The 72,089-nt window shown below is 36.5% G+C and overlaps 1 protein-coding gene across 1 annotated transcript; it reads left to right on the forward strand.

The window, feature by feature from the left end:
• Positions 1-19,250: 19,250 nt before the first annotated feature.
• Positions 19,251-35,271, forward strand: ANXA1 (annexin A1). The gene is made up of 13 exons (XM_030467122.1): positions 19,251-19,298; positions 22,768-22,844; positions 24,817-24,940; positions 25,595-25,689; positions 26,591-26,704; positions 27,286-27,376; positions 28,289-28,368; positions 29,313-29,369; positions 30,671-30,764; positions 31,376-31,471; positions 32,485-32,543; positions 33,458-33,580; positions 34,933-35,271. The coding sequence occupies exons 2-13, from the start codon at positions 22,779-22,781 to the stop codon at positions 34,990-34,992; spliced, it is 1,059 nt and encodes a 352-aa protein (XP_030322982.1). The 5' UTR covers positions 19,251-19,298; positions 22,768-22,778; the 3' UTR covers positions 34,993-35,271.
• The last annotated feature ends 36,818 nt before the right edge of the window (positions 35,272-72,089 follow it).

A 72,089-nucleotide genomic window follows, 5' to 3' on the forward strand; every position in this document is an offset into this window, starting at 1 on the left:
TCAGTGAAGGATGCATGTTAAATTATACCTAGAATAACTACTTAAAGGATTTTCTACTCTCACTATAAATCCTTCTGGTTTATATTAGTTTGATCTCCACCATCTTGCAGACTATATGAAGCCACAGGTATCCTTGGAAAAGTCCTCTACTTTATATAATACTAATTTTGGTAAAATTAGGCACTAGAGCAACAGTGCTTGCAGGCCAAAACTCTAGGGTCTAGGATTTCTATCTAGAATGAAGATTAGTCTTAAAACCTTAATGAAAAACAGACAAACAAAGACTGTTTCCTACTGAAAAAAAATGCATTACATCATCACCTCCTGAAATGACTACAGAGTTCCTCTTCAGTATATAGCCAAATTCATGAATGCTAAAAATCAGCCTACATGTTTTGGTTTTAGTTAAGCATCTCATAGAGAATGTGACAATATACCTTTTTACACCACTTTTGTGAGTTAACTCATACAGAACTCTGTGGTATGGCAGGGACCAGGTACCTCTAACAGTTTTTTCCCTTTCTGTTCTGTGCCATTGGTGAGCCTCATTATCAAAATCTGTTTAAACTAGGACAATACCTTGCACTTTAATCCCTTCAGAATGTACTTTTCCTTAAACCAGAGGTGAATCTCCTTTCTGATTTTATGATTAGAATCAAGCATATGGTACAGACTGGGCAACCACATTGCTGTCTCTGAATAACTGCAGCTGTGTTTTCTGGCAGTTTAGAGTCTCTTAGGATGCACATATGCTTTTAGAAGTAAAAGATGCAGAACACAATAAACTTCTGTGGCTTTGGCTTTAATGAACATAAAGCCAATAGGCATCACCTGTACAGGAGGAGCTTGAGAACAACTTCCATTGCCTATATGCTGAATTGTGACAAGAACTCTCCCACTTATTCCATGCTCATATTCATCAATACTTAAGCCATATCAGCACTGATGATGCAACATGGATTACAAAATTTACACAGTTCTTCTTCTGTGAGACAATAATGTGGTAATGAGGTACCAATCTGGCCTGTGGAAAACAATTAAATACAATAACATTCTGAACATCTGAGGCATGAAGCACTGCTTACCTTCCTCTGGTGTGTCATCAATTGTAACACTTTTAATCGCGCTTTCAGGATTTCCTTGTATCTCCTCTGAGTAATCATTAATACTGCCTGGTAGAGGAACTGGAGAGTGAATGTTGGTCAGTGGTTTAGTGTCAGGATCAATTCTTACTTTATCTTCTGGGACTTGAGAACCTGAAGGGATAACAGTTCGCACCCATGCTTCTGGAAAAACAAGTAACGTAATTTTTGTTAACAAAATACCAGGTATTACTCAATTGAGAGGATTGACAACAAGCCTCTCAAGACTTGAATCAAGACCAGATTTATAAATTAATTTAAGACAAAAACTGTCAGACATTTTAGAAGTAAACCTGGGTGAGTTTCTTAGAAACTGATCAGAGCAAACCCATAGTTTTGATCCTTTTCTTTCTGTCTCATTTAAAATCTAAAATGATTTGGTGATTAAACCATGGTTTGACTGTGAGAAGCTGAATTTCCAAACACACTAGATCTGTGAAACAAAGGTGATTTCACCATCTTCTACCCTGAACAAAAGCTGCCAAGTCATGTGCAGCTTCTATGTAAAAGCAAATCTCAAACATATTCCTCTATGCAAAATTCTTGGGCAGCTTTTGTCTCTGGATTTCTCTATGAAGCCTCCTATAATTTTTTATGATCATTTACCACTGCATCCTCTAATACTGTCTTTTTGCTGGAGTTAAAATAATCCAAAGAAAACCCTATTAGTGGAAAGTCTTTTCTTTTTTCCCATCTGGCCACTGAGAGAGATGCTGTTTCCCAGATGTTCGTGGTGTGTAGAACTGTTAGACATAAACTCTCATCTCTAGAAGAAAATAAATACTTTATTCTGAACCCAAAATGCAAAAGATGGGCTTTTCAGGAAGCAATCAGAGAACAGGCAAAGCTCAATACTCTGTTATTTTGTAATGCTGTCTTCAAAGTATTCCTGAGTTCCTCTCTCATAGAAATAAATTATAAAAAAATTAATTACTTTCTTGCCTGGGTGCTTTTCTTTTCAAAGTGGAATCTATTGCAGGTAACTACAGAACACTGAAATACAGAACACCAGAGCAGTAGTTAAAATTATCACTCACTACTCCATATTGCAAAGATTTTCTCAGATTGCCATTTTAACCTCATGCCTCAGTGTACCCTGAGATGATTGAAATTCTCCGTCTTATACAGAAGGTATAGCTCAAACTCAGATTCACCTGTAGTCTGCACAGCGGGCTCCAATTCCAATGTCTTTCCTGTAATATATGCTTTTTTTTTTTTTTTTTTTCATTATGCTTTAGTGGTAGAAATGAAGATCTTTTTGAGACATGAAAATAATTTATTACTGATAACCAAAATTTCTAGGGAGAAAGCTTTTGTCTCTTTGGACTTCATTACAAGATTATGTCACTTCCCCTGGGAAGTTTAGACTGAGTTCCATGGTGAATTTCTTACCCCTCTGTCATTTTCTCTTCTTTGCACATCTAAATAATCATACAGGATCATAATGAGAAAGAATTAGCCTTCTGCTGTAGTCTATTCGACATTAATCTTTATTATTATTATTATTATTACTATTATTATTATTATTAGTATTATTATTATTATTAAAAGCTCAAAGTAATTGTATAATGTTTCAGTTTAGTATCATTAATAACATAAACTACATTATAATGGAGATCAAAATGGTTTCACTAATCCCCTGCCACAATCACCACAGATGGGAATTTTTTGTTTCTTCTGTCTATTTGGTTAGTAGCACTAACCAAAGAAACATCAACAGCAATACATTCCTATAGAGATATCAGCTAGACATTATATAAAAAAAAGTTTCAGAGGATCTCAGAGAACAGGCAACTGCTCTGTCACTTGGGTTTTTTTTTAATTCTTGAAATATTTCTTGTGTTTTGCATCCTTAGTAGTAGCTTAGTTGAAATATATAAATGCTGCTATTGTAGTTCCAGGAACATACCACTAAAAGGAAAAGACAGTACAGTTTTGCTAGACAATTTTAATTTTACATTGACAAATAATCAGTTTTCGTTGGTTGGGTTTTTTGTGGTATTGTTTGTTTCTTTGTTGTTTGTTTGTTTTTGTTTGGGGTGCGTTGTTTGGTTTTGTTGTTGTTGTTTGTTTGTTTGTTTGTTTGTTTTTTGCCAAAAACATCCAGCCAGCAGAACTCATTTCTGGATTTAAACCTGAAAGAGGTATAAACCTGAAAACTTCGTATTCTGCCAGACTTTAAAGGTAACATTAGTCTACCTAAGTAAAATACAAAGATAAAATAAAAATTGCAGGCTTTTTCTTGTACTGTAAGTACAATCTGGAAAATGCATACATGCACATCAAACTTCTATATTTAAAATATTTTATTTTTAATTTTAAGATCAAAATCTTCAGCATAATACTGACTAATATATAGCATTGTATCTCTTCTTGAAACAACTTCCATTTGTGACAAAGATGGAGGAGAACAGGTGGAAAAAAGGTGAAAAGTGGAAACCTTTTTTGACTGTATTGGGAATGTCATTAATTCAGTCTCTGTCCTAAGGCATTGTAGCATAAATTTAGTTATTAGCTCTGACTTTATCTAATTGCTTGAAGCTATGATCTGAGGGAAAACAGAATGGGCTATGTGAAGGATATAACTTCTCCCCAGAAAAGACTGATATCTGCTGTTGAGATATAGTAGTCCTTTAGCTTAAATAAGCAAGTTTTAATTAGAATAAGTTGCTTAGCTTTTATAGTAAATATTCTTTCTGTTTGCCTAGCTTTACTTACTAAGCATTTGTACTTAGGTTTGCTGAAGTTTTAGGCCACAGTAGAGTTAATTTTCTTGGTAATATTCCTAGTAGCTGTTACGGTGCTGTGTTTTGTATTATTAAGACATCTAAAATTATAACACGTTGACTTTTATGGCTGTTGTTAAATGTTTTTCCAAACTCTGGGACTTCTCATTTCCCCATGTTCTGCTATAGAGCACATGTGCAAAAGAAGCTGAAACCAGAAGGTAAGGAGGCTACAATCATCATCAGGGACTGAAAGGTAGGAGCAGTCAACATACTGCCTTCCTGTGCATAGAAGAAGAATCCAATAAAGTGTCAGAAGAGCCCTGCCTAAATTCATCATTGGACTAGAAGAAACATGATCAGAGCATGAAGAGTGTGTGAGGGGCAGGTACGTATTTCATAAGTGTGTTTTTGCCCAGATGTTTCTTTATTTTGGTCCCCCTCTGCAGGCACCTGGCTATAATTGATCCAGTTGCTGTACCTCTCTATTAGAATATTTTTTTAATACAATCTGACTCCTGACACTCAGCTCCCCAAATCCTATCGTTGAGCCAAAGACAGATATATTTTATTAGAAGCTGTTATAATCTGGTCACAAATAAGTTGTTATAAATTGGTTGGAGCTAGTCAGTGTACAATAAGGCCTGCAATTTCCTTGAAGTAAGTGTAGCTGTAATTTGAGGCAACATGCATACATGTATTCCTCAGGTAGTTAAATTTGTTATATTTTTAATAATAACAAGCAGTATACAAAAAGCACTCGCAAGTCAAATGTCATGTGATGTGGTTGGCCCATAACACAAACATCTAAGCATCAGTCACGAGGACTTAACCCAGACCTGTGCATGTCTTGCATTATAGCAACTAGCTTCTGAAAATTTTATAGATGGACCTATGATGCATCATGGGAGGGAAATTGGCTCATGAGCAAGCAGGAAAGCATAGGAAGTTTTAGCATGAGAGGCAATGAAGAAAAGGATGCCAGGGGGCTGAGCTTTCCTATGTGTGTGCTAATCCACTGAAGCATAACCTGATATTCAAATTCCTTATCTCAAAAGGAACAAGGACTGTTCTTAACTTTTTAAATAATGCACATTTTGTAGTAAATATCTCTATGGTGCTGATAACAACTTTTGTTCTAGGACTGCTCTGAACTCTGTTATCTATTGAATGTTCCAGCATGCCCAAGTAAGATTGTGATTTTTTTTCTAGTGAAAGTGCTACAAGAGTCAATTCTAATATCTCTCTTTTTTTTTTTTTTTTTTTTTTTCTTTTTAATTTTTAATTTTTTTGTTGTTTATTTCATTCTGGATCAGATACCTGAAGAAATTAGAATAACCAGGATTAATTTTTCGTCAGTCTAATGTGGTTGTAGCTAAATGACAGGAAAAAGCCCCACAAGTAAAATAATAGCAAATTATGGTTTTTTTGGTTCCTGATTTTGGATCATTGGGAGGTTTTACTTACGTAAATTTGCTAACCACAAAGTCCAAAGAGTTTTTTTGATCACTTACTTCTATTGAATGCATTATCTGTTTGAGACAAAAAAAAAACCAAACAAAAACAAACAACCCAAACCAATAAAAAAAACCTAAACACAGTCTTGTGTCTCTATCTTCTCATATTTGGAAGAGAAAAAAAAAAAGAAGTGATGGAGGGATTGCTTTTTTACTACTATGTAACTAGGTATAATTTAATAAGTTACAAAATGAAGGAGCTCCATTAAAATTTCTCTGCTCCATTTTTTGAAACACTGGTAAGGATTGTCAATAAAACTGTGATATTTTCCTATTTAAAGTATTCTGAATCTTACAGCTCGGTTGCTTTTCTACAGCTGGAGTCATTAAATTGTTAGGTCTCAAACTAATCTTGATGGCAGGTGGAGCCTTGTGTTTAACAAGTATGTTATTTATGGTTTTAAGGTTACTGCAATTTTACTACTGATGTTCACATAGTTGGCAGGTATAGTCATGTTCTTTCCGAAAACAACCCAGGGACCCACCTAAGTTCACCAGTTACAGCAAGTCAAGCATTTAGTCAGTGGAGCAGATACTGTTCCATACACTGTCATAATTTTCCAATGAAGCAGCACAGTGACTGCTAGCACACAATTGTTTGGTCATAATACAAAGCTTTCACTGTCACATTAAAAAATTGGATGAGCAATTATCATATGACATCCTCAAGCCCTGGATGCAAAGACAAGTCACACCATTAGTCTTCCAGTCTCAAAGATGGTGTGGTCTATCACAGCACCCGTGTGCCAGTCAGTGTCATTCTAAGGTCATGTCAAAAACTAAATATGACACAGCTAGACATCTACTCTTCCAAATACTCTTTTTCTCTCTCACCAACATTTATTTCATAAGAAGAGAATTGTTGAGAATTTGCATGGACTCCTGGGTTTAAATTAGAACAGAATATACTTATAAACCTTGGGAAGTTTAAACTTTTAGGAAGTTTATATACAAAGACTATACTTTATACTTATAAAAAAGCTAGACTGGTGTCAGTAATCTTCCAAAAGTCAGATATGTGCTGTTGCTTCAATCATACTACCTCCAATCTTAGGGATAGGAGAACTGAAACCTGCAGTCCTGTTTTTGTGGCCTAAGAAAAGCTTCCAGTCTTCTAGAAGAAGGTTCTTCTGTCTTCATATCTGTTACACCTGCTATTAGAGCTACCAAGCACCAGAGCTGAGATGCTTAAAGTCATACTTCATACTATTAGCCAAGTCGGACATCCTGACATCTTTTACTCAGGCTGCACTTCAATGGGTTCAATCTTATTGCTCAAAAAGATCGGCTGGTAAAGGCTTACAGCTCCATTATAGTACTGTCACACACCTCTTCAAAGTTCTCAAGTATTTGGTCTGTGCAAATAAAATAGGCTAACATTATCTGTTTGGCTTTTAGCAGCACAAGAAATAGAGTACTTCTTCTTCCAGAACAAGGATCCTGATGGTAGAGTAATACTTTCTTCATGAAAGGATTCAGAATAGGAATATTGGTTTAAGTAAAAATGAAAACAAAATAAAACAAACAAAAAGGACAGACCAAACCCTCTACAATTAAAAAAAACTAAAAATAGAAAAAAACCCTAAAAAATTTATTCCAACAGTTAATGGAGCTTTTTGTTAAAAAAAAAAAAAACAACAACCAAAAAACCAAACTTATATTAATTTAATATGCATAGTACAAATAGAAATGAATGTAAGGTCTTAGAAAAGATCAACAGGATCTCCAATTTCTCACTTATTATAGTTAAAGGAGAAATTTATGCTACTTTTTAAAGCAGCATTTTAAAGCAGATTTTAAAGAAAATCTCCATAGAAATTAAATAAGATCAGTAATTTTGTTCTGATAGTGTGTTCATGAGCTGCATATGGTTAAGAAACAGGGCACAGATTTCACAGATGTCAACAGTGAAGGATGTTCTACATAGCATATTCCTATTTACAGCATTAATTCATATAATGCCTCTCAGATGAAAAACTTAATTATAGGAATTCTTAGGATATTAGGGATTAAGAATCATCTCACAGATGTATAGCTTTTCTCCTCTGGAGATTCCTTGCACAGATAATTTTAATGAATGTTAATACTTTAATGCTAACTACAAATGCTGCATAGCCGGTGTCATATAATCTACAGAGAAACAACTAATTTAGTCGTGTAGTCTGAAGTCCAGACCAAGCTTTTCTTGGGGTTTTTTGTGTTGTGACACCTCTAATTTTACTCATTAATTTTTAGGGAAGCAGAAGTATTTTACAATAGCGGAAGAATATACTTAAATATAAGAAAACAGATCATCTTTCAATGACTTTCTGTAGAGGGGCTGCTTAGAGAGAGTAAGCTTTCTTACTACTTCTTTTTACATGACCGTTTACTGATGTATGGTCCATATTGTGTCTCTGTTGTGTACAAAAAAGTGGAAACAGTTTTATTGCTTCTGCTAGTCATTCATACAAGCACTCAGGTAACAGAATATAGTTGCAATATTCAGAATAGTAGCTCTCCTATTTACTTTCAGGCAAGATGATTTTTATTAGTCTGGTCCTTCTTTCTCACTTTTCCATCACAGTGATATCAACTTGTTCTACAATATTCAAGCCTGTTGTTATAACAACAATTTGTGTTATGTGAATTCAGCTTATTATTCTTGATATACTTTTCAGAAGATGAATGTTTGTATCTTTTATCACTCCATTCCAACACCTGAAAAGAACTCAACAATTAAGCTGATGGTATTTTACAGGTAGAAGTTTGTTTACCTTGTCAGAAGCTACAACTCAAAATTTTTCCCTATCGAAATGTATTGTGCAAACTACTTCTTACTCATTCTGGTCAAACCACATTTTTTTAACTAACATTCTCAGGTTACACTGCCTTAAGCAACAGCCTTGCCCAATGGCATTGCCTAACAGAGCTGACAATCAACAGAGATATTTAGCTTGTTATTCTTCTGGTGCGAGAGGTTACACAGTTGACTTCTCCTTTTAATATTAAAAATCCTAAATTATTCTAATGTATTTCATAGGTATGAATCAGAGCATATACAGAAGATAAATAAAAAGTTGTTGATTTGGAATACAACTTTGATGGCAATAGTTACTATTACATCTTATCACAGTCAGAAATGCTTTTTCTTGCTGTATGTTGAGATTGATACTTGAAAAAGTAAAGGGATGTATGATGAGGCACAGAGATCCTGCAGGAAATATGAGAATCTGGATTTAACTTTCCTTAGAAAATTATTTGCTTTTCTATGTGTATTTATATACATAGCTATTCTATTCATATTGGTTAGACTTGATAATCCATGGTATTGCTGATTTTTGCTCATTCATTAGTCAGCTGCCTGGGAATGCAAATAGGTCCCAATGCCTCACTAAAGGGATGCTATTAATCTCTAGATCAGCCATGGCAATCTTACTTTAATTTTAAGTTTTAGTAATACAAACATATTTTAAGCATAATGCTGGAGCAGTATATTTGAAATCTGAGAAAATGATGTTTTCATTAATATGTTTAGGAAAGATTCAAATGTTCATCAATTTTAGGTAAAAGCAGACTGTTCTGTCATGGTTTGTGGACAGGATCTGCATATAGCTTAGAAAAAGCTGCAAATTTTCCTCGTCATTCCCTCGCTGCCTTTCAGCACACTGCTCCCTAAGGTAGATTTTATTTTAGTCTTTGAGTAACTGTTCATTTATTCTATATTCATCTTTGGAAAGCACTCACAGAATCTGTCTTTCTGCCTTCACTTGTCTAAACACCTAAATGCATATGCAATATAAGTCTCAAATTAAAATTACTCTAAATGCAGAATATTTAAATTTTTGAGGCCCAACCTTTTTACCTACTAGCATATAAATACAGATATATCAGGGTGTACATGAAAAAAAATAATGAAGTTTGAACACTGACAATAATATCCTGGAAGAGATATTCTATATACAATATTTATTTTAAGGTGAAGGCACAATTTAATCACATTTTTAAGGTGTCACAGTCAGGATACATATGTAACATATAGTAGGTAAACCACAAAATTTGACAATATCCTTTTTATCCTTTTGTTGTGTCATTACATTGTCTTTAAGACATAATATTCTGTCAAAATTATTTGCCTTACAAATTATTTTTTTTTCAGCAACTATGACTTAAGATTTCAGGGAAGCTATAAGTATCAGGGACAGGAGAATTTGAGAATAGGTCAGAGCTTTCAATATAATATTCCTAAGTAAAATAAACAGTCAAAAATAAGGTAGGAGTAACCACTTAACTAATTTTCTATCAGTTATCTGACATCTTCTTCAATGTCCTTTTAGTTAGCATTCTTTTTGCTTGAAGTTCAACTAATACTCCTTCCTATGAAATCTGAATTCAATGCTCCTTGACATACAACCAGCGAAGACTTTTAAAGATTTCTGAATTCATTCTTCTGACAAAGAATCTAGTGCCTGTCACATTATTAGACCACCAAGCCCACTTTTCAGTCTTTCACCAAGAAGTTTTTCACTTTCTTTAGCCTTCTGGTCATTCCATTGCATAGTCTTGTTAATTTTCTAACATTGTATTTCTTGAACTGACATGCCTAAAACGATGCAGTACATATACATGAGCACACATGGTCATTTCCAGAAATAATACTCAATGAATTGTTGGGATGTGGAAACTTAATCCTGTTTTCATACAAAGTCACAGAATGTTGGTAAATCCCAGGGCAACTTTGTTAAGACCTTCATTTATCACACTTTTCTCAATGTTCATGAAGAGATCATACTCAACTTTCCAGCTATTCATTGACATTTGAACATATGTAGCAAACTTTTGAGAAATAATGAGCGGTATTCAGACTGTCCCTACTCACATTTGGATCTTTTTGCCATGTAAATAACTTAGCTATTTTATATGTCTTTCATATCAGTGGATTAATTTTTTTGTTTGACAGCTGAGAAGTTTAAAAATATATGGTTATCCTCTTCACAATTTTCATTCAGCTTGTTCAGTATAACAGTGACCTGGCTACAGCCTTCCATTTTTGACAATGTATAACAAGATAACATATATGAAAAGTATTTTTTTTTACTAAATAAACACTATTTCCTAAAAAATTACCTTCATCCATTGTAATCGGTCTGTTTCACAGGGCCAGTGTTTCCACAGGGTTAACTTCTGTTATTTTCTGACAGCCTCCCACACTGTGCACATAAATATTTAATCTGTAAAAATGCACGATCTTCACAAGGCAACAAGACACCTGCAGAAGGTAAAATGGGAGGTGCAAATTAGGTTTCTCTTCACTGTTTCCTGTGGTTAACAATGTGTGTTTTGTCAAGAGATCAAAATTTACTAGGTGAAACACAAAACTGTAGGAGACTTAACTATAACTGAAAAAAATATAGATGGATATTTTTACAAATGTTCATACTTCTTTGTTTCAGCTGCAAGAATGGGAAATATGATACTCTTGCTACATTTCCACCTTGCTACATTTCTATTAGTGGTGAAACTGGTAAAGATATAAGGGATGTTTTATGCAATTTCTGCCCTAAGTTCTCACAAACAATGTTATTAAATGTTTCCAGATGAAACTGTTATTACATTAGAGCAAAGTTTGCCCTGGTTTGGAGGATTGCTTCATAGAAATGTATTGCCATCTGCCTTCTGTGCTAAGTAAAGGTAAAAACCCTCGATTTATCATTGCCAGTACCATTATGCTGAGCATGATCTTAGCTAAAGAGACAGGGAGGTTGTTTTGAACTTTAGGTCAAATGTGCTGTTCTCTTTTTATAAATCCAGGCACACAACTTGCAATATAATCCTGTGTTAATATGTTAATACAGCAGCTGGGACTGGGAGAAGCAAGTGCTACCCAGCAGTTGCAAAAGCAAACAGAGAACCAACTGTTTGTAGGCTGGTGTCATCCACCTTACGCAGGTGAGGCCAGTGGCCCAGGATTTCTACTTCACTGCTATTGTACTGCACCCCACCCCACCCTTATGTCAAAAAGGATTAAAAGCAGGATCTTGCCTTTAGATTGTAGTTCAAAAGCAAAATTTTGGTATTGCTAACTCAATAAAGCGCTTTCATTGTGGCTTTAGATGAGGTGGTGATATTCTTCCAAATAATCCACAACTAATTAATTTTTATGACTAGTTTCTCTTTAGTAATCTGTTATTACTGCAAATACAAACATGCTTTGAAATTTCTTCTCTTTGAAAAAGAAACAAACCCAAATACTATAAATTTTTTCATGAATAACTATGAATTGCACCATGCCATCAGTTTTGACCTATGTTGTTCTTCCTAAGCAGCAGCAATCTTGAAGCAACTCAGTCTAGAGTATAACTGAGACAGAAAAGCAGAAACTCTGGGGTTTTAGCCAGGAACACAGGTAATTGCTGCTCAACACCTGAATATAGAAGTCTGTAACAGTACTACTGGATGTAAATTTCTTTGCTGGAAGTGAACATCAAGCTTATATTTATTTTGAGAAGAAAACACATAAAATGGAAGATGCCAGAAACCTTTCATCTTCAAATGGAATACTGCAATTGAGACTGTCCTCTATCTGTATTCTGGTTTTGTGTGCGTTTGAGGGAAAATCACATAAAGAGTTTCATTTTGTCTTAGGTGAAACTATTGTAATATTCCATGAAATCAAGTCAGTTTTGCAGTCACTGACTAATTGTAAATTAGTTCCATCTGTTCTGCACAGGAATATCTGTCCTAATTTTGACAAGGAAGCTTCTCAGCGAAGTAGTAATACCCATGCTGTCTTGGTAAGCTTCCTAACCACAGCAATCCTCTAGTAACAATGGCAACAGTTAAGGTCAGGTATTAAAAGAGAAAAAGAAATGTCTAGTTTCCTCAGTTCTTTCTGACTGTTCTTAGCACACCCTGAATGCAGACAATGAGTAGACCGTAATTATTATTAATTTACTATGCCACTCCTGTTTCTGTGTGGTTGTGGGAGTCAAAGCAGGGCTATGCTGCTCAAAACAGGTCTCAGCTTGACTGAAGTAATTCTAAACCTTCAGAACATAATACTTCCTCCTCTTTGTATACAGGGGGTAAGATATGCCTTATTGTTCTAACTTGGATGTTTAATCTCAATAGAGCCACCCACTGGTATTCCTTTCAAAATACGGAAAAAACCAAGGCAGCAGAGTTTTCTAAGGAGATATTTGCAAATAATTAATAAATTAATTTTCTTTAAAGGAAAAAGGTACCCCAAAATGGCAGTAGATGTAAAGTTTCTTTGGAGAAGTAAATAAATAAATCTCAGAACACCAAATAAGCTTTCAAGATTCAGATAGTTAAATTTAACCTACATATTGCAATGCCACAGGTGATTCATCTGCTCATTAACTTTTTATTAATTAATGTAATCTCCTATATCTTTGAAGTTATAAACATGTAAATTTGCAGCAGGTTTCAGTTTCTTTTTGAAGCTCATCCTGCTTCTTGGTCCCACTGGAAGATGCTGCCAGTTCCACTCCTCCTAGGATCAGCTGTGAAACATTACCAACTCTTCTGGTTTTTATGCTACTAATTTATTTATTTATTTTCCATTTACATAGGATCACAGAGTCTAATTTGGGTTGAAAGGAACCTTAGAGATCATCTAGTTCCTACACCCTTGAATGATTAGGGACATCTCCCAATACACCAGGTTGCTCAAGGGCCCATCCAACCTGGCCTTCAATACTTCCAGGGAGGGGGCATTCACAGCTTCGATGGCAACCTCTTCCAGTGTCTCACCCACCCTCACATTAAAGGATTTCTTCCTAATGTCTAGCTTAAATATACCTCTACCAGTTTGAAGCCATTACCTCTTCTATTGTTACATGGCCCCGTAAAAATTCCTACTACATCTTTCCTCTAGGCCCCGTTCAGGTACTGGAAGACTACTATAAGGTCTTCTCAGAGCCTTCTCTTCTATTATCTTCGTGGCCCACCTCTGAACTCTATCCAATAGCTCTATGTCCTTCTTGTGGTGGTGGTCCCAGAAATGGAGACAGTATGCCAGGTGGGATGTCATGGGCACAGAGTAGAGGAGGAAAATCATCTCCTGGCCACACTTCTTTTTATGGCAATCAGGATATGATTGGCTTTCTGGGCTGCAAGAATGTCACATTGGACAGTGTTGAACGCTTCTTACAGATCCAAGAAGATGATAACAGTCACTCTTCACTTGTCCACCAATGATTTCATCACATCATAAAAGGCCACAAATCTTTTCAGTCATAATATGGATTTTTGCTTTGGTGAATACATTTTGATTGCCACCAACCACATCCCCATTTTCCATCTTAGCAGAACTTTCAGAAAGATCTGCTCCATGGTCTTGCCAGGCAGAGAAGTCAGACTGAGTGGCCTGTAGTTCCTCAGGTCCTTCTTTTCACTATTTTTACCAATGGAGGTTATGTTTCCCTTTTCCAGTCAGCTCTTTACCAGACTGCCATGACTTTTAAAAATATGATAGTAAAGTGGACTTGCCAATTCATCTTCTAGTTCCCTCAGGATCCACAGATGTATCTCTCCATGTCCTATGGAACTGTTTACCTTCAAGAAAAGAAAGCTACGTATTCTTGCTTCCACCCTCTGTAGACTTCCTTTTTACATGTGTATTTATTGGAGCTCCTTGTTCTTCCATGCAAGCCCCATGGCATCCTTGTCTGCCTTTGTCTTTGTTGGGAGGCAAAGCTTAGAGGAGGTGATCCTTGAATATTGACCCATGCGTCCCTCTTCCCTCCAGGGATTTATACCATGGTGCCCTACCTATTGGATCTTTGAAGAGGCCAAATTCTGCTCTCTTGAAATCCAGGGACATGAGCTTTCAGCACACTCTTCTTGTTTCCCTAAGGGTCTGCAATTTGATTGTTTTGTGGTCACTGCAGCCAAGACTTTTCCCCTTTCTTTTCACAGGGCTTTTCTCTGTTACGGACATTTAGCTTTTCACAGCAGCAATATATTGTTCAATTATTTAAAGTAAAGCTCTGTTGTTTCTCTTTTCTTGAATGCCACTTCTGTTATTACATATAGTCTCTGATTAGCTTTATATACTATGTAGGACAGTTAAAAGCTTAAATATTCCTCTTCTTTGTCTTGTTCCCTTAGTACTTCCCACTGCATGTGCATCGAGCTATAACTTCCCCAGTAAATTACTATTTTTGTCACAGCTTCATCCTTGTACTGGTCTGTTTTGCTCTACTGTAATTTAGGGGAGGATTTGTGTAACCTGGGTTTCCAAAGTTTTTTTCCTAGAGGCTTCCTAGAAGTTTTCCTCATATAAATTACTTTGGCACACAACCATAGCAGAGTCAGGGCTTATGCCTGGAAGGCAATCTGACAGGTTGAAAAAGCTTCTGGAAGCATTTCTCAACCTTCATCCCAAAGACAAATTCCTGGTTCCCTTAAAATGCATGAAAAAGCTTGAGATCATTTAAGATGAATGGGATTTTTAATTCTTAAAATGATAGCATCTTTACATAACTTCACACATTGCTATTCTAGCCTGTCGCTAACATACCATGGGATATTTTTATTTCTTTATGTTGCCTAATAATTTCTGAAATATTTCTTCTGAATAGCCAAGTTTTGTTTTTACTCAGAAAATCCCTTTATATTTCTAGAAATATTTTGAACTACAGAAAGTTATTTACTGCAATTAAGTGAATATTAATTATTATAACTATAGAAGCATGTGTATGTGCCTATTGCCAGAAGACTGATGCTAATTCAGTATTTCATGAGGTAGATGAAGTAACAAAATATTGACTAATTTCTGATGAGAGAGGTGAATGATAAATATTTTGTGTGGCACAAACCCAAGTACAATTAACCCCACTTAGAAAATTCCTCCAAAATATTTATGAACTACTTTGAGACTCTGTATCAAGGCACAAATGCACATTGTCAAATCTTTTATCTGTTTGCCAGCTTATAAATAGTTCTGCAGCTGAAACATGGCCAGGTGAGGAAACAACATATTAATGAAAACTAAACCTTTAACAGAGAAGCCATAAGAGATAGCACACAGTTTTGATCATATATCTTATGAATATATTGTCTTTTTTTTTCTCTTTAAGCATGAACATTAAAAAGCAGCTTTATGTCCAGATTTGAACTTCTGTGCCACTGAGTCTGATGCCATATGATTGCAGCCTGACTTTAGATGGACCTATCTAGAATCGTTCAGATTAAGTGTAAATAAATAGGTAGTCTATCTGTTTTCACAGAAATTTCACTGAAATGTTCACTAATATCTAATATCTAATTTCAAAGGAAGGGATGAAGTTCTGAGGGAGAATTACACTTCAGTATTAAGAAAATACACTTTTATGAAAACTACTTACTGAAAAGGAATATGTGCAACAATCGGTAAATATGTGCTAGTGAAAGAAGTACTGGGTTTGCTCAGGAGTGTCTTGTTGGAAGTATTACTGCCCTCAGTTGTATTGCTGTGACTAATTCAGTGGGTAACATTACATGACTCTTAGATCTGTATCATCTATATCACTGTCTCTATTGAAATCTGAGAGCATCTGATTACCTGGAAGGCCCTGGCTGTCTAAGGAAATGGAGTAATGTGTTTCTCCTCAGTTTGGTAGGATGTAGATAAAAGGAATTGAAGATTAATGAAGTCACAAGGTGTAAAAGATGAGGAAAGCAGATTCCAGGTGGCTCTGTCTTTCTACCAGATTTCTAAAAATGGATGTCTGTCCTGGTGGAAAACAGGCACAGCTATGTTTTATGAATTAGTGTCTCACTTAAGAGCTCTTGTGGGATAATGCAATATCATAGGTAAAAGCTGAGTGTCGGCAGAAGAGTCCTCTTCCAAACACCCCAAAACTTGTCATCCTTAAGGTATCCAAGTAAACAAACACAAAATTACTGCACAGGAAGCATCAGCCCTTTCAAGCACTAAGGGTGGCTGACCTTTCTTCCAACCTCCAACAAAGTTGCTCGCTCTTTTGCTATCATTTTATGTAGGATGAATCAGTCGGGGAAATTCCGTCTGCTCACTTGGGCTGTTAGCACCACTGTCAAGAGTTCACCAAAAGTGACTATTTTTCTTTTCTATTTTTACTGAATATTTCTGTTTCTCTCACAGCAACTGTATTCCATTCTATATTGACCATTGCACCCTAATAGTGATACTAGCAATATTTGAGAAATGTAACACTAAATATGAAAATTAAGAAAAATTTTCTTTTTGCTTGATTTGTACTATTACAGTAGTTGAATGCTTTGATACTTATGAATAAACAATACACAAACTGTTACAACTTGGTGAAAAAAATTATAGAATTATGGCTAAAAAATTAACAATAAGCACTATAGCTCTCTCCAACTAAATTCAATTTTTAAAGTGTAAGCTTTTTTACAGTAAAGCTGTCTAGCTCAGATGGTGACTCACTCCAGCTTCAGAGAGGAGATGAGTCAGTCTCCCCACCCTTTAAGAAGGAGGAAAAGAAAATGCAAACAGTTCCTGCAATGAAACAGCACAATGCCTTCGTGCCAGTTGACTCTGACAGTAGAAACATAGGCCTGTAAGACAATACAGCTAAAAAAAAAAAAAAAAAAAAAAAAAAGAAAAATTAATATGATGAAAAATAGTACAATTATTGAGAAATCATTTTAGAAAAAAGAGTCAAGGTGGAAAAGTGTCTTACTAAACACTTGTGAGACACTGATTCATACCCTTACAGGCCTGCATTAAATGCAGCTGTGCTAGTTTTTTCACTGAGAAAATGCAAAAAAATTTGTAAAGAACCCATGTAACCCAACTTTCTAAGTTATTTCAGTACTTCAAAAGATTTAGCTATATGCACTGGGGGTATGCAGGGAGTTCCAGCTTTTCAGCATAAATGGATTATAATTAGCCATGCTCACAAATGTACAAGGGAAACAGTTTTGGCCAGCATCTGACACCAGTAAACTGAGAATGGTAGTGCTGTACTGACATGAAGGGGGTCAGGAAGGCAGGAGTAATCTGAACATCACATATCATAACTAAATAAACAAAACTAAAATCAAATACAGCCTGACAGTTTGCTCACAATATTGCTGTCAGCAGGTAGACTCCTTCCATTATTAAGCTTACTGATAATATCTGAAATACCTTTGTCAAAAATAACACATGAAATGTGCAGGAAAAAAGGGACAGAAAAATGAGTGGGTTAAACTGCTGTCAGAGCGTCAGGGTAGCTGGGGGCTCCCTGGGGTCCAGGACTTGGTAATGGAGCTGTCCTCACGAGGGCATGGGGGCTGGCAGTGCAGGGAATGGCAGTCCCTTCTGTCCCACCATCCCAGACAGGAGGATAGCTGGGGTGCACTGAGTTAACACCAGCTCCAAGCATCAGACACTTCTCTTGGTATGGAGATGGGGATGGGATGGGAGTGCTCACCAATCCACACATTGTGCCTAGCCCAGGTACCATAGCCAGTCTAAGTCTAGATGCACGGTGATGGACTGGTGGCTCTGGCTAGGACCAAGCTCTGGGGCAGCACTTGAAGGCGGGTCCAAGGGCTGGGGTGACCTGGCCACTACCTCCCACAGAACTTCTTTGTCCTGGTGGGATGGGGACCTCCTTGGTTGTGCTGATCCTGAGCTGGTGCCCCAGCACTTGCAACCAAACCCTGTTGGGAGGAAAGCTTTAGAGCACCAAGAGATGCTACAGAGCAATTTTAAACAGGAAAGCATAAGCAATGCTGTATTGTGTATGCAATGATGTGCTACGTGTGCTCATTCAGGAGTGTATCCTCTTATGCTACCCAGTAATCTGCTCCCATAGCTCCTAATTTCATTCATTGCAACAGTTGCCACCCAGCGTTTCACTATGTTCATGTGGGACAGATAAGCGATGCCTCCTCATTCAGGAGGGACCAGCATGTTGCTGCAGGACCAGGTCCGAAAAGGCAGGGTGCCAGCCAACTGAGAGCACAGTCTGCTGGTTGCAAATACTTCTCATTCAGGAAGTGGTATTTCTTCACTATACACTATGTTTCAGGCCAGACTGAGATGTTAGTGATATACAGAGTGGTGCCGTGCTGTATGTGCTCTGGAAACTGCCTTGGTGAGGAAGTACTTGCAGAAAACCTCTTCTAGCAAGCTGTCGAAATCCCACATATTGTGCAAACCACTCTCACTTTGAACTTCAGAGTTTAATCTGAATCTCTTTCTAATTATGTAGGTGCCAGCTCCCGCCTTTTATAAAGCCTGCCACTTTCCAGGTGTTTAGAAAAAAACAAACCAAACAAACAAAAAACCCAAACCCAAACAATTTTTTTTATATATATATATACATATATATATATATGTACATAAACACACATAGGGTATCAGTACTGAGTTTCAGGCATGTGCCATTTATGCCACTTGCCCATGCACAAACAAAGCAAAGCCAACAGCCACCAGAGCTCAGTGAAGCATGGAAGATGCGTTGACTCTTTATTCTTTCAAAGTTTCACTAAGCAAAGACATATTTTAATATATCTACTTTGAAGTAGTATCAGACATGTCAAAATCTGAAGGGAGTAACTATGTTTTTTTAAACCTCTTAATCTTACACTGCCAAAAGATTTACTATAGCAATTTAGGACAGCAGGGGATGTGGTCATGGCAGGGTAGGAGAGCTACCAAGGCATGCTCACTTGTTGTCTTTTCCCTTGTGAAATCTGCTCCTGCTTTCTCCAGCACATAGTTTTGCAATGATGTGTTTTTTTCGTGTGGTTTTGTGTTTTGGAGACTACCCAGACATAGTTGCTGCAAAGAGCAGCTGGTTGCTGGGGCTGTGCAAACACGATAGTTGCTAGGTGGGGTCTCCAGGGCAGAAGTATAAGAGTACTGCAAGCACTCTGTGCCCTGACTCCTGACAGGGCCATCCTGAAAAGTCGTATTTGTGAGGAAGAAGGTAGGTTTCTCTAAATCTTTCCTGCTGTCAGTAGATTTAGTAATTTTAAGAGTTGTACACTAAAGTTGTCAAGTGACCTGTTGCAGTTTTCTGTGTTGGATTTGCTGGCATGGGAAAAAGGGGGTGTGGATGAGAGAATTTATTTCAGATTTTAAATATTTCATGTACAACAGAAGGGTTTGGAAAAATACTGCTTTATTTAACACATGTGAAGAACTGGAAAAACATAAAATATTGAAAGCAAACTTATTTGGAGTTGACGTATATGCTCTCTATTTGCCTTTGTAGTAGGCTGCTGCAGAAATCTGCACTGGAGTTTCTGGAAACTAATGTACTTAGTGTGGAAACTTAAAAAAAGAAACAGCTGTTGTTAGTTCAACAACAGTTTGCTACTTTGACACTATAGAAGTTGTTGCTTATGAAAGTGATAAAAATGAGGTAAAATAATCTTTTTCACAGACTGGAGGAAAACTTAGTCACCAGTTTTGTGACTAAGACCTTAGGCAAACATCATAAGTAAAGGCTGTATCATCTGGGGTTTTTTTCTGAAAAATCTTTCCACTGAATTTTCCAAGGAAGAGATTGTTTTCCTCTCCAGGGTTTTCAGTCATATCCAGTAGACTTTCAAAAAATAAATTACTGTCTTGGATCTGCTGCCTATTTTTCTAATGGGTTTAAATTATATTGATTTATATCAAGATCCTGGTAACTATCATTGGACAGTAGTCATCTCATACAGTTCGTGATATGGTTAAATAAACATGGAGAAATGTTGTCATTTGCAACAGACTGTAGTGTAAAAGTGCAAACAGGCACTTGATATGGAATAGCCAGAAAAAGTATCACACTTTTCTGTAGTGCCTTCTGTATTCACCGTTCTATAGGTAATTTTTCTTTTCCTGCTCATAGACTTTATTGAGAGTTTCAAAATAAAGAAAAATATATGTCAAAAAGCCATCAGTTCTTCCAGTCCTTTTCAGACTAAATTAGAATAATATTTTGACTTAGTTTATCCCTTCTTGACGTTGGTATTATTTACATGAGCTGTTTCCACTTGAGAGAGGTGTGAGTCAAGCTGGTAAAGGCCTCTATCAAGGAACTGTCTGCCTACTGAGATTTCAGTTTTCTTTTTCTGTTGGTAGCCATAGTCTCTGAAAACCACATAAATAATTTTATATGGATGGTGTTTTCTTAACTTTACAAGACAATTTAGGCAGAGTAGGGTCCCAGCTCTCATGGAGAACCATTGCCTACTTTGACTTGAATTAAAATTACATTAGTTTTTTGCTAGACTGAAATGGATCTGCATGCCAGTGTCCTTATTTTAAAAGGACGAAAAAGTCTTTGTTTTTAAGGTGCAGAATTCTTTTACTGTATCTTTAATTTAAATTAGAATAGACAAAAAAGTTTAGAAGCTTAATAAAACAAATTAAGTGCAGGCTTGCAGCCTTCTGTTCTGGTCTGGGTGTGACGGGTGGGAGTGGAAACAGGCAGAAGAAATGGAGATGTTAGCAGTTCACTCTGGAGCCAGTTTTACCAGCTTCATTCCTGATAAATGTTACTCTATCAACAGCATGGCTGTTTTGGTCCCACCTCTTCTCAGATCTGATGGTGTGAGGCTGAATCTTGTTTCTTAAACAATTATACATTCTATGAAGCTATCAGTCAACAAACATATCTGTACATGTCAGTACTGGTGACTCAGTGCACCTAGTACAGAGACTGTAAAGTGTTTTCATCCTATTGAATATGGCCTTGATGTGTGCTTTTATAAAATGGAGCAGAACTTCTATAGCACTTCATCTGGCCTCATACACCTTTTCTTTCAAGATGAGGTAGGCACAGGAGTCACTGTAACAGCTTGGTAATATACTGGTTTTAATAGTAAGGTCAGTATATTTTTCTGATCCTCAATAAATGTCAGGTGCACCAAAGCAGATCCTTACAACTTCAACAATATGCTGACTATTATTTACCCAGATAAGACCTACTTTCACATATAAATAAGTCATCTTCAGTTTTCTAGCAGTGCAGAAAGAGCTGAATTTTGTACCCTTGGGAATGAGAGAAGTGCACAAAAAGCAAGAGTTTTCTCAGAAAGAGGGAGTGTAGGTGGCACTTGCTTTGGAGAGTTGGGGGAAGGGTGGATCTGGACTGGATAGCTGGAGGAGGTCTGTGGGAGGTAGCAGCCGCTTTGTTGGCAGATGATTGTGGAACTTTGTAGTTCTGCTGTGAGGGAAAGGAAAGAAGCTGGGCTTTAGCTACACTGCTTGGTCTTCTTAGGTGTGTGCTACTAAAATGTCTGCTCTTTGGCCTTCCTTGGGACACAGGGCATTTGTAAGGCAAGAGTGTTTGCAACATAAGCAGCATCATTTTTTATACTTGGATGTAAGAACTACATTATATGATCTGTTCCCTAACACTGTGAACCACATTTTGTATGTTCATGCTAGACTTTTCACAGACACAGATTGTCAAGAAACATTATTTTATTTGTGCTTTAAAGACAAAACTTCCCTAGAGTTTGCTATGGAAGTGTGTTTTGGGAAGAAAAAACCCAAATCTATTTTGAACAGACCAAAAGTATTTTATTTGATTAATTAATACTGTTTGTTGCCTCATTGTTTCTATGAGCAAACAGAATATTCCTCACAGCACAATAGTTATAAAGCAACCTATTCATTATTTTTGGGTGTTGAATAATAAATTACATCACCTTAGCACTTCTTTACCTTTCTGCATGGTATCTGGACTGATTTTCATGCTGGACTTATTTTCTTTTTGAGTTCCAAAAACCAGAAATAACTATTTTCCCCCCTGTTCTTTGAGTAATGCTCTATTCTTCAGCAGAAATTTTAGGAAATACATAACAAAAAAGGAACAGTGCAGGTTAAACTGTCTGATTTTACTCGTCTTCCTTAACAAGGGGCTAGTAAAAAAAATTACATGAGAATATATTTAAAAAGGGAATATCTTTTTTCTTAGCATAGCACACAAGAGCTCTAACCTAAGTAGATGATTAGACAAGAATATTTGTTTACCATAGAATCAAGTATTTTGTAAGCTGAATGGACATATCTGACATGTTAAATAATGGGGAAATATAGACTTCAATTTGGTTTTGGTGACTGCCCTTATGAGTCATTGCTAATGTTTACGTACTGCCATAGTATGCAAGAAAATACTTTAGCTTGGTTAATGTTCTATTTCTAACACAAAACTTCTGCAAGTAGCTGACGTTGTAAGGGTGAGCAAGCAACTGTGGAGCATTGCATTACTTTGGCAAACATGAACAAAAGTTACCTTGCTTCAAATAGCACAAATAGAACAATAGGTCAGTAACTGCTTGTGAAACTAGTCTCTGTGAATAACAGTTCAAAACAAAAGGTTTTGAGAGAGGGAAGCCTTGAGTTTCACTAGTGCTGAAAGTGGTGAAAAATGTTTTGTAACTTGATGCATCTCTTCCCAGAAACTCTCAACATGGCTATGGTATCAGAATTTCTGAAACAGGCATGGTTCATGGAAAATCAGGAGCAAGAATGTATTGTAAGTATTATCACCTTTTGAGAATATCATCTTTACTTTTAAAAGTGATTTAAAGGCATAAACCACCATGTCTTTCATATACTAAGCAGGGGAAAACGTATGGTAAAACTCAAGCAGAACAGAACTGTTGCTCAATTTTATTGTAGCATATAATTCACTCAAAGTTGTCCTCTCTAAAGAACTAATCTGATGCACAAATATGTGAATGTTTAAGAAATGTTCAGATGAGGTATATGGGAAAAACAGAGACTCTTAGCCTCAGGTACAGGAAGTCATGAGTTGGAGTCTATGAATGTAAAGAAGGAACAAAAGTCATATGTCCTAGGTTTCATATCAAAGAGTCACAGTATGTAGTAAAACATTTCAGATAATTATTAACACTTCACTAATTAGTAGGGAAGCTTATTGTGGTGAGAAGTCAAGAGTTATTGCATTGGTGACATGGAGAATTTGTGAATAGTGAAGTTAGTTCAGACACTGCAGTGCCTGTCAACGAAGGTAGAAAGACACATTGAAGTCACATATGATTCTAAAGAGCTTTCATAATGAAAAAAATTTGAATATATGGGGTAATCTTTAGTAAATAAGGTTTTCTTAGATTTTTGTGGATTTTGTAATTTTGACTGTGCAACATTTTGTACATAAGCCTTTTGCTCCACAGTCTCATCCCCCTTGCACTCCCAAGGTCATAGGTCACTCTTATATTCCTGGTTATAGATGGTTTCCTACTGCTAGTAGATAATTTTATTACAGAAACCAATATACAAAGACTAACTTGATGTGCCTGTGAAACAGGCAGCACACCAATCTATGGGCTTATCACACAAGTCACAAGTGATTTTTTTTAGATCATGCTTTAAGTATGCAGTCCCTTTACTCTCATTCAACTTCTAGTAATATAATTGTGTAGAGAGTTGAACATTTAATTATCAGGCATTAGGAACATTCAAAATTCAATACACAATGCTGTATGTAAAACAAGTATTCAGAAGACCTTGACATTTGTTTGGTGTTATTTAACTTCAATGGCAAGGGGCTTAAAGAAAATGAAATAATGAGTTGTTGAAAAAAAGGACAGTGCATTGGTGATTCTGGAAAAGTTTATCTAAACTACTGTTTTGGGTTTTTTTAATTAAAAACTCACCATATGTCATACCAAGGGGAATTTTATATGATTATTTATTCTAGGAATTTTGAGACATTTTAAAACTTCTGTAGAATATGGTAATGAATGTGGCGGTGGTCAGGTAGTTCTGCTAGGTTATAGACCCTACCAGTAACTTGATTTTTCATTCTGCTTACTTAAGCCACGTAATCTGTCAGATAGTGGAATTCATAATCCCTAGTTACTCCCAGAGCATTTTACACATTTAGGGAGTGTCCATCTATGTATGAATTTACCAAAGGCATCCAGTGGATAATGCCAAGTGTGGCTTAATGTCTTGAGCTTCAAAAAACCTGGGTAGCAGTTCTCCACTTCCTTCTAGTATTCAGCTTCTCCAAGATCTTGCATGCAATAAGTGCTTGTGTCCTTAGACATGAGTCAGCTGGGAAGTCACTTTATTGTGAAGCACGGAGCACAGTCAGTTTGCGTAAGATGAGTAAGGAAGTTAATAGTGTTTTGCTCACAGAGCCTGTAGGCTTTAACTGTGGTTTCAGAGCCTTTAAAATTTGGTTACAACTGCCTAGCATGACGGTTTAGAAGTATTCTCCTGTGGAACCCAACTTTGAGAAATAGGTCTTCAGATGCCTAAAATAATTAATGAAGTATTCTCTTTTTAGTATAAAAAATGTGAAAGGACTAGATGCACCAATGCATTCCAATTATGAGCCTGCTTAGTTCTTTGGAGTTAGAAAACTGTGTGTTCCTTGATAGTCCTATAATAGGCAGTCCAAAATGTGTGGTTTATTTAACCATCTAATGCATCTTTGTAAAAATTGCCTTTTTTTTTTTTTTTTTCCTCTTCTGCAGAAAAGTTCCAAAGGTGGCTCTGGAGTACATTCTTCAAAAGGTGGCTCTGGAGTACATTCACAACACCAACAGTTTGATCCATCAGCTGATGTTATTGCTCTGGACAGAGCTATTACTGTAAAGGGTAAAAGGAGTAAACATTTAAGCAACTACATTATGACTCTTCCTTAGGAAATTTTGAGAATAACAAGCAAGAGAGGTGCCTCTGTTTTTAAAAGCTTGGCAGTTTCAGACCTTAATAATACATTACAGTTCACTAATATATTGAACGAAGTGTTGTAAAAATTTAATTTCTAGAGATTAGAATCTCTAGAATTTTAATATTGCAACAAAAATATTGCAACACACCATACTAATATCTTCTTACTTCACTTCCATACAGTTCCTACAAGAGAGTGAATATGCTGATAATGTAGTATATACTTCTATTGCTCTTCTTTCTTTTAATGCAGTTCACATTTGAAATCTTTTTCAGTTTACCTTACTGAGATTAAATGAGTATGCCATCTAATTTTTTTTTAGTTATTTTGTAGAATAAATTCAGCACTCTGAACATTTTAAGACTTTCAGTATGAAATTTTAGAACCAACTTTCTCTGTACTATGGGGGTCTGCTTATTAGTATCGTTCACTTCACCGTGCATTGTAAATCAGTAGATGATTAAATTTTTTTCATTGTTTACTCTTTGGTGTGCCAAGAAATCAAAATAAGACATAAAGAGCAAGATCACTACAATATTTCCAATATATTTGACATGTTGTTTTTTGGTGACTCATAGGTGTGGATGAAGCTACTATCATTGACATCTTGACTAAAAGAACAAATTCTCAGCGCCAGCAGATCAAAGCTGCCTATCAGGAGGCTAAAGGAAAGGTAAAATATATTCAAGGCAAACTTAAATTTACACCAGGAGTATCAGTGTTGCTCGTGGATCAGATGTTACATACCACTTTAACTTCCTATAACAAAAAGCTGCTGTCTTCTGTCTTCCGTAGTTTGTGAAAATCATGACAGAATGCTAATAAACTGCATTCCCAATGCTGAGACTTTGAATATGGAGGCTACTCTTTTTAATTAAAAACAAACAAAAAAATGGAGTTCTGAGTTTCTGTCCTTTTGAGTACCCTAGATCCTTTAAGTCCCCAAAATCCCAAAAATTCTGTAAATGCAGAAATTTCACTGCCACCTGTGAGACAGTCTGCTGAGAGAAAGTGAGAGGTTGATAACTTGGACATGGAGATATCTCTGAATATTTAAGTCCAGATAGAGTACTATGTAATATAAGAAAGTTGTAGGACTGCTAGTCTGTTCCACAAATATACCAATAGTGGCATAGGGATGGGTGTATAGGCAAGTGTTCTACCTCTGCATGATAAAACTTCTGGTCTGAGAAGCTTGGAAATTGCTGAATATTTCTGGAAAATATTTTAATTGCTTTTTCTCTCTATGAGAGTTGTTATCCTGTTGAACCTATAACTCTAAACTGAGATTACAATTAGACAGTTAGCTTACAAGTTACTGTTTCCTCCTTGAAGAGAGATTTCCTGAATATGATGTGAAAGCACTCCTGAATAATTACTGTAAAATATACTTACTGTAAAACCCTGACATTTTGATTAACATAAAAGAGACAAATATTTCTAATGGGCCTTCATAATTCTATCTGGTAGTTAAAGGAATGATGAGTAAGATTTATCAGAGATCAGACTTTGGCCTCTAGCTGAGAAGAATCTTACTACCATTTATTAATTTAGACTGTTTCTTTCTGTCACAGACTCTGGAGGAATCCTTGAAAAAAGTTCTGAAAAGCCACCTGGAAGATGTTGCTGTGGCTCTGCTCAAAACTCCAGCTCAGTTTGATGCTGAAGAATTAAGAGCTGCTATGAAGGTAAAGCAACAGCTTCTGAGAAAAACTGGCCTATAGATCACAGTTATCAGGGCCTGTAAATGATGCTGGACTTGATTTCAGACCTTGTGTGTTGTCCTAATTTTAATCCCACTTTGTACAATAATTCTGTACTGGTAATCCAGATTCTGAGAACAATACCCAACAGTCTCTACTGAGTTTCAGGACTGGTTAAAAACAGTATTCTTTTGTGAGAATGAATATCTGCCTTCTGAAAACTGGTTGCTATTGTAGTGATAGGAAGCCTTAGAGTTTGCATACACATATATGTAAGAGAAAGCAAAGGGGAAGGGCATATTTTTCTACATAAATTTTACTTTCATGTCTTTTATTTGCACTGCTCTTTCCTTTTAGTGCTTCTTTTGGGTACTGGTGATATCAGATGTGAAAAAAAATTCTAAAAGAGCTGAAATAATACTATTGTATGGGAGCACAATGTTCCTCATTTATCTTCCTTCTTCCACATGGAAGACAAGTCCATGATTTTCATTTTATTGCTGGTCCTTTAAATTTTAGGTTTGTTGTATAAAATAACATTTCTAAAAATTCAACTATGTTTTTAGGGGCTTGGGACTGATGAGGATACCTTAATCGAGATTCTGGCCTCAAGAAACAACAGAGAGATCCAAGAAGCCAGCAGATACTACAAGGAAGGTAATTTAGAGAAAGAAAGAACTATTAATGAGATGGCTCTGTAGCAGATACATTGCAGTCAAAGCCCCGCTTCTCAATTCGAGAAGCGGAGATGAAGCTGTAGAAGGCAAATTAAGCTTCTCGTAAGATTGAAACAGAGGTCATACTGACTTTTGACCTACCTACATCCCAATGCAGAGGGAAAAGACACATCGTTACCATGAGAACTGCAGATGTCAAAACCTAGTCGCTTCTCTTGTTCCTAAACTTTGTCTTATCACCTAAAATCTTATTAGGTTTAAAAAGAAGCTTATTGAGAGAGTAACACAGATAAGATTAGCAGTGGAGCAACAAGTGAACTAAAAGCAGTCTTTAAAGAGGTAACCGAAATGTAAAGTGGTCTTGCTCATATATGTAGTTTACTGTAGTCAATCAATGTTGCCTGATTAAATAATATTTTATGAGATTATGGGCTATCTTTTTCAACAGACTTCCATTCGTATGGTTAGTTAGAAGGCAAAATGTTTTGTGATTGAGTTTAGTTCTGAGTAAGAATAGCTAGACATAAGAATGAAAGACAAATGGCTCAGAAAAAGTGTAAGGTTTTCCTTTTACACAGGCAGGAGCCCAAGACAATGCCACCCACAAAGCCACAGAAAAGGACTTTTGCAGATTTTGGCTTTGGCCTGCAATTTCACAGAACATCTCAGGGATTAGAGGGCATGATACAAATATATTCACTCTCTTTGAGCTAAATGAGAGAAAAAAAGAAAATTGCATTTCTAGTGGACACTTTTAAGTTCAAAATGGAGAAAAAACTGAAAAAAACATGCACTCATAGAAAAGCTTGGGTTAGGAGGGACCTTTAGAGAGCATCCAGTCAATCTATTTGATAACTGAAACAAAAAATTAATCTTTTTCTGTTGATTTCAGTGCTGAAGAGAGATTTGATACAAGACATTATCTCTGACACATCTGGGGATTTTCAGAAGGCTTTGGTTGCTCTAGCCAAGGTACGTGCTTAAGCATTTTGAATGACACTACCCATAATAAAAAAATTTGTGTTGTCAAGACAGTTCCAGAGAAAACCATGCAATAATTAAGATTTTAGCTACCAGTTCTTTCCTTGCTTTTTTTTTTTTTGATTTACATATCTTCCACAGTATGAAATAGTTCTTAACAAGCTATGTGAGATTTTATCTCTAAATTTTAAAACCCAGTGATGTTTACTACTTATCAGTTTTACTTTTAAGTCTTGTGTTCTGTAGTAACTCTCTGTAAACACTTGAAAAAACAACAGGATATTGTCATGTCAATTGACTAGAAATAGGAAAAAAGGAAATCTGTACAATTAATGAAGCAAAACTTCTGCATCACTTTTAAAGTATGTTTCTAGCATTTAGGTAAAGGGACGAGGACAGAGAGCTAACAAATAGACCAAATGATTTGTGAATTTATGTTTAAAAGCAAGTGAGTTTAAACACTGGAGATGCCCTTACAAGCCTTTACAAGACCCTTACAAAAATGTATAAGTATATGATTCCATGATTATTGAGTATGTGTATCTGAAGCTTGTACATTCTTGATGGATTATTTTTTAATAACATCCACATAGGTCAATTTGATTTTCACTTTTTTGGTTCAAACCAACTTGCAAAGTCTACTGAATGGCCATCAGGGAAAAAGTCACATCTTCCAAGCCTTCCAAGCCTTCACATCTTCCACATTACAAAACAATCCTTAGAGGGTTTTAATATAAGGCTTCAGAAAGAAGTTGTTGGTGGTCTTAGAATACAACAGCTGTATTCACAGAATGATTGAAATTACTGTATCTACCTGCAAATATGTATTATGTTATGTATGAGAATGGCAGGTGAGAACTCTAAAATGCTGACTTTTGGTGAACTGATTGCTTGTGAGTACCAGTGAAATGTTATTTATTTATTTATTTATTTAGGGTGACCGATGTGAAGATGTTCATGTGAATGATGAGCTTGCTGACAATGATGCCAGGGTAAGATCATACTTGACTCTCAGCAGAGCTTCCTCATCTGGCTTACTTGAGGTTGCAAACTCTGGCTGCAAATATTCTACTTGAATCTTCTACATTGCAGACTTATTAGAGATTTGTATTATGCAGAGATCTTTTCTGAGGGGATAATATTTTACAGAGTTCATGTAAGCTTTGTTATCTGAAGGAAATTAAATCTTCACCTTATGTCTACAGATTTGATACAATCTTCCTTCAATTTATAACACAGTTCTTGAGCTCAGAGACAAGAATACCTATGTATACAGAGAAACAGATGCCATAGCTTGATGAGGGTGAAGACTGCATTTTGTTAGCTATAACAATAGCTTCAGAGTAGAGAGCTGCTCAAGATTATTGGCTAAACCTAACAGTAATTTTCTGACTAATTCTAAAATAAACAACAGATTTTATTCTTCCTTATTTCTTCCACCATTAATGTGACTATTTTTATTAAAATGTTGATAAACCTTAACAGTCTTTTTTTGAGTTTTCACCTATAAAATCTTAGATTACTGTTACAGTTTAAATGCAGATTGACTTTAAATTGATTTTTTTAAAGTCCTGCTATGGAAAGGCCAGCGAGCAATCCTGCTTTTACTCCTGCTACATAAGAAGTTTAGTTTTGTAATCAGCCCTAGATATGAAAGGACAGTGAATTAATAGCCTGACTAAGCTCAAAAGTTCCATACTGATTCTCCGGGTGCAGAGTCAGGTTTTTTTAAATCTTGCATCTCTGTGAAGATCTATATTACTTCTAGAGAGGTTGGAGGAGGTGAGGGAAATGGTGGAGACTCATTCACTTCTTTTCATTAGAGTCACTCCTGGAAAGAAAAGAAGTTCTTGATGCCTAGACTCCTCCTTCACATTTGTCCAGTTAATATCAGTGAAAATTTTGTTTATCTGAAGAAAGGTTGCTGGTCCTAAGTTCCCGTGTGTCTTCTAAGCATATCATGGCATATGACAGATATCTCCTTTCAAGAGTGTAATACAACCAGTATAGCTCAATGGTTTTCATACAATGTCTGAAAATATGTTTTGTAGCTGCATAGTGTTCTCTAGCTACTATTATAACATCAGTGAAGTAGGAAGTATTACTTGATAAACCTAAAGTTTTTTTACAGGTTGTGTAAAGGGGTTTTGTTCATTATTGGAAAGCAATGGCCTGCCTTCATCTGGTAGCCTCAGAAGTACAGTAATTCTGTGTGTATTTACTATGCTGATGTTAATTTTACTACTTTATTTTCCTGACAGAAAGAAAATTATTTCTTTATTTTCTATGACAGGCTTTGTATGAAGCAGGAGAGAAAAAGAAAGGAACAGATATTAATGTGTTTGTTACTATTCTTACTGCAAGAAGCTACCCACATCTCCGAAGGGGTAGGTTGGATTAACTTTCTGCTTCATGGGAATTGTATGTTGAGCATGGCCAGCTGCTGGAGTCAGGGAGATAAAGATTATCAAGGCATGACTCTGACTGCTACAAAGGTCTTTGTTAATTGGATTTATGCTTAGTGACCAAGAAAGCAGGTGGCAGCATGGATGTTCCACACTAGTAATGAGCAATATTGCTTGGGTTGTTAACATGACTATTACTCCAAAGTCTCACCTGGCTAGTGATCACAATGCTGAGGGATCAGTGTGGCAGGGGTTCTGAATGCTTCCAACATGACCTTGCTCCTCAGCCAGTTTTCCCTGGGTGAAGAGTCATCACCTAATGTTGCAGGCCCAAGTGGAGTCATTGGACTATCCCTGTACCTAGCAGTGGAAACACAAATCTTACCATCCTAACAAAGTCCTATTCCTTATGCTGATTCCATCAGTCTATGCACTTACACTGCTCTTTAGACTGTGCTTGCTGAAGAAAAGGGGAAGGATGGCCTACAATCTGTGTACATTGCTGCAGCATTGTGGGCAGAATAAGGCACAGTCTTTGAAGGGAGAGCACTATATTTTCATCACTGTTCACTGAGTTTTATTCCCTGGCTTAGTCTTCCAGAAGTACACCAAATACAGCAAGCACGACATGAACAAGGTACTGGATTTGGAGCTGAAAGGGGATATTGAGAACTGCCTGACTGCCCTTGGTAAGTGGTCCTACAGATTGTAATGTAGAGTGTTTTCTGAGTATTTGAAAGCCTACATTTAATTTCTCTCATACCTGCTCTGATAGGAAACCATTTTGGGCTTCACTGAGAAACCTGCTAAATAATACTTTGGAAAATGTAGTCTGAACATAAATGTTTAGTTGAGTTACTTGAAGTCAGTTAAAGTTAATGAATGAGTAGAGATATCTCTCCTGATAAGTAAAAAGTCTTTAAAGGAGAACAGATGTGTCATCAACACAATATCTTCATGGAAAGTCAGTATGACAAAGCAAGCTGTCAGAACAGGCATAATACATATCAAAAAACTAATACTTTGAACTTGTCTTCAAGAAACAAAAAACAAACCCAATCTTATCTAAATTTTGGGTTTCAAAGACAACTACAATAAATTAGTATTAAAAATACAAAAACTTTCTTTTTGCAGTTTTGATCAAGAAAGTGATTCTTACAAGGTTTACTATACAAACGTATATTAAAGACCTTTATGAATAATAAGGTGAGGCAATGACTCACTAAATCACTCCTATAAGTGGACCAAGGATGAAAAAAAAAGTCAGACAACCATCTTGTTCTCAGCTTTTGTATCACAGTCAAGTGTACCTAATATAAGGGGACGAGTCCCATCAGATCTCTCTTAAGAATCACTCGATTTAAAAAACATCAGATCATAACCTTCCACTCTGCTGTGGAAGACACAAAGGCTTTCACATTTTTCTTCTTGGAAACTGCACCTTTCTTAATTTTGTGGTAGTAAACGAGGGAGCCCAGTCTTGTAACTTCTTCCCTGACTGAATTGTTTTTTGAATAGACAGAGGAAAGGAACTGTTATATACTTTGATGACAAGTAACAAAGAAGTACATAAATAAGATATGCTGTTAAAACCGCTAAAACACTAAAACTTTTTTTGAGGAGTTTTTTGGGGGTTTTTTGTGTTTTTTGTTACTTGTGACTTGTAGAACACATATGACCTTATTTTACTGTTTCATTGCAGTGAAGTGTGCCACAAGCAAGCCAGCTTACTTTGCTGAAAAACTGCACTTGGCGATGAAGGTAACCTGAAGAAAGAACTTCTCTTTATAAGCATGAAGAGCTTTGTAGGAAGAAAAATAACAAGCTAGCTAGAACTCTCTAAGTTCTTTGTGTGATAGAAAAAGGACGGTGGAAAAACGTTCAATGTATATCTTTCTCACCCTCTTCTCTTTCCTTTGCAACCACTGAGTTTCTTTCCATAGAAGGAGCTGTCTGTTTGCTACTGAGTGTTCAAAAAACCATCTGTTCACCTTCACATATATTTTTTTACTCTAGACAGAGACAGAAATCTTACTGGAACTTCTCATTTTTTTAATGAAATCCCCAAACTATTAGTGAAAAGTAAATAGGAAAGCAATTACAGTCTGGACAAGAACTTTGTAGAGCCTAATTTTTGACAAGTAAACCATGGTTCTTCTGGAGAATTTGGAGCCTTAGTTGAGTGTGGCAGATAGAGATCCCGAAATACGCTAGTATGCAGATATTTTCATAACACCTGTGACTTGATTAGGACTAGTATGTGAAAAATTGAGTGACTCCCCATGAAAAATCAGTTCATTGTACTCCTAAAATAAATTAAATAGATAAATAAATAAATAAAAAATGAAGTTTAGGTTGTCTCTGGTGCATAGCAAGCACAATGAATGACATGTTTCCTTTCAGAAAACAGCTAAAAGAAATGTGTGTAAAAGAAATTCAGGGGTGGAGGTAGTCTGTCAGACGTGAATTGTGTTTATAGGGAAGAGAAGGGTAATATAAAAGAATACCTTCATGAGAACTGTTAAACGAATAGGATGTGACCTCTGCAAACCCACTAAGAAATCTGATGAATCAGCACACAGAACCTTGATTTAAGATGTTTCAGGTTTTGTTGTTGTTTTGTTGTTTGTTTTTGTTTTTTAATTTCTTATATTTCTTCTTTCTCTTATTGAAAGGGCTTTGGGACACGGCACAAAGAGCTGATCAGAATCATGGTTTCACGCCATGAAGTGGATATGAATGAGATTAAAGGTTACTACAAGAGGCTATATGGCATCTCTCTCCGCCAAGCCATTATGGTAAGCTTTCCCTCAGATGGTGTATGAAATGTAAAACAACCAAATGACTTTGGAAGATCAGCACAGGTTTGTTAACCATTTCTCAGTCACCAGTCTGCCCTGAGTAACTCTCTCTAGCTGAGTAACTCAGGTTCCCAACAACCCCCATGGTGGTAGAAATAATTAATTTCCTGGGGTAATGTTTCTGTCAGTAGTGGTAAGGTCACAGGATATCATCTTAATGTAGAACCCAAGAGCTGAATGGAGACTAAAGTGTCTCACGGGTTCCTGTGCTTGAGAAGACATAAGGTACATTGGCAGGAGAATAGAGATTTTTGCACTGACAGCTCTATGGGAGATATTTCATTCAACCTGTCTATTGGCTTTTAACACTGCAGGCACTTCTGTACATGTCATGTTAATTTGAAATTTATTTGGCCTGCTTTCCAGGAGACTTAAATAAAAATATCCTCTTAAAGATGACAGACTACCCAATGTATTCTCCAGAAAATTTAAACAAAGAAAATTGGGAAAGCAGCTTTATTCAGGCTAGGAGGCAATGCTAAAAAAATAAATAAATAAAACCAAAACAAACCAAGCAAACAAACAAAAAAACCCCCACCAAAAACAAAAAGCAAAACCAAAAAGCCCAGCTTGCTTTGAGTAGAAATGTAGTCTCTGCATGCATCAAATGCCTTTTTGATTTTTATTAGTGTCTCCTACCTTTTCAGCTAGGTGCCAAAGGTCACTTTTATTCTTCTACAGGAGTGTGATCTGTAGTTTAGTATGTAATTACATCACCTCATTGTGTTCCAAACTGATGATTGCATCTAAATGGCTTGAGGTACAGCTTGGTTACAGTAAATGATTCATATGTGTCTAGAAAGTACATTCAATTCGAGAAAAAATAGCATCAAATAATTACAATGCATATTTAATCCATATTATACACTTTTTCTCAGTTAAATACATATAGTCTTCTGGTGAACTGAATATCACTGTATTATTAACCTGTGTTTGAGATAATCCTATGTACAATGTGCATAGTGTAATGTTGGATATCATTGGTGAAGGCAGAAGTTATCACTTTATCTGGAGAACAAAAGCTAAAGCTCCTGGGTGGATAGAAATCTTCTGCTGTTCTTTATTTCTGGAATGAGACTGTCCAGAATTTTAATTATCCACATCTACCACTGATTCACTTCAGTGATGGTATTCAGTTAAAGCTCAGTCTGAGGTTAACACATATGTATTATCAAGTGATTAAGTTACTTATTTGCAGGTTTGATGTTTGGAACATGTATATTGAATACTTACTGAAATTTATTTCACCTTAGACTAACAATTGTCATTTTTTTTACTTAAATTGACAGGATGAACTCAAAGGGGATTATGAAACCATCCTGGTGGCTTTATGTGGAAGTGATAACTAAGTTTCATATTCCTGAAATGTACTCAAGCCTTCTTTCTGGAAATCTTTATATTTGCCTCAGCTGTCTATATAAAATACAGGCTTACACAGTGAGATTTTTGCAATTGTATGTGTTATGTCAAAAATGTCTAACCTGGAATGTATTTTTTTTCAGTGTCTTTATTCTGAATGGCATAAATATCTCTCTGGGCCATTATTTATCCAAAGTTAGAGAAGGCCCCCAGTTTTCTATTTGCTTGATTAATTTTGAAAAAGCCAAAGTTTTAATCTAAGCAAAGTAAATAAATTTTTAAAAATAAAAAATGAATCTGTGTAGAACCTTGTATGCTCCTTGTTGCTTTTCTGCATTTAATTTCAAGCTTTCTGCATACAGTGTATGAGAGAAAAATCAGTAAATGACTGAAGTAATCATAAAGCAATAGAACAGCATCACACACTATAGGTTAACCTGTACCTTTCCATTTCCATTCAGCTAGAGTTAATGTCAGCCAGATGTAAGAAAAGTAACTAATGATAACTTCTTTAAAAATGAACACTAGAAAAAAGCTAGCAACATCTCTGCGTTCTTTTTCTGCTAAATTCCAGAGGAAAAAAATATAAAAGAGAAAAGAGAGAAGAAATGAAAAAATTATTCATAGCCCATAATGGACTTTCATTTTTTTCCTGATGAGTAGTATAAATTTTTTATATTGCTAAAGTCAGAAAACTACTGCCAATACCTCTAATTTGGACAGAGTTCATGCTTGGCATTACTGTCCCAATTGTGCCACATGCTGTACAAATGAGGTAATGCAGTGCTCAAATGCAACGGTAGAAAGAAACATTACCTGGCTCTTCTTCACATGCGGACACTGCTCGTCTTAGTTACGGCAGCCTCCGATGACTCATTTAAAAAAGAGCATGCTAAAGTATAGGGAAATAAAAGGTCATCTTAGCTAATTCATGTTAGAAATTGCAGGTCTTTTTCTCTTCATGTCAGAATGATCTAGAATAAGAGACCTAGGTGTTGGGAGCACAAGAAGTCTAATTCTAGAAGAAAAACTGACATTGCTAGAGCTGTGTGCCTTCAATGGGGCTGAGTTCTGATCTGTACCAATTGTTTTCCAATGTCTCATTTTCCATAGTTTACTTTGTTTTTAGTAATTACTGTCCCTATAGGGTAATTGGAAGAGAGAGATTCTGTCCAAAAAATTATGGGATATCATATATATGATAGTAGTCTATTAGAACAGAAGAAGCAAACTGGCATGAGCACATACATCAGGTGCTGAGGGTTCTGTTTGATCAAAAGGCAAACGTCAGAGGAGAGAAAACCAAACCATCTCAAATGTTTTGAGTTTGTCAGTAGCAGATGTATTCTTTTAAGAAGCAGGTATCAGGAGAATCCAACTCTGCAGTTCTTTAGTCTGCGTAATGATGAGTTGGATAGGTCAATTGTCACAGTCAAAGTTGATTGGAAGGAAAGTTTAACTTTGCTGAATATGAAATAAAGATAGTATCTTGATTTTTTACTAGGCCCCACCCACTTACTTCCTTTCTCACTAAAGAATATAGGTAGAAGAAAACAATTAATTTCCTTCTGAAATTTAGTTCTAATCATATACATTTTGATAATATGCATATAAATATACATATTCACTCATATTTCTACATACAAAGCACATATGATTTACTAACCTTTTTGGCATGGTTACCAACCTCTTTAAAGTGAAAAAAGCATCAATGTATTTTAAGATACTACCTATGTTGTTGGCTAGATCCTTAAAGAAACAAACAAAAAAACCCAGAACATACCTACACTCAGTGGATAGTTCATAACTAATAAACTTGTAGTCAGTAGATTATTAGGCCCAATCATGAAACTATTATTTCAACATTTCAGCCGTTATGAAATCAAGAGCAGCTGTAGCTATGAAAAGGGAAAGAATCTGATTTCATCAGCAGAGGAGTTGTTTTTCAAGAGTTATGCTCATCATAAAAGACAAAGATGCAAAAAAACATCAAAAAGCTATAACAGGAATTTAAAAATTACTTCCAATTACAGCTGAAGGAATGATTGAAAAACTAAATTTCTTTGAAGAGATCTTTCTTTTTGATTGAGTTAGAGAGGGTCTCATCATCAGCATGTTCTTTGTAAAAGCCCAGTCTAACCCACTTCATAATGTGAACAAGTAAGCACCTAGAATTTTCATTTAAGACTAAATGAGATGACATGAAGTTAAACATATTAGTAGAAAATCAGTGGTTATTTGATTATGAGTTTTACAGGACTGTGCAACAGAATGAAATTATTAGTGAACACTGAGGCATTCGAGACAGCTATCCTGATTTTAAGATAATTCAGTATGGCTTTATGTGCATTCTTGCTAGAGGCAAAGAGTACCTGCATTTTTATAGTATTCTGTTTGTGTCTATTTCTACAAATGCAAATGCTTCTGCTTTAGAATGGGAAGATTTGGGGGAGATCTGTATGGTGGTGTGTTAATGAGGAGTCACAGGTTTACTACTACTGCAAGCCAGCAAAATCTCTCTTTAATTTTTTTGGTTTCTAAATCTGCTCATATGGATGTTTCACAGCTGTCTTCAATATTGTGATATATTTATATGATCCCCTATTTCCATGGGAAATTTGCAGCCAGCTATTATAGTCCAGAAACATTTTCTGTAAGAACTGCAGAAATAGGGCTTAGGTTGATACTTGTGAAACAGAGTGGTTGCACCATCTATTTCACTGCCAGAAGACTCCCGAATGCTCTGAGAGGAAGGGGAGGATATTTTTACACTTAGAAATCTCAGGGCTTTTAGTTACAGCAATATTTAATGGTAAGGTGGTTTCCTAGCATAAAGAAAGAGCAACTTGAGTTCTAAAGAGCTATGCTCCAATATCAAGAAGCGAGAGACAACTAAGTGAACCTGCACAAATAATGCCATGTATTTAATGCAAATTAATGAAAATATCAACAGAGCAATCTAACTGAAACTCTAAGTCACTCTACTCAGAATATTAAAAGAAGCTGAGTTACCATGGAAGACAAGTAAACAAAGGTCATTTGGATCTTGTTTGCTCTTATCTTTTTGCCAGTGAAAGGACAAAGTGTCACATAAAATCAATGAAAATAAATCTGAAATTTAAGTCCCTTAAGGACCCCACTGACTAGCATGCTGTGTCTCTCTGTGCTGAGCTTAAAGCATGTAGTAAATCCACAGATTTCTACCAAAGAGGAATGTTTGCTTGTATTCACAAATTTTTAATATTTTTATTTTATTCAATGTTAAAAAATAATTACCACTAAAAGAAGAAATAAGGTTGGAGAACCACAAAATTATTTTCAACCCTTTTTAATTTATCTCAAAACCAAACAAAAAGTCCAGCACACCAGAGATAAAAACTGCTCAGTACTCATTCAGGCTGTTTGGCTGAAGGTTTGCTCTGACACAGTGAGATAGAATTTTCACTGCTGCGCCACTGAAAAACAATGTATGAATTTTATAATACCTTTTTTAAAGTGGCAAAAGTAATTTATAATAGCCTGCAAAATAAAGAAGCCTGTAGTCAAATGTGAGCAGGGGATGGAAGAAAAGTAATCTGTCATGTTTTGAAGACAGGAAGATGTACTTTTTTTGAAAGACATATATTAGGACTGCAGGAGAATGGGACTTTTTACATGAAGTTAAGACTTCTGAGAAATAGTAACCCACCCACTTTATGGGGAATAGACATCCAGCCATTTAAAGCTTATGAAGAGCAGGAGAGGGATGTTAATAAATATGTTACAGAAAAAAGGTTGTAGAGAAATTAATTAGAAGACTTCCTTGTCTGGATGTAAGTTAATGGGATAGGACCAAGGGGTCACAAAAAGAGAACAAGATTGAAATCTGAGTTTTTTACATCATTGTATGCTTGTAGCCTATAAGCCAGAAAGTATAATAAACACAGACCTTCAAAGCAGCGCTGTGAATGAAACACCTTTTTTTGGTGATGCATGACAGGCATAGCTTTCTTAGTGGGTGGTGATTTTTTTAATCAGTTAGAATGTATAGGAGAATCATTCTTACAGGTAACAATCAATTTTTCACTTCTGTTTTATAATTCACTACTTTTTGATAAAATGCTCTCAAAATGCTAAATTTGTCCCACTTAGCTTATTATTTTCTGATCAGCCATCTCCTGCACCAGTCGGATACCTCGTCCCTTTCTATTTCACTATGAATACTCTTCTAGTCCTTTTTGCTTTGCCCTGTGAAAACAAATGATAAATTTTCAGGAGCTGGGAAAAGGAATCTGAAGTTTCTGAATGATTTTTTCAAAAATTTGGTCTGTGATGCCACCTTGTGAGTAAATTGAGAACAAGGACAAGTAACTGTACTACAGCAGAAATGTGGTTGCAAACAAGGGAAGATCTTATCTGGACACTGTTTTCTAGGCTGCCATAGTAATAAGAGCTAAACTAGTTCTATTTATTATGTATTGTGTGTCTCTTTCTTTTCTCCAGTGCCTTTTCTTTTGAGGTCTGTTCTTAAAAGGAAAGAGCACCAGAAAAGTGAACTAGTGGTAGATGATGGATTGTGAAAGAGAGATGTGAGAGTACTGTGACAGACAATTCATAAATGTTAAAAATCCCCACAAGACAAACACCCCTCTGCAGACCTCTCCAAACATTATCAAACCTGTATGGGTGCTTACACAAAACCCTGAACTTGAAGGAAAGACTCAGTCTTTCTGCAGCCTCTTTCTGTCTCCTGTATGATAAACAGGAGACTCTGAGAAGAAGAGATTTTGAGATTATTTTTCTGCAACTTTGCTCAAATAAGGATGAACTTCTGATAGCATAACAGAAAGTGCTGTGTCAAGGTGATACAGCTAAGCAGAACAAAGATAAAATGACATCAGTATTGTTTTGGAAATGAAGCTGTTTTTCTATCGTCATTCTGGAGATGACTTGTGCAGAATACTTTCAGTGGAAATTTGCTTTTGTAATGTTCTTATTTTTCTTAAAAGCACTGAAATAAGACACATCAAAATGTCTTTGAAAATCTAGCCTTTAATTTGTCAATGTCCTGTATTTCCTTCATTCAGCTGGACCAAGTATAAAAAAGCTAAACAAACTATTTTTAAGGAATTCAACTATTACAAAAATTGAGACAATATATTATAGCAATTGAAGCTCACCATCATCATATCTAGCTAGTTTTCTATGTAATTTTTCACACATCAATGGATCTCAATGTTTCTGGAATTGTCTGACTAAAGAATGGTAGAAATCAGATCTTGTATGTTCTTTTACTGTACCCTGCAGAGGCTTTCATGAAGTTGTCCACCATGTTACTTTACTAGATTTCCTGAACATTTGCTGTTAATTAGTACTATTTAATATGCATTTTTATGACTGGCATAAGTAATCTGGGTTTGCAATTAAATTCATTATGCATCTTTCAAATTCCACTTACACCTCCCTTCCCATACATATTAAATTGATTGTGTGTCATTATCAAAAACTGCTATTTGAGTTTTCCAAATAGCTGATGAATGTAAATTTTGACTAAACAGAAAATTTGGACTTCTTACTTCTCAGTTTTATCTAAGTGAAAATTCAACACTTTATTTTTCTTCCACAGCCTATTACCATATTAAAATATATATTAGCTACTGGCTGGTAATTTACTGACAAATGTTTTTTAAAATTTATTGACAAAGAAATCTTTTTCCAGATAATAAGGAGATATTAATAAATAACATATATTGTTTATCATTTCTGAAAAAATACTATTTTGTTCTTCTGAAAAGACCAGGGGGAGTTTTATATAGAATATTTGTTACATTATCTGAACTAACAAGTATGTGGCATTGCTGAAAATGTATTGAGTTTGCCTCTGTTTAATGGAGTGGAATGCTTCTGGGATGTACAAAACCATGATTCGTGGTCTTATGGAAAAAAAAAAAAAAGTCTGAAACCATGGAAAGAATACTATAGTTAGATGTTTTTCTTCTTAGAAATGCAGGTATGAAAATGTAGAAAATTATTTGAATTTATTTAACTAATCACACTCCAAAAAATGTAGATCTTGGTATCTGGCATTTATAACTCTAAGTTCATTTCATCTATATATGTAGTTAGATGATTTATAAGGAAAATATGTAAATGTAGTATATGAAAAATACAAACACACAAGTCAAACCTTAAAATGACAAAGAAACCCCAATATCCATAATTTGCACAAGATAAATGGAAAAAATGAAGTTGCTTCAGTGACACATTAGTGCTGTTAATTACATAGCTTTAAACTGGATAATTTTTTTCCTCTCCATTAAATACAGAATCCAAAATATTTCCTTAAAATACGTCTCAGGTGCAGGAGAATTTGTCTGTACTGCCTACAAACACTAGATGTAGCTGTTTACACTTGCAGGAGAAAGACTTTTTTTTTTTTTTTCTCCCCCTCCAGAAAGTAGTTTTTTGTTGAGGTTTGTGGGTGGTGTTTTTGATTTTTCTTTTTCTTTTTTTTAAAAAGAATTTTCATGTTGTAGTTTTTGTTAAAATATTAATGACACTCTTTCAGAGTCCCTGAGTTTGCCAGTCCTTATTATGTTATATATGATACAAATAGCCGAAGTACAAAAATTAAACGTTGCATGAGTTTCCGTGAATTAATTATAAAGTAATGATGTCTGAAAATAAAATGGGATATGAGCTTCCAGCAATCGGCCTGACATTGCAACTAGAGTGGTGTAGTGCATGTTTCTCTTGCAGCTTCAATAGCTGGGATATAGAACTAATCCCATCAGCTGCAGTTTCCACAATACCAGACGGATCCCTAAAAATAGAAGTGCTCTAGTAATCTGTCTAGATTATTGAATTCAGTGACCACTTGGCCCTATATCAGGGAATGCCTGCAGAACTGAATTAAAATATATCATGAAGTTTTAGCTTTGGTGACATCTAGAAATGTTCCACATTCTGTTCTACTGTTTTCATGGGAAAAGCATTTATAAAGATACCAGATCCCAGCTTCAAGGACTGTTGTAATATTCAAAATATTCAAAATTACTGATATGTCACAACTGTAGTAATATTAAAAATATTTAAAAATATTTGCAGTTGAAATAGTTTAATTAAAATATACTGCAGAAACATTAATGTCTTTACCAACAAAAATACTGTGTAAATGTAAGTGTATACAAAAATTTTTTCTCTGTTTTTCCTCTGTTTTTTGGTTGAGAGGTATGTTTGCTGGCATATATATTTGTACTTGGTGCTTTTCTAATGCATAGTTGTAAAATTTGCATTTAGGGAAAGAGATATAGAAAGGATTAATATGGTGATGGCATCATTATGTATTTTATTGTATCTCATATTTCTTTCTTGCAAATGAAAAAACAAAACCAAAAAACCTGGAGCTAGGGTTCTTTTTTTTTTTCCTAGCTGAAAACTGCCAACAAATTCTTGAAATAACAAAGTGGTACATATAATACAATGTTAAAGACTGACTGTTGACAAGCACATGTACCTCTCTGAAAGTTATATTACTGAGAGAAATGAACCAGGATTTGGGATTAAGTTTAGTGTTAGTAAAAATGCTTATTTGTTGTTAACATGAATTGTGTTATACAAACACACTACTGGTAGAAGAATAGCATCTACACTGCTCTGTGAATGAAAATAACTACCCTGCAGATACCAATAATGTGTCACTTAACAGTGTCATTGCTCCCTTGTGCACTTTTCCTTTGGACCCATCTCCTCTTCTCAGCCGTTACTGTAGGATGGAATTCTATCTTTATCAGCATCTGTAATGTTGCACATGATGCTCTGCCTACATGGAGCCCAGATGATTTGCACAGAGAAACACTGATAGCTTGTTCAGACATCTTGCTCTCAAAGCAAGGCAAATGCCTGGTTCAGGAAGCAGTGCAGTAGACTGTCTGTCAGTATAAGAAGTACTCTAATGGTTAGAGCGATAGGGGTGTAGGTATTTAAACTAAACTAACTTGGCTTCAAGAGCTTTGCCCTAGGGAACTCCAGAATTCAATATAAACTTCATTCCTGAAGCATTCAGTCAATGGTGAACTACAGTGGCTCCTTCAGCATCTTTCCCTGCTCAGCCAGGGTAAATTCACTGCAGTCACCAAGTCAGGAGAAAACCAGAAGTTTTCTGAAGCTTTGCTGTTTTATTTTATCTTCTCCACAAGTGGGATCATCTTGTCTCTTTTTCTACCTCCTGTTTTCACTCCTTGATGCCTGTTTCCATAGACATAGTCAAGGCACTTTTACTCTCACTGTGCCAGCCTAAGTTGTTTATTCCCTTCTTTCCTCTTCCCTCCCCTCCTGCTCCCTTCCTTCTTCTCTGTTTTCCTTTCTTTGCTGTCTTCTTACTCTTCAGTGCTCCTTACTGGCTTTTCTTTTCCACTGTTGTGTCCTGGGGATACTGGAGAAGTCACAGCCTGAACATGTTGCAGAGATCTAATAAAGACAGATCTCATATGAAGTCTCTTCTTGTCTTTCATATGTTCACCATAAAGCCTGTCCCCTTTCTCCATTTCTTCCATCTACTGGTCTCTCTCAAAAAAACATTTCTCTTCTCGAAATAATTTGACTGCATGTGCTCAGTTTCTCAGCCTCTGTCTGTAGTAGAGATGCATATTCCTTCCCGCAGCACTGTGTCTGGAGCCACTTGCAAGGAGAGAATCTCTACCTCTACCACTCCTAGTCTGCATAGAAAAACAAGGGTTGTTGCCTTAGTCTCCTTTCACCTGTCACATGTATTCCTTCTTCCCTTTTTCAAACTTTTTTTGTCTTGTGGAAGACATTTTTGCATTTGGCTGTACTTAATTGACTTTGTACTGCCATATGCTATCTATCCGCTCTTTGTGTCAGCTTTTCTTTGAGACATTGACTCCTGTATCTCTCTTCATCATTGGAGACTTTCTCTGCGAGGACTCCTTCTGATAACCTTTTTTTGGCCTTAACCTCATAAATCTTTAGTGTCATCTCTCCAGTTGACTTACAGCTCTGGCTACATGCAGCTGAAAGGCATTTGTTTTGACTTTCATACTGTACAGTTTCCTTACTGATCTTGCTGCTTCTTTGACATTGACTGGAGCTTTCACCATTGCCTGTTTACACTCTCTGATGTTGTTCTCTGGAAATTTCATAAGCAGTGAGATGTTTTGCCTCTCCTCTTCCCTCTTTTTCCCACTTTGACATAGTTTTGATTATTTTCCTCCTCACCTTGTTTTCCCACCTCTACTTGTTTTTCTTCTGCCCCTCTGCAAGACTGGCAGCTATATAGCAAGCATTTATTTCCTCTTCTGCATCTGCTTTTACAGTTTTTCTTTTCAAACTGTGACACAGCCAGCCAACTCTTTCCACTCCCTATCCATACTGTTCCCCTCATGTCTGCTTCTCTATACTTACCATTAACAGAAGATTGCTTATTCTTCTCATATTTTTTGGTGAATGAGGTGCAGGTGCATGAGGACAGAGTATGTGCACACTTGCAGTACAAATGAAACATACAGATGAAAGCTGGACAGACAGGAATTATGTCAGTAATGTCTAGCATCCATTAGGTGGTCGTTAATCCCTAAGGAAAACACTGTACTTGGATATTTATTCTTCTATCACTACAACCTAATTTTCCTATTTAATACTGTTTTTCTGTAGCTGCATGCCTCTTCTTCCCAGGCAGGCACCAGATTAGTGATCTGTCACTTAATAAATTGCAAGAGTTGATATAAGATGATGTCCTTCGTTATGAATAGTAGTTCCACAACTCTGCTTCAGAACTTCTCCTTTCTCCTAAGGGTAAATATACTTTGTGTTCTACATTCAGGCTAATCTTTCCAGCTGTTGTTGAGTCATAGCAATCCAAAGGCATTTGTTTTTATTGTAGAATTTGTGTATCTCCAAATCCTTAAATTCTGCATTACAATTTGGAGGGATCTCCAGATGTTTCTACTTACAAAATTGTGCTGAGTTAAATTATTTGCAATTCTGATTTGTCAAAGGGATCTATTAGATCTGCCTGGATCCATTCTGGGATATATAGAATCACAGAATCATTTTCAGGGTTGGAAAGGACCTTTAAGATCATCTAGGTCAAATCTCCTGCCAAGGACAGGGACACCTCCCACTAGATCAGGTTGCTCAGAGTCCTGTCCAGCCTGGCCTTAAAAACTTCCAGGGATGGGGCTTCCACCACCCCTCTGGGCAACCTGATCCACTGTCTCACCATCCTCATAGTGAAGAACTAACTTCCAATCTAAATCTACCTCTCCTCTAGTCCATTCCCCTTAATCCTATTACTACCTGGCATCCCAAAGAGTCCCTCACCAGCTTTCTTGCAGGCTCCTTCAGATACCGGAAGGCTACAATGAGGTCTCCTGGAGCATTCTCCTCTCCAGACGGAATAACCCCAACTCTCTCAGTCTGCCTTCACAGGAGAGGTGCTCCAGCTCTCTGATCATCCTCATGGCCCTTCTCTGGACACACTCCAGACACATCCATGTCTTTCTTGTAATGGGGTCTCCAGAACTGGACACAGTACTCCAGGTGGGGTGTCATGAGCGCAGAGTAGAGGAGGAGAATCACCTCCCTTGACCTGTTGGCCATGTTTCTCTTGATTCAGCCAAGGACACAGTTAGGTTCTGGGCTGCAAGTGTGCACTGATAGCTCATGTTGAGCTTCTCATGCACCAGCACTCCCAAGTCCTTTTCCTCAGGGCTGCTCTCAAGCCACTCACTGCCCTGCCTATATTGGTGCTTGAGATTGCCTCTTAGTAGTTTTTCCTGCCTTTCTCTTTGTCAGTGTACTTTGCTCCTGGACTTGGAAAAGGTGATCCTTGAATGCTAACCAGCTGTCCTGGGCCACCTTTTCCTGTAAGGCTTTGTCCCATGGTACCTTGGCCAGACGGTCCCTGAAGCAGTCAAAGTCTGCATGTCTAAAGTTCAGGGTTGTAAGCTTGGAAAACATCATCCTAGAGGCTCTGAGGAATTTATATTCAAGTGCTTTGTGATCACTGCAACCAAGGATTTCCCTGAGTCTCATGCTGGTCAACCGTCCTTCCCTGTTGGTGAGAACAAGGTCTGCCATAGAACTTTTTCTTGTTGGTATACCACAAATATAGAGTGTGGTTTGTGGTTTTGCTGTTGCTGTTGTTCTTTGGGGCAGCGGGTAGTTGTGGGGGACTTTTTTCTGCATTTTATGTTTGGTTTTTTTATTCTTTTCAAAGAAAGAAAGGATTTCTTCCTATAGGTTTTAAAAAGTAAAGAAATTTCTTTATGCACAGTTTCTAGGCAAACAGTGAAGCTAACAAAACTACTATATTGAGGTGAAAATCTGTTTTCTTATATCTAATAGATAACTGTGTGAAGTGGATGTTAAGTGTTGTTATGCTACGTGAAACAAGTATATCTGCACCACTGACTTATGAAGAATCAAAGTCTTATCTAAATCAGGCATATTTTCTCTGGATGTATTCATATTCATGTATAATTTGGTATTCTTTTGTCATAATCGTCATTATATTCATTGAGATGATAAAATTGGATGAGGATGTACAGAAAAGTAAATTCTTAAATTCTGGTTGTTGAATTTTTATTGTTTTAGTTTTGTGGGTTTTTTTGTTTGGTTGGTTTTGTTTTTTGCTTTTTTTTTCCTCTGCACCTGTCTACCCTACTTTTAATTTGTACTAAAAGAGCTGGCATGCTGCTGACCTCCTGTAAAGAGATGGCAACAAATCACAAGATTTTAACAGCTGAATTCAAGAGGATAGCTGCTGCCATTGGAAAGTCTAGGTCTTACAAGGCAAGAGATGCATTAAGAAACTTGTATGTAGTCTAAAGAAAGAGTGCACCAAAACTACCTCAGAAATATTTGTGAAGCAAAATTTTTGAAGCAGAGTAGGAAACATAATTTTTTGCTTCTGTTTGCCACACTGCCTAATCTGTCCTTCATAATAGGTGCCTGCTTTTCTTGAGCTATGGATCCTCTGCTAACTCTTGCAGAGGTATAGCCGAAAAATTTTATTTTATATGTTTATAGCACAGACAATCGTGAAAACAAGAACTCTGTGTACATGCCATTTTTTGAATAATCATCAGGAAGATTTAATGTGTAGGGTTGCTAATCTGCACATTTTCATCAGGCACTTGCAAATGCAATCAAACCAAACCACTGCATTTCAAAAAGTTCAACGATATTTCAGTCATTTATTATAAAAAAAAGGAAACAAAACCAAACCCCAAAACTGACATCACCCATTTTACACAAAATCAATTTTTGTTTTAACCAACACTATCCAAATTGATTCTGAAAGTGAGTTTCTTTCTGTCACACAATGTTGCTCACTTAAAAAAAAAATGTAACTGTTAGTACTCTTGATTTGTTTAAACTGTCTGGTCTCACTATGGCTAAAGATGCCTGTAACTTTTCTAGCCTGCTGTCTGTGGTTACAATGAATTGGTTGATTTGCTTCAAAACAAGCATTGCACTGTATTCCACCCACCTAGAAACAGGGAAAATCTGTTTCATGTATGTAAATAAAATAGTAAAAGTCAGAGAGTATGACTGAAGTCCTGCTCTTCCCATTGCTGTTCTTATGGTACTTATACTGAATTAGGTAACCCTTTTCTTCATGACACCTGAAAAAACTAGGACTCCTGGATGTCTGTATAGCACTTCTGGTCAATGCTTTGGACTACTGGTAGAAACAAGTAGGATGCAGATAGTGTGATATTCTCTTGACAGCTGCCATAGCTTAATAGAAGGGCAGCTACATCCAGCATCAGAGCTTTCAGTAGACTTTTGAGGATATTGTAGAATACCAAAGTGATTTGATCTAAAAGTTAGATGTGCTTGACCCACTTTGGTGTGCCTGACCCTTGATCAAAAGCTTGTCAGATACAGATCAATATAATTTTTTTCAATTGGGAGGGCCAAATGGAAATATGAGAACAATACGGGTTCAAAAAGCCGTCCAAATTACAAAACTAGACTGACCCTTTCAATAAGAGGACAGGAGCTGTCCTTATTATAGTCTCAAATACCCTGTTGCTACATACATTCATTTTGGTTTGACCTGATAATCTTCAGGTAGATGAAGTGCTTTTTACACCCTCAAAATTTAAATGCCTTACAAGACAGAAAAATTTAAAAAAGCACAAAGCTGTTCGTATTCAGAATGTACTCAGATGCCTGTACATACATTTTCATGTACATCTCAATGAGAAGAAGGCTGAGATATTTTAAGTAAAATAAAAATTTGTCTTTTTCCTTATATGAGATTTTTCAAAAATACTAGTATTCTTTGTCAGAACTAAAAGTACTATGTTTCGTTAAATTATTACCAAGAATAAGTTTTCACAGAACAGCTTACAATGTATCTATATTGAAAGAGGCAAATCCAGTAAATAAGCTGAAAACACAGCTGCACTGTATCATGATGTCTTAATAATATATGTAAGCATGTGCTAAATAGTAGTTATTCAAAGGACTGTACACTACAGATTGCATCTGGAATGACTCCTAATCTTCCTTTAACATAGGTAGAAAGCTACATCTAAAAGAATGCATTTGGTCAAAATTCTTTTGAGGTTCCCAGCAGACAGGTCATCCTATTGACTCTTCTAATCCTCCTAGTATTTACGTTAAAACTTCTCATGAACTTCAGTGATAAAATGGTTTAGCACGTTGCTTGCTGTGTGTTGTAAAAAGTGTATGCACTCTCATTCTGCTTGAATGTTCACAAAGGCATGAGAGCACACTCAAATCCAATGGAAGAGTGGTATCAAAATGGAAGAGTGATATCACATTCTCTTTGGCACTGCTAAGGGCCAATACTAAAGCCAGTGCAGCTGCTAAGAGGCCAGAAAAGCTGTTGATATATCTTTTACCTTCCTCTTCCATTTAATTTTTCAAACAAATTTCTAGTTCCACTGACAGTTTTGGAGCATATGCTGGAGCCATTTGAAGCTAGTTCCAATGCAGGGATTGTGTTTTCACTTATTTCTGTACTCCTGGGAAATCCTCTTTGTATCCTCCTTGTACTCTTTCAGTGCTTGGCCTTCACTTTTGAATGCGCAGTCCTTCAAGGGAATCCTCTTCTAAAAATCACATCACTGGTAAAGAGCTAATTTCTTTTGCATTCATACACTCCAGAGACAGCAGCTGTCTTAATTCTTTAAATGGTGCTGTGTATTTTACTGCTGAAGAAATATTCCTGCTCTGATAACTTGCTTGGCAGGTGCTAATGAATAGAGAAGATACTTCAAACTAATCGTCATTTAGTTCTGCCCTTCTATCTAGGAATCTTAACTATGTTTTTTTAGCAACAGAAAAAGCAAATGAACAAAAACATGTTACTGGTGTCTTGGGTTAGTGTAGAGGTGCTTTGGAATTAGAGGGGGCCACAGGGGTGTCTTCTGTGAGAAGCTGTTTGAAGCTCTCCCAGTTTCAATCCCTGCCCCACCTCTGCCCAAGGCAGAGCAAATATCGGAAGCTGGACGTGCTTCTGTGAGTAACGTAGTCAAGAAAATTAAATGAGCCTGCAAAAAATATGAAAAAAGAGACCTGCAGAGAAGAGGAGAAGAGGAGGTGAGAGAACAATGCCGAGAAAAGACACCAAGTGAAGAAGGAGGGGAAAAGGTGTCCAAGTAGAGATTTCCCATCCGCCCATAGTGAGGTGGCAACTGTGCCCCTGCAGCCCATGGAGGAGCCCAGTGGAGCAGTCCTTGAAAGACCCGGGTGGCGTAATGTGTATTTGTAGCCCCTGAAGTGTCACAGGCGAGCAGACATGAAGAAGCTGCTTGTGCTGGATCATGGAGTGGGGCAGATGTGAATCGGCAGCCATGGAGGACCCCATGCCAGAGGAGGTGACTGCTCCCGCAGCAGCCGTGACCCTGTGTGCAGCCCGGGTTGGAGCAGTCTGTGCGTGAGGGACTTCACCTGTGGGAGGGACTCATGTCGGAGGGGTTCCTGAAGGACTCTCCTGTGAGCGGAACCCCACGTGGGAGTGGAGAAAGAATGTGAGGAGTTCTCACCCTGAGGAGAGTGGATAGAGAGAAACACCATGTGGGGAACTGACCCTAAGCCCCCCCTGCCCCTCCCCTGTGCCCTGAGGGGGCGGCAATGGGTAATCGATTCAGGCTTAGGAAGAAGGGAGTGGTGAGGGGAGAAGGTATTGAGATCTGGCCATGTTTGATCTTTCTCTCTGTAGATTAAATTAGGTTTTTTCTTTCCAAGTTGAAACTGTCTGGTTTTTGCCTGTTACTGTAACTGGGGAATGCAAACCTCCCTGTCCTTGTCTCAATTAACAAGCCTTGAGATGGATTTTCTCCTCCTTGTCCCATGGTGGGGACAGGGAATGAATGAACAGAGGCCTGGTCAGTACCAGCTGGGCCTAAGCCACGACAACCCAATATTTTTACTTATGAAATACATGTGATGTGATTTTCTTTTTTTTTTTTTCAGAAAAAAACAAGTAACAACAACACCACCCCCCAAAACAAACAAACAAACAAACACATAATTAAAATTACCTAATGGAGATAAGAACTACCAGAAGGGATCCCTATTATTTTACAACTTTCCTCCGTTTTTGAAGACAGGGTTAAGACAAATAAAACCTCTTAAAAACCAAATAAAGCCCATAGGAAATATGTAGCTAACATTACTACTGCTATTACGAGAAAGGCACCCTGCTTTATCCAGCTCTTCTTTTAGAAATTTAATATTCTGTCATTCTTCCCACAAAAAAATGTATGATGTTTCAAAAAACTCATTAAAAAAGGCTTTTTTTTGAGACCTAGGTCTTTTTTTTAAAAAATTTTGCATTAGTGAGAGTAAGCCAACAATTTGTAATACATTTTCAGATAATTTATGCAACACATTGGTGTACAAACACGTGCTCCTACAAGTTAAAGTGTATTTAATGATTGACCATACACCGGGAGCAAAATGAAAAACCTAAAGCCTAAGCCCTGACAAACACAAATACTGAACTCACACTTTTCCCAACATCTCACAATCCGTCTGCTCTTTCAAGACAGCTGTTTTTCTAATCCAATGGTGAGCTGTATGACAACGAATTTTCAATAGATAAGTATCAGAGAAATCTCTGCTGTGGTGTCTGTAGAGGTGAAGCAGCCAGCTGTTTTTAAAGCTGAAATTTCCTGTTCTGTTCCCACTTCTGATACTGACATCAACAGAATTGCATTTGCATAATTTTCCTGTTACTAAAAAAGCACTGGACTCCACACCTCAGTCTGTAGTGGGCTTTAATTAATTTGGTTATTACCCTTCTGCAGTGTGCTCAGGAGAACACAGTACTGTGTTGTACTGAGCTATATCTGGACTGCCACCTTCACGAGATAGAAGAGAGAGTACTCATAAGAAAATGAAACACCAGAGCTTGCAGAAGCTGCTAAAAGCATAATAAACCAGCCAGCAACAGGTAAGACGGTTGCTACTGTATTGTTTACAGAAACAGCAACAGAAATACTATCAAATCAGGGCGCAGAAGGCTATAATGTGAAAAGCTGGAGTGAGAGGAAGATGGGAAGTTGTGGTTTTGGGTTTTTCTTACAGGTGCTTGTGTGGGAAGTCTTTCCTAATTTTTTTTTTTTTTTTTTTTTTTTTTTTTTTTTTTTTTTTTTTTTTTGTGTGTGTGTGTGTGTGTTTGTAATTATAGTGATATAAAGTAAGCAGACAGTGGTAGTCAGGCAGCACACACGAATCTATTAAAATGTTTTGAACTTCTTTGATCTGCATTCTTGACATTAGCAAAATGTTAGAAGTCTTGTATAAAATGAGAAGATAACAAAAAATCCCTGCAACAATGACTTGCTGTTATTCTTTTGTATCAAATCAGAGTCCTGGCTCATCTGGGCTGTGGTAAAGTATGGTCTAATCAGCAAAGAAAAAAACCAAGACAGTCTGAGGTCAATCTCAGTGAATGACAACCTGGCAGAAAAGACATTTTAGCATCCTCCTACCATTTCCTGAAGCTGATTGTAATGGTTGTTGATTGTAATGGTAGTTTGAGCCATTCTATTGTATTATGGGAATGGTCAAATTCTGTATTGTACAAGGCCTCAAAGGTTTACAAAAATACTCATTAGGGATTGCAGCTAATGCAATCTGTAACCTTCCTGAGTACTAGGCAGAAGAAATCTCCTACTACACTTTCTCCTAATTTCTACATTTGTCTGTCTTGTTCACTAAGGTAGCATGGTAATTGTTTGTTTTCCACTGTTTCTCTCTGAGGACACTTTTGTGTGTTCCAGGACTATCCCTGGAAGCAGTAAAGATGGTTACAATCTAACAGCACCTGATGTTATGTAAATCACATGTACCAAAGCTTATGCAAGAATCACAGTTTTGACCTCCAGATGACATATCATTTCAGAAAAAGCATTTGAAAATTGCTGCTGTTTGTACAGCTACTTTCAGGTTGCTACTTTCTCAGCTGAAATATCCAAGACAAAACACTACAAAGAAATATGAAAAAAAAAAAAAAACCAAACATTTTTTCCCACCTTCCTCATATCCTCTTTATCACCATTTGCTTCTATTGTTCTCCCTTCTACAACAGCAGAGAAGATTGTCCTTTACCTTCACTAGAGGCATAGTATTCAGCATAAAGTTCTAACCAGAATTTAAGTTTGTGTTCCTGACTATGATGGTGGAACCAATGTGAAAGCTTATGGTGCTATTGAACCACAATTTACTGTAGTAGACATTTTACATATATTTTTTTAGATAAAATTGTAAAGTAGTGTATCTCCAAGTCCATAGGAATTACCATCCTGTTGCTGAAAGCAGCTTTTTAACCTGTTGAATATCTGTAGATGTGTTTTCTGGGTGTGTTTTTTGACTTTGACCATCACTTTACTCAAGCAGACTGTAATGGAAAAGACTAAAATGTACACCACAGTGAAGAGAAATACAGTGAAACTGAAGATCCTCCAGTCATTTGAGACATATCTGATAGATAGAAGTCAGCAAAAAAAATAAACTGGTGAAAAATTTCTGAATATGAATCCTAGAGAAGTTGTACAACCCCAACTAATCCTTCGAAGTGAGCAGTAAGGTATAAGATGTTGTGTAAGAAGGCTCTTACGTGTACATCAGTCATACTGGGGCCTGTTAGAATAATATGAAAATTCGCTGAGCACTTAATTTTCTAGTTGCTTCTCCTTTCATTTAAACAGCTTGCACTTTTGAGAGTGGGTATGGCCACAGCATGACTTCAATTAATACAAAGATGCACAAAATGTGCATCCGTTCTCAAAAAAAAAGATGTCTGTAAAAATGAAAAACCTTATTTCATTATGGTTCTTCAAGACAGAGTCTGGCTTTATGAGGACAGTGCTTAAAAATGAACTGATTTCTATAATTTCAAATTCTTTTTACAGTTCCCAAAAAAGTTTTTGCCTGCTTCCACTCTGCCTATCAGTAGCTCTGTGGGGAAATCAACAACAACAAAAAATGGCCAAAATGCAGCAGTGTCACTTTGGCTTGGGCTTTTTCTTCATTTGTGTTTTTACGACTCTGGAGTTAGAATTTCTTTTCTGAAGTTAGAATGCATGAAGGAAAATTATAAAGCCTGGTAATTTTCTACTGCATTTTCAGTTGGGAATTAGGGAAAGTGGTAAGAAATTTCCAAAAATGCAAACCTCAAAAATTTAAAAAGATTGTTTTTCTAAAAAAAAGAAAACAAAAAACATTAAAATCTTAGCTGAAAATTATTTTATCCTGAAAAAAACACCAAACCAACACCAACCTAGTTTGTGCACCATTATATGGATATTTTTCAGCAAAAACATTTCCTACCACTATTGGTAATAAAGGGTTTCAACAGTGAACAAATGCCTTCTCTTGCAGTAACAAGCAAGCTAATGTTCATATTCCACCCTAAAGAGTGGTCTCTGTTGTATGCCTAGTGGATTCTTTTCAACAGCAATTACAAATCTAAAAAAATAATACAAGGCCTGCACTGACAGTGAAGCCAATAAACAGAGCTAATGACGTAACACATAACTTGAAGAGCAAGAATATCTCACCAGTATGAAATCTTTCTGATTGTTATTTTATTATTGCAAGGTTGAGTCTACTGTCCTAATACCACTGAAAAAGGAAGATTCTGAATCCAGAAAAGAGGTGAAAGTGGGTGTTAATTGTTCTGAAACCAAGAGATTGTAACCCTAAATTGCAGATTAGTCCTTTTAGTTTTACAGTCTGAAGCACTAAATTACACCATCCTTATGTACTGTCTTGGTCCCACTAGCATTCATGTTTTCTTGTTTCTATACCAGCCTCCTAAAACCAGCCAGGTTCCATCATGGAGATCCTGAGAGCCTGTCTTAGTTTTTTTACACTTTTTCATCTTCAATTGTTAACACTGAGATAAGCAGCCAGACAGCTTTCCAGCAGTGTTTGTTGTCATGACTTATCTTTCTTCCATATACAATGATGATATAATTTTAATAATCCATCTACTTTCTCTTTTTTAACAATATAAAAAAGCAGCCCCCAAATCTCAAACAAATCCCCCCCCCAAATCCTAAACAAAGCTAAACCCAAAATAGAATCCTTTGTCTTTTCAGCTTTTCTCTCTCTTTCCTCTCTGTTATGACTGAGAACTACCTGTAGTCTGCATGCTGTGGCTTGTCCAGCAGAACAGCAGCCTGTAATCAAAGCTGACAGCTGAACACCCAAACAACATTATTCTCTGTTTAAGCCTAGAAAAAATTGGAAAACATAGGGAGAAACATACAGCTACTACAGAGCCTGAAGAAATACTGTGGTATGTTCTCTTACTATCAAAAAGACATGTACTGTAAGAGACTCTCATAAAGAGAAGAACCTGCAATAAGGTTTTTTCTTTCAAAAAGTATCTAAAAGAAGGGGAAGTTCTTTCTTTTTTTTTTTTTTTTCCCTGCTTTTTTGATCTCTTTCTCTTTTTTATATTTTTTTTACCTTTTTCTTTGTTGTGACAGTATACATTTTGATCTGATTTGAAAGTTGTCAAGGGCAAGAACAGAAGGAAAAAGAACTTTTGATTTTAGGTCTACACCAAAGCTCAGTGACTACGCTAGAAGGCAACTCAGGAGCCTAAAAGGATATCAGAGAAAGAGAAAATTGGCCACAACCAACATGTAAAACCCCACACAGACTTCTAAAACATCAAGAAAATCTAAAATAGGATTTGATTCCACTGTGCTTCCTCCTGCTGCTCTCACTGTTGAACTCAGTGGTACTGAGAAAACCAAAATTAGAATGGTGTGCTAACCTTTAAATCAAATGCCAAGACATCTTGATTTAGAAAAATTCCACAGTTAAATAGTGCTTTCTTAGCACACCTACCTAAAATAACAACAAAAGCATCAAAAGTTCAAAAATATGTCGTAGTTTATTTTACACTGTATGAGAAGCAGACTTTCCCATAAGGAAACAGGTAACCATTGTCATTTTCTATATAGTAGTATCCCACTGGGACAAGCCTGGAAGAATACAACTCTAAAGGCTTTTGTTCATGTTACCTTAATTCAGTAAACCCATCTTTAAAGCAGTATCTACATAAACCTTGCAATGGCTTATAATGTCTTGATCCTGCCTACAAGAGGACCTCCTCTTAAAAGGGAAGCTGTTCCACCTCTGATCCATGAAACTTAGTGACAACGACTTTCTTATGTTTCCACAGAAACTGGATTAAAAGAAGTCTTTGAAATTCTGGGAAAAAATATTTTAAAGTCCTATATGATAACTGAAACAGATAATAGTCTTTTTTATCATTTTTTTTTCCCAGACTGACATAATCTTACTATATCTTTTGAACTGCATTGACACCTACAGAAAAATATTCTGATTTTTAAATTTTTTTTTAACCAGTAACAAACTATGCATGAGCATGATTTTATATTTATTCAGGGGCCCTGGGTCCTGGAAATCAATATTTGATGTTCTGAGGAGAGGAAATGGTTTAGCATTAAAACACAGATAAGTAGTAAAAAGTGTGAGACTAGGTTTGTAAACATATGAGAATTAGGACAAGGTACTGCTGTCCTACGCAGTTATGTCACTATTTGAGGGTGTGCTTTAGTTTTTCCCTACTGGAAGAATCAGAGGACAGCAATGAAGAAATCAGGAACTCAGTAATTTATTCCAGTTAGAGCCACGGGGTGTAATTCCCATTCACCTTCCTATTTGGTGAGAAATAATTAATAGAACAGTTATTCATTCCTGGGTTTAGGCTGATATTGTGGCTAGGTAAAACTAACTGTCTATTCTGCAAAATTATAAAAGACAACAGTAATCTTTATGTTTCATTTTCATTTCCAGGGCTCACTTAAGAGGCTTGCATAGAGCTACTTCAAACAGCTATGACAAACCTGGACAGATCATCTATTTCATAACCCATCTTTCCTGCACTGTCCTGTAGGAGAAGTTATTACTTATTGCTCCCATATTGCAAAGATGAGACAGGTGGTTTTCTCAGATTCCTCTACTCTGCCTGTTTGAATATCACATAATTATAATTTCATTGCATTCTTAATATTTCTTTGTTTCAATGATAGAAAATTCCACCAAGAGAAACAAAGATTTTATTTCATTTAATCAAAATTTATTTGTGGTAATTTAATTATAAAATATTATAGATTTGTAAGAATTTAGGGATAGAATGTAGTGTCAACCTAGAAGTGTAATTTTTAAAGTGAAAAGACATGAGAGGCTGCAACAATATCCTGTGTATGTGATAATAAATTTCATCCTGGTCTATGCTGCTATTCAGTAGTGGGAATCCCTGGGGAGGATTAAGAATGGAGCCCTTATTCAGGAGGGTTTCAACAACTCCAGAAAAACATGAATTCCATTTCATAGTGAGGGTGTCCAGGTAGCCCATATAATACAGCTAAGTTGTCTGTGCCCGAAAACAGATTTAATTCCCTTTCCACCCTTTTCCATGAAGATAAGCCCAAGAGTTTTCATTTAAGAAAACAAAAAAGAAAATTCTACCAATACCTTTCTATAATTCACATCCAGATTAGGAAAAAGAGAGTGTATTCTATGCAATGGATGTGTCTCTAAAACAAATTATACAAGTAATGTATAAAAGTAATCAACAAAATTATATGCTCAATACCATCTGTCACTTTGCATTCTGTGTTGCTTCTGGCCTGCAACTGGTATAAGCTGTACACAAAGAAGTAGAAGGACATAACTCCTACATAACTGTTTATTCTAATGGTACAATGGATTCTATCTATCCATTAGGAAAAAAAAATCCTGAGAAAAATTTGCTGATATTTTTATTTTAACAGTGAATGCAAACCAATCCTCAGAACCAAGGGATAGTTGAGACTGGATGAGAATTCTGAAGGTATCTGGTCCAAACACAGCTCAACATAAATCCAGTTAGTATAACTTGCTTGTAGCTGTGTCTAATAAAGTATTGAATATCTTTAAAGATGGTGACTTCACACCCTCTGTGGACAATCTCTTCCACTGTCTGACCATAGATGGGATGAAGAAGCTTTTCATAGGATATAGCCAGCATTTAATAACAAAGGTTCCAGCTTTGTTCTCCTGATGTCTTCTTCTTTAAGTAAATGCAGACACATGTATCAATTGTCTTCTCAATCTTTTTTTTTTTTTTAATCCTGAAGCCAAACAAACCTAGCTTTTGGACCCTCCTTGTATGGCCTGTGGTCCAGCATTTTAACAAGCTTCATAGCCTCTACTGGTATTACTCCAGTATCTTCTACTGGGGAGCCCAAAACATGATACAGCCTTCCAAATATGGTGTTCCACATGGTCTTCCATGGTCTTCCTGCCAAATCAGGACTCCTTTGATATGCTTTTGTTATCATTTGAAGGAATGAATGCAATTACCTTGTAGAATTTTAAACTTAATTTTTTAATAACTTTTAAATATGTATCTTTTCAACACTGACTTTTCCCTTTTTGTTTAAAATTTTGTAAAGACTAGTGTTCAATAGAACATGATATTTGTCAGTTAGGGATTACTTTTCACTAATGACACTTTGATTCTGTCAGTGTATTTTGTTGACTGGAAGAACAGATACATGTACTGAGTAATTGTAACACACTGAGATCTTGGTAATGGTGCCATGACTGCAGCCAGGCAGTCTGGTTTAATTCTTCAGGAACTGGTACTTTTCTTTTATCCAGCTCCCTTTCTTTTACTACCAATGTATTTGAAACTAAACCTGAATGATTTAACTTGATATTTACTGTGACACAGGTAAACGCTAGCATTTTTTTTTTAATTGTTCAAAAGGCAACATATAATATCATATTTTTTGTATTTCCAATGTATTTTCCAATGTAACTTTCTAGTGCTGAGACAAAACAATATGCAGATGCATCTTAATTTTCCTTAAGATGGCATTAAATCCTACTGTCCAGTTCCCCACCCAAGACAATATATATCCAAAACCCTTTGCAGTCACTTTTCATTCAACACTACTAAGACTGAACTTCCCTTTAATTTAAGTTACCTAAGCCTCATGATGAGAATTTGGACATGGATCCAGCACAATTTGCTATTCACCTGGGAAGAGATGACCCCTCACAAGGCTTTTCTATCAAGTGAAATAAAACTTGCATAAGTTTTCTTTGAGGGAATTGCTTTAAGCTGGATTTTCCTCATCTGAAAATAGAGCTGTGGAAGGGCAATCAATCAAAACAGAGCATGTTCACTGCACAAGTGCAGATTGTTTATACTTTCCTTTGGATTTTAAACAGAGAGTGAGACATCAAGAACACTTTTTTTTTTTTTTTTAATTTTACTCATTGGAAATATTGTAGTGCCAGCCTGCTATCAAAGAAGATTTACGCAGGCAACTGGAACATCAGTGAGACTGAAAGAAGTGGTTTTTATGTCTGCTTTCTTGTGTCAGTGGTGAAATGACCTTGGAAGATAGCATTTTCTATAATAGATATGTGTATATAAATATTATACTTCTTAAGTTTTCAACCAAATTTTTCTGGATTGAAAATTAATTTTACAGAAACCTCTGTTTCATGAAGTGTTGGAAAATACTTGTAAATATACTTGTTTGGAATCCTAAAACAGATTAACTGAAGATGCTGAAGCTAGCCCATTGTTATGGTGATTTAAACAATCTGTACCGTGGTAGCAGCAGCTGGAATAGATGTTACTGACTATTTAGTCCTGCAAAAACAAGATCTTCAGCTGTCTGCAAACAAATTATCTAGACCTTTTTGAGAATTTGGCAGAAAGATCAGTCTTAACTATCTGATATTTTACTCTTCATAGCCTTCCCCCACTCCAGTGTGGGGTCCCTGCATATGGGCTGTCCACACAGTCACAGTCTGCTTTGGGAAAACAGTCCTCTGGAAAACTTCCTCTGGCATGGTATCCTCTGTGGTTTCAGATCAATGTCTGCCCCTCTCCATGACCCTGCACAGGCTGCAGCTTCACATCTGCCCATCTGTGGCACTTCAGGGGCTACAAATCCACCTTTACCCCACCGTGGTCCTTCAGGAACTGCTCTACTGTGTTCCTCCATAGGCTTCCAGGGGGCAGCTTGCCGTCACACCACAGGCTGAGGGGAAATCTCTGCTCAGACACCTTCTCTCCCTCTTTCTTCACTGACCTTGATACCTTTGGTTTGGTATTGTTCACATGTCCTCCTCTCTTCTGCTCTGTAGCTCCTTTTGTATGTCTTTGTGATTTCATTTTCCCTTTCTTGAGTATGTTACCTGTAGAGGCTCATTCAGCTTCACATATCTGCTCAGCCAGAATTGAGGGCCCTATGGACCCCCCACTTCCAAACCACTGCACTAACCCCAGACACTGCACTAAGAGATTTACGGGAGAATCAGTTATGTTTGAAATGGGCTCGTTCACTACAACTATAGTCTTTTAAAGATAATCCCTTTCCACATTGTTAACTTCTGTTTTTGAGTAGTGCTACTGCATTATTTGTCTTTTGCTTTTTTTTTTTTTTCTCCAGTTTTACATTTCCTCTCTTTCTCCTGTACTTGTTTTCACTGCTATCCAGTATCTATCACATTATAGATACAATTATGATTTCCTTTGCAACTCTGGATGGGGTAAATATTTCGCTTACTGTGCAGATAGAGAAAGCACAGTCAGGATTTTACAAACTGTTTTTCAAAGACTACAGCAAATTCCTCTACCAGAATCTTTTTCTGTTTCAGTATGGTGTTTGTGACTAAAAGAGAACTGACTGCAAGATTCAAGGAAATTATTTATTTGAACTCCACTGTGGGAGATTGGGCTTTGCCACTACAGGGCCTGGGTTTCACTAATGCTAAGTAAGCTTAGCCAAAGTTGCAAGGACTCGCGTCAGCACTGACCTTGACAGAATGTATCCACCTTGAGCTATCTGGAAAGCCCCGGAATGAAATAAAACAGAGCAGAGCATTGTGATCACTGAAGCAAGATGTTCTGAGAACAGAACAAGAAAACTGCAAGAGGTAGAGAATGTTTAACATGTAACCAATAGTGATCTAAGCTTTTGTAACCATTTATCAATGATGTAATGTCATAGTTTAGTTTAAAAGGTATAAATACGCTTGATGCTCTAATAAAATCGGATCCTGACTGATCACATTGGTCATGTGTCAGCTCCCTCTTGCCACACTCCACTAGCAGGTTTGACTGCAAGGCCCAAGCAGGCAATTGAGCCAAACTGTCCTTACAGATTTAACATGTCACTAATGCAGACTGTTGTGAACACAATGGTAAAATGCACTATTACAACTTGAAAACAAGAAAACATTGTTAGAACCTCTACAGCTTCATGGAAAACATTGTTAGAACCTATAAACCATGCTAAATATATCAGATGTATTAGTTAATCACCCTCAGTTTAAAACTTATGCAAGATGTTCACTTACCCTTCCAGTTAAGGGCTCTCAGTCCAAGGGACATGACCTTGGCTGGCACCCCTATCAAGTTGGCAGTGTCTTCCCATAGATCAGCTGTACAGATGGAGAAGCAACTCCCAATTTCTAATACAGATGCTAGGGGTTTTATCCCCTTATTCACATGACTGTGGGCGAGACTATGCCAGTGTGGATTATACTTTTAGCTTTGGGAATGTAATGGAGTTTTTCTTTATCTAACTATTCATCTCTGGGAGAAAGTTCATTTCTATATGCTCTGTTTTTATTTCTCTTTCTGATTTTGTGATTGTCAGCTAAATCTGGAACCAAAACCCCCCAGTTTCTCTTGCTCAGATAACTGGATGGAGTTCTTGACTGAGATTCAGGGAATATTATTTGCTATTTCAAGGTTCAATTCAGCTCCCCATGAGGCCCTTTGCTGAAATAGGGCTTCAAGTTGATCCAAGATCGGGTCACCTGTGTGCACTACATGTCAGTGAAACTGCTTTACAAACAGGAAGTCAGATAATCCATACAGTTTTAGAATTACAAACTCAAAAATTACCAGAAGTTCTGTTATGAGGAAGAAGGAGAAGATATTCTCGGGTTAAGAGAGAGCAAACTGAACCAGGTAGACAAGTGACAAATTTAGCCAGACTTAACTGGATTTTGACTGTTTTTTGAAAGAGCTTATATTTACCTTTTTTTGACTCCCTATATTCTTAGTCCCACAGCCAAGATGTTGTTGCCTCTTTCCATTTCTTCAAGTGTGAAAGAATTGCACCTCTGATGTAGCCTCAGCCTAGTTCAAATTCATGATCTGTCTACAAAGTTGAGAGATACGTTTGCCATGGATTTTTTCTAATTTCATTTGCAAGGAGTAGGATCCTCTTGGCTGGAAGACAAAGTGGGGGAAAATTTCACAGGCAAGGAAAGGAAGGTTTTCATTTTTCATGCTCAAATTTGGAAAGTCATTGAACATTTCAGAGGTTTAGCAATGTTGATACTTTTCTTTTTTCTCTTTCATTTTTATTGATGGCAAAATATTCTTGATTTTCTTAAATTTTGGAAAAAAGCAAACATAATGGAAAGACACCTGTATGACCTGTAGAGCAGACCTCATAGCTTTGTACAAATAAAATGAATACACATGGATAAGTTACTTGATTAATTTTTTGATATTTTACTATTTTTACAAAATTGAGAAAACTTTGTTCTCTGCCAATCTCTAGCAATTTTGTACTGAAAAAGACATCTCTGGTAGATAATTAGACAACATATAATTGTTTAAAAATTACAGTACTTGCAGATAAATTATTTATAAACTAATGTATATTTTACTGTCCTGGGACATTCTTTACACATGTATACAGTACACATTGACACAGATTTAAAATAAGCACAGCCTATTTCACCTGTATTATAAGATATACTTTATAGAAGGAAACAGAGGATTAGTTTCTACTATTCCTTTCTCGTATGATTATTTTTCATAGTTTTGAAATCTTTTACTTATATTATAGAGCATTATTCCTCTCACTTGGACTGTATTCTTAGTCCCTCAGACTTTGATGATGAGATTCAATTGCACAATGACACAAGATTTAGCCTTATTTAGGTATGATAGAATGTCTGGAAAATAGTCCTGATACCACATCTGAAAATGTATTTGCCTTCATCACATTACTCTTCAGAACACAGAAGGGATTTATTTAAGGATCTTTTTGGCAAGACATGAATTGTACAAGAATAATCTAGTGCCAAATACTGGATTTTGAACAAGCAGATTATTTAAACTGGAATAAAATGTTAGGCAATAAGGGAGTCTCTGTGTTTTCCTTTATGGTTTCTGTTTGTAATTAGGAATGCCATCTGTGAATGTGTTCCTGAATATCTTTACTGTTAAAGCCCCACACAAACTACTCTTTGCATTCATTTTATATTTCAGCCACATTTTACTACATGACTGAGGTGCCTATTGACCAGGCCACCAGCAAACTATTTTTATTTGGAGGTTACTGCCTTTTCAGATAGAAACATCTATCCAAACTGGAAGCCATCTCTCAATGTGAAAAGCTGTTTTGTCCAGATAGAAGTCTTCAACATCCTATTGTAGCTGATAAAAAGTGTATAATCTCACAAAGGAAGAGAAGAAAGGCATTTCTTAGTATCTTAAGGTAAGAGGAAAGATTTGCAGGAAATTCTGGTAGACTAGAGGAAAAATCTTTCTGGCAAAAGAGTAATTTTTAGCAATACCTCTGACCGAGGACAGGGAAGACTTCCATAGAATCAAGAAACACTGGTTGAGGAAAAATTCTGCACCTCTGTGTCTTGAAAAAAGGAGTTGTGAAACACACCGCTGTACTTAGCTACCTATTTATTTGAATCTCTCTTTCACTCCTGACCATTTAGACTTTTGCTGATATTTTGATGAACTGTGTTTCTAGCACAAGAAGAATTTTAAAAGTCAAGATGACATTCTGAATCAAATAAGCAGTGTGAATTCAGGAGTGAAATTTAGAAGAGGTGTTTGGCAGAGGATGCACAATTCAAAATCAAAACACAGAAAAGTAACTCATATTTTTAAATCTACAGAAATGTGAAATATCAAGCACTCTAGTATCTCAGTCCTCTGACTTACATCTTGTGACAGGCAAAACTTTATCCCTTGAAAAGCACAAGATAAAACCCCTGCAAAGGTGTTTGGGCTTGGAAAGGAAAGTAACTTCCAATTATTAAAATAATAGTTTTAAGATTTCTGCTGCATCAGTGTTTTTTGGGTTATATATACATCAGTGGAAGTAATAAATGAAAGAAAACATTAAATGAAAACTCCAAATTATCAACATATGAAAATAATGGTGAGTCTAGTCTCTGCAGCTGAAAAGGCTGATAAAGGAGAACCAAGGGAGGCTTCATTGCGATGAGGCAAATCTTCCTTTTCTGTGCTGGCTTCCAGTTTTTATGGTGAGAATTCACTCAGGAAATTTTCTAAAAGCAGAAATCAATGTCTGTATTGGTCTCTATGAGGCATCATTATCTGCACTTTTAAAGTCAGCCTGCAGTGTATTCAAGGTGCATAAAACAGTAGCAAAGTTTATTGGGGCAAAGATGAGGAGGTTGACAGAGGAGTATCTGCTTATATAGTTGAAAATATCTATTCATAAGTTTTTGTGATAAAAATCTTGACCTTTTTTTTCTACTTTTAGTGGGAGACTATTTTATATTTCCCTACCAGTCTTACCCAACTTTTATGACACTTAAAATATTACTTCAAAAAGGAATACAAGTTCTCACCACAATAAACTAATTCCCTTGATTTGGATTGAAGCACATCCTTTTGAGGGAGAAACAACTGAAACTTTAGGACAGCACATCTCCCTGGGGATGTAAGACCAGGACTTTTGTATGCATGATATTCTGCTTTGAAACAGTACACAGGCCAGTGCCTCAGTTTGTTAGAAAACACAGACTGTATATATTCCATTATTTTTATCCTTATTTACAGTACACTGGGACTTCTGATTGAATGAATGGAAAGCAGTTAATACAACATTTGATGGGTATTAATTACTTTCCACTTAATTACCTGCCATGTGGATCTTGTTGAGTTATTGATTACTGACAAACATACATCCCACTGGGGATAGCGTGATTTAACTTCATCCAATGAGTCAATTAGCCCAAGTAACACTGGGAGAGCTGGTGCTCTGCCTCAGTAGCTAGGGTTACTTGCCAAGAGCAGTAGGTAAGCTATTTATTTGTTCATTATAATACAGTACTAATGCCAAGAGGAGGCTTTTAGCAGGTGTTATTAGTATTGGTAAAATGTCACTGTTTCATCAAAGATTAGTGGCAGTCTGTATCTGCGAAGTGGATGAAGGGAACCTCTCTGATTTGAGAGCACAGATGAATGGAGGAGGTCAGGATGTTAACTGCTGTTTACTTCTCATTTGCAGGGACTTCAGTTACAAATTTGCATCGGCTCTCCCAAGTGCAAAAAGCACCTTGTGCTGTCATTATTTTAATTATGCCCCAAATGCCCCGAATGCCTTTGGGCATTCGAAGGTTGTGGGACAAGAGAATCTGAACTGTGGAATGTGACATTGAATAAATATTACCAAGAGTGAAACCCATGTTGTGGCCACCAAATCCCCAAAACTAAATATTTCTCTGTTCCTCAATGAAAATGATCTTCCCAGTTTGTTGCCTTGTGGTTTGAATTACAGATAAAATAAAACATTATTCATATTGATAAATCCCCTAGTACGTAACTGGAGGTATAAAAATCCCTCTTGGCTAGAAACCAAAGTTCTATTGAAGAAAACCAAGTGAGGAATTAAGTTTGTTCAAGGAATTCTACAAGCATACCGTACTAGGATTTGTCCAAACAGAAGAAATTGTATATTGTAAATGGAAGGTATCTAGAAAAATTACTTTTATTTTAAGTCTCAATGTTGCATTAAATACTTTTCAGGGATGATATATATAATACAAGAAAACACTATGAATCATCTTAGTGGTGGGTTACAAATTCATTTTTAAATGAGAATATTCTAGAAAAACAAAAAAAAAAACAACCAAACAAACAAACAAAAAAAAGCAATGACTGATCACGAGTATTTTATTATGTATATGCAGATGTGTAAGTCAAATACTTTATATGGGGACACAACCTTAAGTTTTTTCTTTTGAAAGAGTCATGAGTCTGTCTTATAAGACAGTGACCTGCACAAGAATTTGTATTTTCCAAATTCACAGAAAATATTAAGGAAGATATTAAAGTTCTATCATCTTCCATAAATGGTGTATATGACTTAACACTGTTTAGTTTTATTTTTCTTAATAGTATGCATTATTTTCCATTTTCCATTTCCATTTATTACCATAATAACAGATATAAATTTTTAAATAATGCTTCAGGTACCACCAAGAAATGTTAGAGTTTTACCCAGAATTAATCTTCAAAAACTAAGTTTTTCATATGTTCTGTAAAGAAGGGGGACTGGGTTTTCATGTTGTAACTATATTGGTATTGACCATTAGGAAACTAAATAAATTAATCAGATATTATCTTGGTATAAGAAAAAAATGTTTTTAAGCCTGGATCAACTATAAAACTGAAAAATAGAAACAGAAATATATAATGGGTTTTCAAAAATTTTCGTTTCTGAAAAGCAAAGTACACTTTATGAAAATGTTCATGAAAACAAAATAGTTCATTAAAATTACGTTTACATTTACATTTACGTATTTATTTGAGAAAATAACTGAAAGAATGGAAACAGACAGGATAATTTCTGAATACTACTGAGAACACCTTTAAGATGTGAGTTTCCATTTTACAGCCTTGTAAATAATTTTAATTTTTTAAAAAATTATTTTTAAGCTGTATTTTGGAAGATAGTTGCAGGTTTGTAGCAACTAGTTGTTTAAGTTACATTATGCTCGTGCAATTTACCTTAACTGCACATGCTGATATACAACCTCATTAATGTCAGCAGAATAATTTTGCATTGTTACAAACAGATGAGAAGGATCAGGTTCCAAATCATTACCAAAAACAACCATAACCTGTGATGCAAATAAAAGTGTACTGGGTCTATCTAGGATGGAGTTAACTTTCCAAGTAGCAGCCAACAGGGCAGCTGTGCTTTGCCTTGGTGGCTGGAATGGTGCTGATAAGAGTCCAGTGTTTTGACTATTGCTAAGCCATGCTCACATAGTTTCAAGTCTGGGAGATCAGACACTCACTCTTTCCCCTACAAGTCTAATAGGCTTCAGGGTGGGTAAGGGTCCAGGAGGACCCCAGCTGACTAAAGGGATATCCCAATGTCATAAGACATCATGCTCAGTAATAAAACCTGATGGGAAGGGAGGAGGCAGAGGAGTTTTCCTTCCCAAGAAACTGCTAGGCATGTTGAGGTTCTGCTTACCAGAAAGTGGAGAGAAATCTACCTGATTATAAAAATTAGAGTCTAAATTTCCTCTTTTTGCTTTGATTCTGCAGGGGGGTTTGCTGTTTTTTACTAAACTGCCCTTATCTCTAACCAAGGAGCTTGTTCATCTTAGTGTCTCTCCCCGTATTTTTGAAGGGAGGAAGAGTGAGAGAGTGCCTTGGTAAGGGGTCTGGCAGCCAGCTGAGGTCAAGCCACAGCAAATAATTACAACTGTAATCGCCTTTTGGAAAGTTTGCACACCTGGTGTGATTGCACAGTGTACATATTTACACCTCTTACATTCTCTTTGAAGCTATTGAGGCACATAAGGATGTGCTGTTTAATTCAGTCATAGCTTACATGACACTAAAACAGAGAGAACAAAACTCAAAAGAAAGACATAATCAATAAAATATTGAATTAAGTCACTATAAGTCACTCTGATGTATTCAAAGCATGAGGACAAGAGAGGAAGTTATTAAAATTTCTATCTTTATGCAATTTTTTATTGCAATATTGGTGTCCCTATATCTTACCATAAAGTTCTGAGAAGCTGTGAAATGACATAGGTGAACAGCAGGAGATGTAGCAGAAAATACTGTAAAACATTCTTGTCTCTCCCAGTATCAGGTTTCTGGAGTGGTAAATTAGCATGCTAAAATGAAAACGATTGACCTATTTTAGATGGTGGTGAAGTTTGTGTGTATGTTATGGAGGAATTATTTAGTAGAGTGCTGTGCTTTAATGTGGTTAATGGTAGTACAAAAGGGGAAAGGGACCTTGTTTTTCTGCTTATGCTGTAAACAAGGTTTCAGGGGAAATTCTTTGAAGTACAGAGATCTAAGCTGGCCGGTTTTGAATCTCCCCTGAGGTACTACAGAGGAACAGTAGGTATCTGATAATGTTTGCACTGCAAGTAAATCTTTTTGGGCATCAAACACAGTGTTGACAAACAAGATAAAAAGTGGATTACTTAAAAGCACTGCTTAAGATAAATAGAATACTCACATGATTTGTGGTGTTGAAGTTTTTACTGTGTCTTTCCAGACTTTGAAAAAATAATGTAAAGCAGTAAAAGACTATCTTTTCAAAGGATCTCTTCTCAGCTTATGTTTTTACACAATGATCCTTAGCTGAGTTTTCAAAGAGGTTGGGACCGAGGCCACAGAAATCTGTAGGTGTACTGCTGACATCATCACCAGAAAAAATGCATGTGAGAAGTACAGTGACATCACCTGACCCTTGAGTATTTCCAAGATCTTGTCTAAATGCCAGATTTTCTTCCTGCAATCATGACATCTTCCTTTGTTGGACTGGTTCTATCTGTCTATTTAAACTCACAGAGAAATATGTGAGCCACAGCACTGAGGTGTTGAGTTAAAATGGTATACTAAGATGTAAGCACTGCTGGCAGAAAACAGCAGGGAGCACTGGGGTTTAAATATAGCATCTCAAGACCTCAGAACAGGTTACTTCTGTTACAAAGATAACTTGCACCATGTTATGATGAGCTCATTATATTTTTGTGTTTAAGTATGGTTTTATGTTCTTTGACATTAGCGCTGAAAAATAAACCAATAAGAAAGTATTTCCATAAACCAGTGTAAAATATTAGATTTAATTATAGTTGTTATTATTATATCCCTTGTAAAATATTTTAATGAATACATTGAAATTCACTGTATTTGCATGGTCACATTGGTACCCATATACAAGACAGGAATAAGATTCTCATTCTCCACTGTTAAAATTTTTTCTCTGTACTTGGCCTGTGCTTGAGAGGACAATAAAGTTCTTGTTACAGCTTCCATGAAACTTGAGAAATCTTCTGATTCAACTAGTTCATTACTTTTCCATATGATTTTACAGTCAGCTGATCCTGGCTGTACTAACTGAAAACTATAAAGCATGACATCTGCTTCAGACCACTAGGACCACTTCTGACCATGGTGGAAAATACTGTTACTCACAGTGTCATCCTTTTCACAGGACCCAGTATCTTAGGGATGTAGAAAGAAATCCTTCAGCATTCTCTGGTCATCTTCCAAGTTTCCAAAATTTTGAGGCCAGTGGAACACCACTCTTCAAGATTCTGGGTTTTGTTTCTGTAGTTTTACAGCTTTTATTTCATATCTGCTATAGCAGCTGACTAGCTTTGACATGATTGTGTAGTCACTCTGAGATCAGCTTTCTGCTACGTGTCTGTTGTGGATATATTCTGTGTTTCAGAGGTTACAAACTGCTTCCCTTTTATCTTGCCATATGCAAGGTGAAACACATTTTCACAGAACTGCAGTTGAATCTCAGCAACACCGGTTGCAAGAAAATAATTAAGATCTATCAGTCTTCTTTATGGGTCTGTATTTAGCAGAGTGATTATGAAGCCTAAAGAGAAAGATCTGATTTAGTCCCTAATCATATTCAAGTTCAGAGATGGTATTAGGGTAGCTTGCTTTACTCTGGAATATGCTCCGGGAATTAATTTAAACTTCCAAGAAAGTACTGAAGAGCCCTGTAATTCTCAATATCTTGTGTTACAGACAAAATTTGGTGACCAATTTTCTATCCCAGTTCTAACAACCATATTCTGAATATCATTCAAGGGTCAAAACTTAATCTTTCTTTTGCAAGACTGTCATGGGGACAGTTACCATGTTAAGAACTATTCAAACTCACCCAATATGCCATAATCAAAGACCTTTGGTTTACTCTGGATAATACTGTGTCTCACTAAGGTCACATTTATTGCAATTAAATCTTGACTTGTTTGTATTACTCTTTTGTATGATAGCGTAATGAGTGGTGATCAAAGGCACAGAGTCCACTTGTGACAAGTGGAGCACCCCAGGGATTAGTGCTGGGTCCAGTCCTGTTCAAGATCTTTATCAGCAACCTTGACAATGACACAGAGTGTGTTCTCAGCAAGTTTGCCAATGAAACAAAGCTGGGTGGAGTGGATGACACCCCATAAGGCTGTGCTGCCATTCAGAGGGACCTAGACAGGCTGGGGAGTTGGGCAGGGAAAAATTTAATGAATTACAATGAGGGCAAGTGTAGAGTCTTATATCTGGGTAGGAACAATCCCAGGAACCACTACAGACTGGGGACTGAGTTCTTGGAGAGCAGTGAATGGGAAAGGGACGTGGGGGTGCAGGTGGACGGGAAGATGACCATGAGCCAGAAATGTGCCCTTGTGGCCAAGAAGGCCAATGGCATCCTGGGGTACATTAGAAGAGGGGTAGCTAGTAGGCTGAGAGAGGTTCTTCTCCCTCTCTACTCTTGCCTGGTGAGGCCACGTCTGGAATATTGTGTCCAGTTCTGGGACACTCAGTTCAAGAAGAACAGGGAACTGCTTGAGCGAGTCCAGCACAGAATGACAAAGATGATGAAGGGAGTGGAACATCTCCCTTATGAGGAAAGGCTGAGGGATCTGGGTCTCTTCAGCTTGGAGAAGAGAATGAGGGGTGACCTCATTAATGTCTATAAACACATAAAGGGAGAGAGCCAGGAGAATAGTGCCAGGCTTTTCTCAGTTATGCCCAATGATAGAACACGAGGCAATGGCTATAAGCTTGAGCATTGGAGGTTACATATAAACACAAGGAAAAATTTTTTTATTGTGAGTGTGACAGAGCACTGGAACAAGCTGCCCAGTGAGGTTGTGGAGTTTCCTTCTCTGGAGACATTCAAAACCCACCTGGTCATGTTTCTATGTGACCTCCTCTTGGTGATCCTGCTCTGGCAGGGGGATTTGATTCAATGATCTTTTGAGGTCCTTCCATCCCCTAACTTTCTGTTCTTTTCTGTTCTGTTCTGATATATGCTTCCTGTGGGAGAAGGTTAAGGTTAGTTCATGTTAATGGAAGAAAAATGTCTATATATTGCACTAATATTTGATACTCCTTTTGCAGAAATGCCATGAATTTTCACTGAATTTCCATGTAATAGGCATTCCCTACACAATACACAATGGCTCTACTCTGTGTAAATCACAGATGTTGTGCTGTACAATGTGCAAGTTTTCAAGGCCTCTCCACTGACAGTATCCCAAGGGTAAGTGGAAATTACCTGCCTCTGACAAATAACCTGATCTGTTAATTATGCCCAACATTATGGATTGTTCAGTATCTGAGTTAATTACCTAATCAAGTCTGCCAGTTCCAGGTTTGCCAGCAAGAAGAATTTTTTAAGGAGAATTTTACTGATCATGAAGGGTGCCAGATTGACAGTGAAAGTGACTGAATTTGACTAATTATCCACAACACTTATAGAACATGGATAGAAGATGTCTCAGATTTTCTCCATGTTGCCTGCCAAGATGTGTATTAATGCGCAAAAATTATTGTAGAAAAAGAATATTTTGGTCCAGGACTTATCTTTTTATTACCTCAAGTGAGTGAACTATAGAAAAAATCATAAGTAAAACTCTAACTAGGAGACTCCTGATTACTTGCAGAGGCAGGCAGGCAGCCAGTAGCAACATTTCAAGCAGCAGCATTTACTTGTTCCAAAGAATGTTTCCCACATTATCGTTTAAGTGAAATTTCAAAACTAGACTTCTAAAACATATCAACAAAACTGATTATGATTTGTGGGAGAATTAGACTTGTTTGCTGTTGCCTCACTTGCAGGACTTCAGAGTACCAGGTACTCAATCTTAAGGCACTGAGAGAACAATGAGGCTTGGAGAACAAGATACTGTACATGGGGTTGAGGTCATCCATTCACCAAGGCTAGTAAAATGGAAATGTCTTGACAAAAAGATCATGTATTAGCAAGTGGAAGGAAGACAAACTTTGAATATAGGAAGACTTCCTCAAGAATAATCAGAGGAATAGAAAGAAAACTGTCTAGCAAAGAAGAGGAGTTGGTACAGATTGGTGGTTTCCATAGATCAGCTTCCCACCCATCCTTTTTCAACACCACAGATCACAAAATAATCTTTGACTAAAATTATTTGTATGAGATTAAGAGTAGTCTCTAAAGCCATGAGAGAAAGAGAAGGGCTAAGTGAGAAACTGAGCTCAAAAATGAAAAATAAAAATAGTGTAAATAAAAGAACAATTTGTACTAGTAAGATATGCAACATCAGTAGTTTGAGGATCTAAATGCTTTTAAATGGAAAAATATTCCTTTTTAACTCAAATAGGTAGTGGAGATATCTCTGTCAGCACAGATAAATAATGGCAAGTCATTAAAAGTGGCATCAAAGAAGTCTTCCTGTGGGTGATTCAGTAGAAGATTTAAAAGTCATCAAAGGC

Source organism: Calypte anna, chromosome Z, assembly GCF_003957555.1.
Source record: "Calypte anna isolate BGI_N300 chromosome Z, bCalAnn1_v1.p, whole genome shotgun sequence".
Classification (NCBI taxonomy): Eukaryota; Metazoa; Chordata; class Aves; order Apodiformes; family Trochilidae; genus Calypte; species Calypte anna.

Coding starts and splice junctions, on each gene's coding strand:
- ANXA1 (XM_030467122.1), top strand. CDS start 22,779: ATGGCTATGGTATCAGAATTTCTGAAACAGGCATGGTTCATGGAAAAT. Junction 32,544..33,457: donor AACTGCACTTGGCGATGAAG/GTAACCTGAAGA, acceptor TCTTATTGAAAG/GGCTTTGGGACACGGCACAA. Junction 33,581..34,932: donor CTCTCCGCCAAGCCATTATG/GTAAGCTTTCCC, acceptor TTAAATTGACAG/GATGAACTCAAAGGGGATTA.